The 72,089-nt window shown below is 44.9% G+C and overlaps 1 protein-coding gene and 1 pseudogene across 1 annotated transcript; both read right to left on the bottom strand.

Annotated features, from left to right (window-relative positions):
• Positions 1-35,910: 35,910 nt before the first annotated feature.
• On the bottom strand, positions 35,911-36,294 carry LOC116904531 (annotated as a pseudogene).
• Positions 36,295-43,797: 7,503 nt separating this feature from the next.
• Rerg (RAS like estrogen regulated growth inhibitor) lies at positions 43,798-63,365 on the bottom strand. Its single transcript, XM_032906410.1, has 6 exons — positions 63,337-63,365; positions 62,576-62,595; positions 58,965-58,968; positions 57,827-57,885; positions 47,299-47,372; positions 43,798-45,503 (listed from the first exon to the last, which is right to left on the bottom strand). The coding sequence occupies exons 1-6, from the start codon at positions 63,363-63,365 to the stop codon at positions 45,096-45,098; spliced, it is 594 nt and encodes a 197-aa protein (XP_032762301.1). The 3' UTR covers positions 43,798-45,095.
• Positions 63,366-72,089: the final 8,724 nt, after the last annotated feature.

Below are 72,089 nucleotides of genomic sequence, written 5' to 3'. Positions count from 1 at the left end.
CAGCTCTCATCTGATGAACGAGACCTTGAACCTTCGTAATCAACCGAGTAAAAGTTGATGCGCAACAAATTGCGTGCACCCAGCCCAGTCCCTAAGGCAGAGCTCCCCATGAATGAGTGTCATGACTCAACCCCATGTTGTTATTTAAAAACAGTGGCGGTGTTCGCTTTCCTCTCAGAGGTTAGGGAGGCAGAGGCAGGCGGATCTCTGTGAGATCAAGGCCAGTCTGGTCTACACCGTGATAGTGGTTACCAAGCCAGCCATTTAGACATAGTGTTTCAGTCCACTCTAGAAATCATGTGTGTTTTAGCTGTTACTTTGTTAAACACCTGTTTAACAAATAAATAAATAAATAAAAATAGGTTGTCCCCAGCCTATTTTTCTGTTGGAGAAAGAATGTATACTTATGCTGTTATTATCTGACCACATACTTCTGAAAACACCAAAAAGTAAACAATCTATTTTTGCCATTTTTTCCATGAGTTCCTTACAAGCAGGATAATATCTAATATTCAAACGGAGTCCTCCCAAATACTTTGCTGCATTTGAGGTTCATCACGGACATTGTCTTATTGACTTAGGATACTTTGTGGTCATTTATCTTATTTTGATGTAACACCTTGGCTTACATTTTTATTGGAATCTTTATTAAGCGGCCTGGACCCCCAAATTCACAGGATGTCCCATGACTGTCGTCACCATCGCCTTGGGGAGCAATATTTAAGCGTGTCTTAGGTGTAGCCATAGAGGTTAGCACTTCCCTATATTTCCAGAATGTTCTGTGAGAAGGCAGTGAGGTCAGGGCAGGGAAGAGCACGGAGCCAGTTGAATCCATCTTTGAGTCTGATGCAGATTCTGTCTATGCCGCTACCTCCTGTCCTGACCAAATAATGCAATGCGTCCATCAGGATCTGACTTAAAAGGGAAAAAGGGTGTGTATTAAATAAAACCGTACACAATTAGCTGGGATGCTAAAATCGGAGGGGGGGGGGACTTAATTTAGATCCGAGGGACCAAGTTTGGGTGATTTATTGAAACAATTTTTATAGTGAAGATTAAAGAAATTTTCCTCATGCACGGAGCTGTGTTCCACAAGGATATTTTCCCACAAATGTATATTGTAGGCTGAACATGTCGCCTACAGCTGGCTACCTTCCCCTCGGTCCCCTCTCCTTCCCATCAGCCCTTAGTTCTTTTACAGATCCACTTCTTCTCTTGCATCATATCAGATATGATTTCATATGTCTACATAAAATCTACTAACTGCATCTGAGAGAAAATAGGTAACATTTGTGCTTTGAGACAGACCTAATTTATTTGATATGGTTATCTCCAATTGTATCCCTCTCATGGGGATGGACAACTTTCTTCTTCCTTAGGCTACAAACGACCCCTTTGTGTATAGATACACGATGGGCGCCTTGGTGGGCTCTGTTCTTTAGCTCTTGAGAGCAGTGCTCCAGGAATCGTGGGTATTTAAGTGTCTCGGATAGAGTCCTTTGCAGGCCTTTGTGTAAATGCCAAGAAGCGGAACGGCTGGGCCGCATGTCGATTCGAACCTTCTGAGGAGCCTCCATGATGATTTTCATGGTGGGTGGATTAGTCTACATTCCACCAGCAGTGTGTAAAGGTTTATAAAAATATTATTAGAGTGATACGAGGCACATCTCTAGTGTAGGTGTTCCGCTAACATCTCTGTTACAGTTCAAACTCAGAGGAGGTAGCTGTCCTAGCTGCCTTCTGGGAGCTGATGATTTCAACCACAGATGCTCTGATTTCATACGGTTTCAAGTACGAAGCAATTACTCATGTGAGGAGATGCAGGTCTCTGGTTTACTGTACGTACGGCCTGAATTTAAAGCAAGCGAGGGTGGGGCTAACATGTTCCGACTCTGCATTCACCTTCAGGTTTAGTTTAGATTGCTGGCCGCTGTCCTCCTGGGTCAGCTGTTTGGACACTTAAAGTGGTCTTCAGGCTTTCAACCGGTCTTCAGGCTTTTGATATTAATGGTTTTAGGCTCGTTCTTTCCCCTGGCAGGAGTTTTAATTGCACAAATATGCTTTTTTCGCCCCTGTGATCATAAATAAAAGGCTTGTTTTTACTTTCCCTTATTAAATATTCCTTCTCATCTACCGGCTCTCATTTTCTTTCCTTTCATGTCAAAAAGAAAAGAGAAAAAGAAGTAAGCCGCTATATAAGCTGCCCCTCACTTTTGAACCCCTAAGCATACCATATTATTTCCCTGGGAGAGGATCTCACTTGCTCGAGTCAGTAACAAGTTATGGCGGTTGTACACTGTCGTACAATTTATAAGTCACTTTCCTGGTCTTGGTGAAACTGTGTAACAGGTCCCCAAAGCACAGTTATTTGCTGACCCCCACCCCCAGCACATAGTAGGTTATTGAGGATGAACTTGATATACCATAGATGAGTTTTATGAAGTGAGGAATTGAAGTTCTGAGATGTTCAAAAGGTCATTTAAGGTCACTTGGTGGAGAAGCACTGGATCATGAGCTTTTAAATGTTTTAGCTCTTGGTATAGTTCCCCGTCTCCCCCATCCTTACCACGTTATTATATTTGCAGTTTGAGCTTTCTCTGTAAGTTGAAGTGTTTAGACATTAAGTGCACGATCTGAGGCTTTAACACTCCAGGCAGGGTGTTAAACATTCCCATCTCCCCATTTTCCCCCACAACCCTTCCCATAGCCCTCTCACCCCAGACGACCTCCGCTGTGATGGTTATCATTTAGTTTTGCCTGGTTAGAGCTTCCTAAAGACCAGATTGCAGGGGGTGTAATGTTCTGTCCTGTGTGTTATTACTTATGTCCTGCCATTTCATCCGGTGTAATACCTGAGGCTTTGCCACATGGCGGTGCGTATGTGTCAACTCCCTTTTATTGGTAATGAATGATGTGTGATGAGAGCTCACTTTGTGCGTCGGCTCCACTGGTGGACATCTGAGCTCGTTCTATCTCTTAGCTGTTCAAGTTACTATAAACATTTGCATCCCGTTGCCCTGTGAGTATCTTCTTTTCTCCCGTTTGTGAGGGAAATGCCAGTTTACAAAGTCAGTGATAGGAGGCATGAGAGGCTGCCGAGGCATTGTTCTTCATAGTGCATGGGTGTTCTGTTTGTGCCACATCCTTGTAGATGTCTAAGGTAACAATTCTGCATTGTAGGGCATCTTATTAAGAGTCGACTTTGATTCAACTCTCCAGATCGGTGTGCTGCACGTTTCCTAGTAACTGTGAGCCTCTCTCTGTCTTCTTCCTGGATGAGTGAACTGTCCTGCTCTTCCCAGTTTTCCTTAGGCTTGTCACTGAATCAGAGGCAGACATTTTTTTTTAAAATCAGGTAGATATCTGTGGCTAGCTTTCTAATTTGTGCCTATTTTCTTAATAGTGTCTTGATGACCAAAATTATACCTCGAGGAGTCTTGGAAGAGAGTACTTAAGTTTTATTAATCTCTTCAAAGGGAAAAAAGGACAGGTTTAAATTTTAAATTACATTCTTGGTTTTTATTTTATTGGTTTGAATGTTTTTTTCTTTTTCTTTTAGTTCTATTTCTTATATAAGCCAATGAAACGCAGAAGATACTTCAGAAGGCCTTTATTTTCGTCTCGTTCTATTTTGTCCAGAGAACACAGTCCATGAGAACACACAAGCCTATCACAGCTTGTTGCTGTGTGTTCTGGGCATGGCACATGGCTGGACCAGGAAGTTACCTCTTTTCTACTGGAAGAATACATATAATTCAGTTGCTGCACATATCGATCAATAAACACATATCGATCAATAAGCACGTATCGATCAATATGAGGGCAATTTGATTGTGGTCCCTAAACCTCTTTTCTCCTACTAGAGTTGTGTACTTCTCACATCTGTAGTTGAGAAGAGACATGGCTGTCAAGCCACTTTTGGATTTCTTTTTAATTCTATTGATTCATTGCTTTGTGAATTGTACATTTTTTATTAGCTATGGGAGCGTCTATTACCTGCTTTGAATTCTGTTGCTTTGACTGTCTTGAAATAGCTTCACCCTGAGTGACATTGTTCTTCTAAAACCAGCCCCACCCAGATGCTTCTCACTTTCAAAATGTTACCATCTTTCTGCTCATGGGCATCATGGACTCCAGCATTTCTTCTAATTCAGTGTGACCAGTCCATCCATGTTTCCTTTAGGAGTTTAGACCACCGCATGTAATTATGACTGATACAGTTGCATTTGCTTCCCCCTATACATTTTCACTCCTTTCCCTGTTTTTATGTGAGGTCAGTGGTTCTCCACATTCCTAGTGTTGTGACTCCCTTTAATACACTTCCTCATGTTGTGGTGACCCCCCCAACCATAAACTTAGTGTTGCTATTTCATAGCTATCATTTTGCAACTGTCGTAAATCATAATGTAAGTATCCTGCTTTCCTATGGTCTTAGACAACCCCTGTGAACAACAGTCATTTGACCCCCAAATGGGTCATCACCCACGGGCTGAGAACAGCTGTTTTAGACCAATCCATGCACTCTACCTTGATTTTATCAACTATTAACTGTGTCTCTGTGTCATTTCTTTTAATGGTAGATTCTAGGGGCTTAAGACATGACACCTGAACTTACAAGGGCTCACGTCATAAGATTTAAACCATGCTGGAGGCAGAGGCGAGCAGATCTGTGAGCTGGAGGCCAGCCTGGTCTAGAGAGCAAGTTCCAGGACAGCCAGAGCTACACAGGGAAAACTCTGCCTCAAAACAAAAACAAAAACAAAAACAAAAACAAAAAACATTTTAATATTCTCTCTTACCACCTCAATTTTCCTTTAGTAGAGACTTACTTTTGCTTTGAAGATCTGTCTTTAAGTGAAATCTGGTGGTAGCATTCATAATCCCAGCACATGGGCGGTAGAAACCAGAGGATTGCCTTGAATTCAAGGCCAACCTAGACTCCATAGTGAATCTCTCCCTCTCTGTCCCCCACCCCCTAGTGCATTACCAACCCACACTGTGCATCGAGAAGCTTTATAAAAAGGAAGCAGTGTAGAAATATTTGGAAAATGTGCAGAGCACCCACGTAAATAGTGATTAGGGGAGTCTAGAGCAAATAAAACCATGACTCTGGGGACTGCTGGCTACACAGATTTATATGGATAACGGGGAAGCATTCTCGAGGCTGAAAGAAAGGCCAGGCATCTAGGAAGTACTGAGGCAGTGACTGCAAGTCCAAATCAGGACCTCAGAGGCAAGATTTCCAGAAAGGCATCAGAAGAACATAAACATCTGTGACCCACGGCTGTCCATGGATGGTGTTCATCAGCAGATCTCGCAGTTACCCAAGAAACCCAGCGGTCCTGGTTGATCTCAACTGTCAATTTGACATGATCTAGAGTGGTCTGACGGAGCTGTGGGATCTCCCTGGTCACATTAGCTGTGCCTGTGTCAGTGGCAAAGACCTTCCTCTAGTAAATAAAGATTCCAGGGGACCAATCACTAGGCAAGGAGTAGGCAGGACTTCCAGGTCGGAGTGGGGGAAGAGAGGAGGAGAGAAGGGATGGAGAGAGAGCTTGGGGTTGAGGATATAATGAAGCAGAGGCCCCTGGTTAGATGGCGGATCCATCACAGGAGGGTTTAACTTAGTAAGACTTACTAATTAGGATGCTGGTAGTTTCACCCAGAGATCGAGTTACCTGTTGATTTTAAACTAAGTTTGTGTGATGTTTTCCTTCATGCTGCTGCTACCCAACTGAGTTCAAGAGAAAGGTAGGGGGTGTGTAGAATGTGGATAAGTGGGGCCGTTGTAGTAAAGACCCACCAAGGGAACTTAGTGAGTCAGGTGGAGACGGAGGCCTGAGTCTGCTGAGTCTGGCTGGGAATGCGAGCTGAGTCTGCAACAAGAGAGCCTGGAAATTGGCCATCTCTACATGGGCTAGCCAAGAGGCAGCAAGACTGCTAGGGGCAGAAATTAGCCAGCGCTAGCATGGGATGGAAAATCCTATTTTATTATTTTGCACTACTGTGTCAATGAAGGTGTAGGGGGAGATTCCCTAATTGTTGGATTGGGCAAATAAAGGCAGAGAGAGGAAGGTTTTCCAGGTCCCAGGAGAAAGAGGAGGAGACAAGATTGAGAAAGGGCTTTTTGGTCAGGCCATGGGGCAGAGAAGATGGACACCATGTAGGCCTAGGCGCTATTAGACCTGGTGGCAACCACCGCCACCAGATGAATTGTAATATAGAATAGCTGATGAGTTTAGGACAGTAGCTTTTGAGCCCAGCAGTTATGCCATTTGGCTGATTTTAAAACATTAAGGTTGTTGAACAGTATCTCCAGGCATTCTCAGGAGGGACAGGCTTTGCCTGACTCAGCAAGCCAGCCGTGGGAGTTGGATGAGACGGCCATTGCTGGCATAGGGCAAGGAGGAAGGGGCCGAGCTCTAGGGAATACAGGTGGTGGCTGTTCTTGGAGTATAGCAGGGATCTCAGGAAAGCATTAGCTAGCCATGGGGGCTGATTAGATGGCAGACAAGCAATTCTATTCTACAGAGCCTGGCCAGAGCAAGTAAAATTACACATAATATGAGGGAGTGCTGGATTTCTTGATGATTGATTTAGGAGGGTCTAGCCCACGGTGGGAGGTACCATCCTTAAGCAAGAAGGCTTGAGCTATGTAAGAAAAATGGTAGATCATGAGGCTGGTAGCAAGCCAGAGAGTCTCCCAGGAAGCAGCGTCCCTCCAGGGTTCTGTCTTGGGTTCCTACCCTAACTTCTTTCAGTGATAGATTCGGACCAGAAGTGTAAACCACGTAAGCCCTTTTCTCCCCAAGTTGCTTTTTGTCAGTGTTGTATAACAGCAACACAAAAGATGCTGAATGACAGGAATGGGTCATTCTACAAGGCACAGGCCATAGACTTGACGGCATCCGTGAGGGTCTGATTCTGTAGACACACAGTATCAAGGAACTGTAGACCAGTGCAGCCTCCACCATGATTTCAGAAGACGTTATGGGACCCAGGCAGACTCTTCGTAGGCATGGGTACTTTGTAGAGTCTCTACCAGGGCAAAACCATTACTGCCCAACTCTAGGCTGAAAAACTAAAAGGAAGGAAGGAAGAGAGGGAGGGAGGGAGGAAGGAAGGAAGGAAGGAAGGAAGGAAGGAAAGAAGGAAGGAAGGAAGGAAGGAAGGAAGGAAGGAAGGAAGGAAGGAAGGAAGACAACAACTTACAAGAGTTGCTGGAAGGATAGAGTGCAGGAAACCATAGGGAAGGTACTGGAAGCCCAGGCCCAGCCCAAGGTTCCCAAGATATAACATGGCGTCAAAGGAGATTACTAAACCCAGGATCTAATGTTTTCCCTCTGGTTGTAGACTTAAAAAGTTGTTCTTTCATGCCTCCTCCCCCTTTAGGAATGAGAATGTCTGTCTATGTGTATCCCACCATTGTGTTCTGGGAGCGCAGAACTTGTTAATTTCTCAGGCTCCCAGCTGGGTAAGAATTCTCTCAGGATGAATCATGCCGCCAATCTCATCCTTATCTGACTGGGGTAAGAGTCGGACTCGGGGCTTTTGAGTTGAGGCTGGAGCATGGGAAGCCTCTGGGGTTTGTGATGGAACGCGTGCATCATTCCTGTGAGAAGGACTCAGGTTTGAGGGGTCAGGAGAAGAATGAATGTATCCCCGAAAAGGGAGGTTTTAGAAACTCTATAAGTGTAATGGCATTGACATGCAGGACTTTTCAGAGATGATTAGGTCCGTCGGGGTGTGTCCCCACGACTGAATTCAGGCTGCCCACCTGAGGGTAGCTTAGTTGTATGGGTGTGTGATTGGCAAACAGGTGTAGTAGCCCTCTAGCCCCCAACTCTCGCTCTCATCTCTCTCTCTCTCTCTCTCTCTCTCTCTCTCTCTCTCATTTGTCTCTATCCTGTCCCTGTTTCCTCTGTCTCTGTATCTCTGTCTCTCTGCTCATGCCTGTGCTTCTGTCTTTGTCTCTCCGTGTGTCATACTCTGTCTCTTTGTTTCACACTGTCACTGTTTTTTCTCAGTCTTCCTGTTGTTCTCTCTCTTATGCCTATCTGTCTCCTCTTTCTCCCCAGCCTCTCTCTCCTGCTATTGAAGGGTACCATGGGTGGCACATCAAGGAAGTCCTCAGGAAACAAATTTAAGAGGCATGGGGCTTCCCAGAACTTCCTAATTTCATTTTATTTACAAAGTCTATTAGTATAGATAATCTACAATATTTTCTGAGATTTAATATTAAAGCCTTTAGAAATAGATCTATGTCATGTGAGATATTAGAACTAAGGGTTTTTGTTTGTTTTCTTAGAGTAGTACAAAACAGACTAAGGCAGGCTGTCTTAGAGTTTCTATTGCTCTGAAGCGACACCATTTGTAACCACTGTGACTCTTAAAAAAGGAAAACATTTCATTGAGACCGATGTATAGTTCAGGGGTTTAATCCATGGTGGGAAGCCTGATGACTGGCCGGCAGACATGGCGCTGAAGAGGTAGCTGATCCACAGGCAGCAGTAGGAGACTGTGTACCACTCTGTACATGACTTGAGCATGTATGATCTCAGAGCCCACCCCCAGAGTGACACGCTTCCTCCAACAAGGCCACACCCCCTCACAGTGCCTCTCCCTATGTCAAATCTTTCAAATACATGAGACTGTGGGGGACATTCCTATTCAAACCACCACACACGGGAAAGCTCGTACAGAGTGATAGAAAGGACATTTTAAAAAATGTGTGATGAGGGTCTTAGGTCTATTTCTGATACTAAATCAAACTGCTATGAGGAAAGTTATGCAGCTGTTTAACATTTGTTTCATTAGCTTAAGAACAACATGGCATTCCAGTTTGTGGAAAACCATTTCCTCTTAGTTGCCTGAAGCTTCATTCTCTCTTCTGCATTGCACGTTTCTCATTTCCCCCTTCCTCCCTCCCTCTCTCCCCCTTTATTTCCCTTCTTCTTTCTTCTTCTCTTTCTCTTTCTCTTGAATATTTTGTAAGAGTATAGATTTTTCAGTATATTTGATCACTTTCGTCCCTCTTTAATTACACATCCCATTCTCCTTCAAGAATAGAGCTAACTTGTCATTTCAACATCCTCCAGTCTACCGAGCACTTTGTCACTTAAGTGGAGGGGCGGAGCCTTTGACTGTATAGCCTCCATCTGCTCGTTTGTAAACGAGTCACAGGTGGCAGGGTGCTTCCCCTCTACTCAACCCTGGAGCTGTAGAACTGCATGCATTGCTGTGGAATTTATCAGCTTCCCTCTTTCTTGTCAGGAAAAAATAATCATATATTGTTGTATTCATATACATTTCTCCTTTACAGTTCAACATATTTATCCATAAGAGTACCCAGTCTCCTAAAGTGTTACAGTAAATACAAAAGGCCAATTTTCCTATTTTCTTTATCTATTACTGTATATTCATTGTGCAACATGACAACCTCTGTCACGACACTTCCATACATGTATAACTTGACCTTATTCATCTCAACTCAACCCCTCTTGAGCTCTGTTGACTTTCCTGCTGATGCCATTCCTCTTTGCAAATGTTGACTGCTTTTTCCACATGGGCTGTCTTGGTGTACAAGTCAACCTTTCATCTTTAAAGTCCAATCAGAAGCCTGCTCATACATATTGTTGTGTGAAGATTTGCTTCAACTCTTGTCTCTCTCTCTCTCTCTCTCTCTCTCTCTCTCTCTCTCTCTCTCTCTCTCTGTGTGTGTGTGTATCTGTCTGTCTGTCTGTCTCTGTCTCTCTCTCTCTGTGTCTCTGTCTCTGTCTCTGTCTCTCTCTGTGTGTGTGTGTGTGTGTGTGTGTGTGTGTGTGTGTGTGTGTGTATGGTGCCTGTATGTATGTTATGTAAGTGCAGGAACCCATGGGGGCCAACAGACGACATCAAATCCCCAGGAGGTGGAGTCACTGGCGGCTGTGAGCTACGGGATATGGATGTTGGGAATTGGTCGTGTGTTGTATGAGAGAGCAGTGTGTGCTCCTAACTGCTAAGCCATTTCTTCAGGCCCAGTTTATGTTCATAAATTAATGTTTGACTATTTATTGCTTTATAAAACTATAGAGGGAATGCAATATTGACTTTGTCAGCTCTGGTTACTATGAGAAAATACCACAGACTAACTGTCTGGCTTAAACAATAAAGGTTTACTTCTTATGGTTCTGGAAGTTGGTACATATTGGATACTGACTGAGGCGCCTTGAGTCTAGTATCTGGCAAGGGTCCATTTTCTGGGGTATAGATGGACAACTCTTTTAACAATTATTTTTCCTTTTTTCAGAGCTGAGGACTGAACCCAGGGCCTTGTGCTTGCTAGGCAAGCGCTCTACCACTGAGATAAATCCCCAACCCTTAACAATTATTTTTAAATCACATTTAAAATTTTATTTATTTAAATCCAACACTGCTTCTCGACAGAATTCCTGAAGAAAGTAGGCATACAAGGGACACACCTAAACATAACCAAGGCAGTTTACAGAAAGTCTATAACCAATATCAAGTTAAATGGAGAGAAATTCAAACAATTCCATCAGAATCAGAAACAAGACAAGGCTGTTCACTCTCTCCATGCCTACTCAATATAATGCTTGAAGTTTTCACTAGAGCAATAAGACAACTAAAGGAGATACTAATTGGAAAGGAAGAAGTCAAAGCATCACTATTTGCAAATGATAGTATATATAAATGACCCTAAGAATTAATCAGAGAACGTCTACAGCTGATAAACACTTACAGGAAGTGGTTGGATACAACTAAAAATAATCAGTAGCCCTCCTATATACAAATGGCAAATAGACTGAGAGAGATATCAGGGGACAATACCTTTGACCATAGCTTCAAGTAATATAAAATATCTTGATGTTACTCTAACCAAGTGAGTACAAGACTTGTATAAATAAAAACTTCAAGTCTTTGAAAAAAGTATCAGTAGTTGGAAAGATCTCCCATGCTCATGGATTGGTAAGATTAACATAGTAAAATGGTCATCCTACCAAGAGCAACCTACAGATTCAATGAAATCCCCATTAAAATCCCAAAAGTTCTTCACAGATATTGAAAGGACAATTCTCAACTTCGTACAGCAAAACAAAAAGCCCAGGATAGGTGAAGCAATCCTGAATAAGAAAAGAACTGGTGGAGTTATTACCGCTCCTGATTTCAAGTTGTACTACAGAGCTATAGTAATAAAAACCACATGGCGTTGGCACAGAAACAGAAACGTTGATCAATGGAATCAGATCGAAGACCCAGACATAAATCCAAACACATGTGGACACCTGGTTTTTTATATCGAAGCCAGAAATACACACTGGAAAAGAGAAAGCATCTTCAACAAGCAGTGGTGGTCTAACTAAACGTCTGCATGTAGAAGAATACAAATAGATTCATATCTACCATCCTGCACAAAAATCAAGTCCAAGGGGATCAAAGACCTCAACGTAAAACCAGATACACTGAGCCCGATAGCAGAGAACGTGGGGAAGAGCCTTGAACACATTGGCACAGGAGGCAACGTTCTTCAGTTCAGATGATTCAACAGAACACTCATAGCCCAGGCACTAGGACCAACAACTAATAAGTGGGGCCTCGTGAAACTGAGATGCTTCAGTAACCAGAGGACAGCATCAACCAGACAAAGCAGGAGCCTCCAGAATGGCAAAAGATTTTTACCAACTCCACATCTATAGGGGACTAATATCCAAAACATACAAAGAAACCAAAAATAAAAAAGAAACTAAGAATCTAATGAAAACGGAGCACAGATCTAAACAGAGAATTCTCAAGAGAAATAGAAATGGAGAACTCCCAGGGACTAAACCACCACCCAAAGAACACACATGGACAGACCCATGGCTCCAGCTGCATATATTTGAGCACCAATGGGAGAGGAGGCCCTTGGTCCTGTCAAGGCTCGATGCCCCAGTGTAGGGAAATGTCAGGACCGGGAGGGGGAAAGGGCTGGATGGGTGGGGGACACCCTCATAGAACCAGGAGGATGGGGGATGGGATAAAAAGTTTATGAATGGGAAACCTGGAAAGGGGATAATGTTTGAAATGTAAATTTAAAAATCCAATTAAAAAAATAAAGAGAAAATTAGCTGACCTAGAACATTTCTACAAAAAAGAAAAAGAAGAAAGAAGAAGAAGAAAGCTTAGTATCTTTAGCTATCTGGGAAGTCCAAATCTCAAAACTACTTTGAGATTTCATCTTAGACCTACCAGAATGGCTAAGATCATGTGACAGCTGATGCTGGCATGATTAAGGGAAAATCCTCAGTTGCTGATGGGAGTGGAAACTGACACAGCTGCTGTGGAAATCCATGTGGTGGGTCCTCTGTAAGTTGGAAACTGATCTACCTGAAGACCCAGCTCTCCAGCATACCTGCCACAAGGACACTTGCTCAACCATGCTCACTGTGGCTTTAGTCAGAATACCTAGAAATTTGAAACAGCCTAGATGTCCTTCAGCAGAAGAACGGATAAAGAAAATGTGGTATGTTTACACGACCAGGTGGAAAATGGTGGAAATTTACAGGCAAATGGACAAGATTAGAAAAGACCATCTTGAGTGAGGTAACTCAGACCCAGAAAGACAAATATGCTACGCATTCACTCATACATGGGCATCAGCTGTTAAGTAAATGATAATCATGCTACAGTCTGTAGTGCCAGAGAGGTTAGGTAAGGAAATGAGGTCTAGCCAGAACGCATGGACCTCCTTGGAAAGAGGAAACAATAGATTTTATGTGTGGATTGGGGACAGGAAGGAGAGGGTGTGTGGGGTTGGGATGGAGAAAGAGACAGACAAAGGGGGGGAAAAGGGAGGGAGAGAGAGAGAGAGAGAGAGAGAGAGAGAGAGAGAGAGAGAGAGAGCGCAAAAGCATAGGAAGAGATGGCTGGAATGGGGGGTGGGATTTGGTGGTTGATGTGGGTTGATGTGGAAATGTAATACAGTGGAACTTTCTGGAGTCTATGAAGATAATCCTAAGGAGAATTCCCAGTAATGGGGTATACTGAGTCTCACCTGGCCATCTCTTGTCACCAGGATAGGTTTCCAGGGGAGGTCCTGCGTTGCATTGAATTGGATTGATAGGCAGTGGGGGTCTCATGGAATTCCCCAAACAACCCAGGCTGATGCTAAGAATAAGAATAGTTCTCCAGAAACTGACAGTGGGGCCTTGCTGCCAACGATAACACCCACAGAACTCATTAAGCATGAAGTTGAGCTGGTGCCTACATGGAGGCCTCACCCCTACATTCTAGTGTGTTCAGTACAGGAAGGTACTCAAGAGGCTACTGAAAGAAAAAATGTGGATATCAACCCAGGCCCCAAACCTTTGACCTGTCCTGTCTGCAAAATATACTAGGGCAATGGTGGCCCAAGTCTGATTTGACTTAAGGCCTACTCCACAACAAGGAACCCTTGTTGGACACTGCTAGGGTAACCAAGAACCAGAGACTAGATAAAACCAAAGGTAAAACCAAACATGACTGGCCTAAAAAATAATCAGTAAAATGATCCGAAACGATGTTCTGCTGTACTCATAGATTAGTGTCTTAGCCAGTCATCCTCAGAGTGACTTCTGGCAGCAGGTGGGAACATAGGCGGAGACCCACGGCTAGACATTATTCAGAGAGAAAGTCTAGGCTGAAGTCCCTCCCCTCAGAGCTCAGGGAATCTTGGAGAAGAGGTGGAAAGAGTATAGGACTCAGAGGGAATGGAGGACACCAGGAGAACACAGCCTGAATAAATTAATCAAGGCACTCACCGAGCCCGGAGCAGCAAGCAGAGGCCTACACGCATCTATACCATGTTCTCTCCGTGGGTATATTATGGTTATTAGCTTATTATTCTTATGAGAGGGAGTGGGTCTCTGACCCTCTTGTCAGCTCTTGGGTCTCTTTCCTCCTGTTGGGTTGCCGGGTCCAACTTCGACGTGAAAGTTTTGACCTCATCTTACTACGTTTTTTATTTTGTCACGTTTGGTGACTATCTCTTAGAAGCCCGTTCTTGTCTAATGAGAGACAGAAATGGAGTGGATCTGAAAGGGAGGGGAGATGGGGAGGAACTGGGAGGAGTGGAAGGAGGAGGAACTGTAATCAGGATATTGTATGAGGAAAGAATCTATTTTCAATAAAGAATACATTTTAGTTTATGTAGTGGGTGTATTGTGTATATTGGATGCGTGTGTGCTATGGGGCATGTGTGGAGGTCAGAGCATTAAGATGCAGGTCTCAGTTCTCTCCTTCCACCATGTGGATCTCAGGGACTGAACCCAGGATGTCAGACTTGGCAACAAGCACCTTTATGCACGAGCCATCTCACTGGCCCAGTGACCAACTATTGATTTAAATCCACATGGCAAGAAAGCAGAGGTTATGTTTCTTCCTTCCTCCCTCTGTCCTTCTATCCCTCCCTCGTCTCTTCCTTCTTTCTTTTCCTTTACCCCCTTCCTGCCCACCCCCTCAAGGTCTTTAACTCAACCACAAACTGTACAACCTATGACTTTATCTAAACTTAACTCACATCTCAGAGACCCCACCCCTTGGGGGCAGGGGTAGAAAGATGTTCTTTGCAACCAGTGTTTGAGCAAATGTCCCGTTTCCATCACCATCTTAAGTATTTTATTTGTAACCAATATTTGGCCTAATGTCCCGCTTCCATAAACATCCTATTCTATTAACTGTAAATATCACAAACATTAGCATTAAGTTCTTGTTTATGTCTTAATCCTCTTCTATGTCTGAATAACGGAGCATTTTGCTTTCTCAGGCAAATCTGTTTTCAGTAAAGTCTCAGAGAAATCTGTTACCATGACGACACGTTTAGTTGTTCATTCATTCACTTATTAAATTACTTTGTAACAACAGTCATTGCTACATCCTGGCTCAGGGACACGATCTGACCTTTCATTTTGTATTACTAAGTCAAATTATAAATTCATGTATTCATTCTCCTGTTTGAGAACACTGCCTTTTATGTTTCCTTGGTTATCAAGATTGATTTTTCTGGGTTGACGCTACTCAATTTTATTAAATAAAATAGCTGGGTGGAGTCGTGGGTTTTTATTGGTATCACAAGGAGTCATAAAATCTAATCGACTAGCTACAATAAAAGCTGGAATTGTCTATGGGAGTAACGGCACCCCGATGAGTGTCTAATACTGGTATTACCATGACTTACGTATGGGAGTGTGAGATGTGTTCAAGCAGGCAAGCTAGCAATAACGAGAGGCATTCCACATACTATACAAAAGAATTTTCTCAAATTGAGTTGGAGGTCAGATTACATTTACTGTTTATGTTTGCTCCGACGGCTAAAAAGCTTCACATCTTAAACAACGAACGCTTTTGGTGTAAGAAGCTGATATTTCCAATTATTTGGGTTACCTCATGCCTCGACTCTCCTAAAGGAGAGTTCAAGGTGTGTAAGAAAGGTATTGGAAACTTGTGAGCCACTTGGGGAGGAGAGAAAATGATTTCTCTAAATGGGATGACGTGATTCATATAAACTCCACTGCAGTGGTTCACGTGACGCACTTAGTCTCTGGCACTAACAGGAGGCAAGTTTACCTTCATATAAATTAGGCTCTTTCCTTCTAGAACATGCTTGTCTCTCTTGAGAAATGCCTGTGGGTGTCTTTGGACCTTTATGAAGAACTGAGGAGGCAAGGGAAGGAGTCAGCGTGATGCTAAGAATTGCTGTCCACCACCAGCATGATGGTTGACAAGTCCAAGCCAGGCACACGTGTCTCGGAGTACACCGCCTCAAAGGCTGAGAGGTCATGGACCCATCTTTCCTTCTACTTTAGACACATTCCCTTTGGAAACCATGTGTCCCTGTGAAGGAGGGAAGTTGAGTTGTATGTTCTATGATTCTTTCTGGTTCTTGATATTCTATTCTGAGTTTGACTGATAAGCTGTGGTGGCCTTTCTAATCATTTGATACTTTAACTTTTCCCGTACATCAGCTTCAGAAATACCAAGGACGTTAGACTACATATGTTAAAATATGTCAGTTTGATCTGATCATTATTTTCCTATTTTTATTGTTTAAAATACAGTTAAAAAGAAAAGTTTTCAAACTAGTAAGTAAATATTTATCCCTCCCCCAAGTGAATATATATTAACCAACTATATCTAATATATTGTATATTATTATTATATACGTATTAGATATAGTTAATTAAGGGTTTAAAAAGAACTCAGAGTCTGGGCTCGTTGGTTTGACAGTGGAACTTAATAGAGAGAAGAAATAGGTGGGGGATATTTCAGCTAGTAACTCAGTCACTAAAGTGCTCACCGCACAAACATTAGGACCCAATATTGATGCCCTAAACCCATGCAAAAAAATTCCAGATGTGTTGACATGAGTTTTTAATCCCCTGCACTGGTGATGCATAGATAGGTAGGTCCCTAGGGTGCACTAATCTGTGAGCCTCAGGTCAGGGAGCAACCCTGTCTCCAAGATTAAGGACAGTGCTCTAGATGAAAGATATCTGCTTGCTAGGTCCACACCCCAGTGCCCCAAGATATCTGCTAGGTATCTTGGCGGAAGCACATCCCAACTCCTCAGTGGCCCAGTGTCTCTTGCCACCACACACTTTCCTACAATCAAACCGTCACATAAAAGAACACACAGCACAATAACCTTTGATCTAAATGGTAAGATATAATTGCCCACTTAAACATACAAAGCCAGATACCATCCATCCGTTAGGAAAATTAATAACAACATGTAATCAGAATCATAAATTCACCTACCATGGCTTTTCCCTCTGTCATCTTCCTTTCTCTCTTTTTCTGATAGTCTCCTCCTCTTCCTTCAAAGATCTCTCCTTCCCATTTTTCCTTCTACTCCCAAGATAACCCTCCTTCTATCCTGTTCCTGCCCCTCACCTGTACTTTACAAATTCAATGGGGAGAAGGTTCTGGTGAAGTCACCTGATTCCTGAGTACTGACTAGGCAGCTGTCCTAGGGGCAGTGGAATTAGCATCAAAATACAAATAACTCCCGGGCAAACCACAACAACCCTCTAGCCTATACACATGTACATGCTACATGCCTGCACAAACAAGCACACACACACACACATGCACACACGGAGATGAACATATACACAAGCATACACGTATTTATATAAAGGGCAAAATAGATAAATAAATAAACCAGGTATTTTAACAGCCAATAATGATGCTCCCTACATGCCAACGACAAACTAAGAGCGGAGAGTGTTCCACTATGAAAGCATGAACGTCTCCTTTCTCTCGTACACGCTTGGTGCACATTCACACACCATCAAATACATAAAATCAAATAAATTTATTTTCTCAGTTCCCTCTGTTGTCTCTCAGCTCTGGCATTTATTTAGCTAATGAGTAAGTTGAGGTAAAATAGAAAGATTGAGGGGATGTTGTAGAATAAAAATGACTTGTGGGGTTGGAGGTATGGCCCAGCGGTTAAGAGCTCGTCTGATCTTGCAGAGGACCTGAGTTCAGTTCCCAGCACCCGCAGCTGCTCACAACTTTCCATAACTCCAGTTCCAGGGGATTTGATGCTGTCCTTTGACCTCCAAGTGTACTGGACATACATGTGGTGCACAACTACAGGTACAAAACAAACATTTAAATGCTCAAAATTGAATAAATAAAGCTAAATGACTGGTGGACTGTAGTGCCTCCTAGTCTTCTAAATACTTCAAGAATTCAGTGTTTGTCTTTACCGCTGTGTTTAGGAATAAGATGGGTGTGGTCAAACGCACATAAAGGCATGGGTGTTGCCTTCTTGTCTTCTTGGTGTGGATGTGGCAACTTGAGGAAGGACGGAGGGAGAGTCCTCAGTGGCAGGGGTGGTGAGGCAGCTGGTCACATCGCATCTGCAGTGAGGAAGCAGAAAGGGATTGAAGGATGGCGCTTGGCTTCCTTTCTTCCTTCATACTCTGGGGTGTCAGAGCCTCCTGGGTCCCCTGCAGTGTTTCACCCCCTTGTCAGACCCTTCTGGGTCCCTTGCAGAGTTTGACCCCTGCTGAGCCCTGCTGATGCATGTGGAAGCCTTTTGCTCCTAACAAAGGAACAGCCTGGCTGGGTAGCAACACATCTGGGTGTTGGTCAATCGTTCCTGCCTTTTGTTTTTTCCCAGTCTTTTGTTCCTAGGATTTAGGCTGGTTTTCCCGGATTTCTCCCCAGTAAATTTAAGGCACGTATTCAGTCTTTTATTACCAAAGCCTTAAGCCAGGGTTTCCCACTGTGCTTCCCAGATTTTCCACCTGGTCAACTTGGGGTATATATTCGGTAAATTAAGCTACAGAATTGGCTTTTCTTTCTTAACACGAATAACTCACTTATGTGTGTGTGTTTTTAATCCCGCAGGTTTACACCTGGTTCTTGGTGTTGAGTCAGTGTGGGCATCGACAAATGGAGGTCCCACCGAGATTCAGTGCCCTGTCAGTGTGGGCATCTACACTGGGGGACAGCCTTTGTGAATGGCGCCACCATTCTGCCGTGGGTTTTATCACAGTAAGTAACTAAGTAACAACCTTCCAGACAGGTCCTGAGGCATGCTTGTTCTTGAGTCTACAGCTCCTTAAGTGGCAATTCAGATAATCCGCTGCAGAAGTGGCCTGAATACAAGCCATATGGAGGGCCACCTGGATGGTGAGCAGAGTGTGTCAGTTGCTTACTGTCCAAGCTAAATCTCAATGAACCCAATGATCACTAAGGGAAACTACAGCAGAGAGAGACGTCTTGGAGGCTTCCAATCGCTACTATCCTATCAGCTGTCAGGAGAGACAACGGGGCTGAAAAGTTCTATACATTATAATCTTCTGCATTACCATGGTGAGCTGGGTACTTACAGCCCCATTAATTTATGTAGAGGTGTAATTACATCGTATAAATAGATGAGAGGAATATTTAGCATGGCTTTAGGAAGAAAACTTGATCAGAGATTTTGACAAAAGGTGGATGGCAGCAGACTTTGAAAGCACTGGGGGCATTTAAATTCTTGTGCTATAGCCACATTATGCTGGGCTTAATAGTTTTGTTAGCCAGTCTAGAGATGAATATTTAAATCCTCTCATGAATATTGATTTGCATATCACAATGACAAGCCTTTGACAGTGAACCAGTTTTGCTGCTATAGTAAGTAGACTGACATTAGAACAATATTTTTTAATGTATTCTTTTCTCATACAGTCCATCCGGACCACAACTTCCCTTCTTCTCACCCTCCCCCTCTGCTTCCCCCACACCACCCCCGCCCCGCTGCTCCTCTATTTCCCTTCAGAAAAGAGAAGGCTTCCTGGTGGCATCAACCTAACAGCATAACAAGGTGTAAAAAACGATGAGGCTCAAACCCTCATATCAAAGCTGGATGAGGCTCAAACCCTCATATCAAAGCTGGATGAGGCAATTCTGGATTTTTTTTTTCTCTTTACAAGATCCTCAAAGGGGTGGTCCTCTTCTCGATTCCTGAACACCCACATGGAACAGGCAAGCACTCAGTCTTCCACACACACTTCCTGTCACCCTGCTACAGGGCTCTGAGACGCTCCACGGTCATTCTGTACCGGAGTCAACTGCTTTACTCTCTTAGACCACTCTGCACCAGGCTCACTGGAGTTCTCCACTTCTTCCTTCTGTAGCAGACTCTCAGTGCTGAGCTCAGACGCCTGCCTCATTTATTCTTAGACCGTGTACCTCGAATTGTGAACCACAACACAGCAGTAAGTATAGAGAAAAAGCGAATAAACTATCAGAAATATCACTTTTGCCCAGATGGAACCTCAGGATGCAGAAATTAAGGAAATGTGTGGGCTTTCCTACAACTCGTTACATAGCTCTCTGATCCTACAGAGGGTTGAGTGCCTGCAAACAGAGACATCTAATTTAAACAAGTCTGAAACTATCAGAGAAGCAATTGAACTAAAAAGGACCAAATAGCTATAATGACATTAGTTTTCAACCCTTTGTTTTATTTGTATGTGTTAGGAGGTGGTAACCTCTCCCACCGCAGTTTAAAAGAAATGGGGTGCTATCCTGGGCTAATGTCAATGAAATGACACGAGAGCTGAAATGAGGTTGCCTTTAGGAGAGCTTGGGTCAGTTTCGTTTCTCAGGCTACCCCAGCTTTCAGATTGCTCTGTTGGAGAGCCCCACTGCACTCCTAGCTACTGCCCCTGCTGCTGCTGCTTCTGCTTCTGCTGCTGCCCCAGTTGCCCCGGCTGCCCCAGTTGCCCCGGCTGCCCCGGCTGCCCCGGCTGCCCCTGCTGCCCCTGCTGTTGCACACCGCTGTTTTCATTGCCCAATTACTATTCCCGCCCTCCAGTACTCACGCCATCGATGTTCGACCATACTTTAAGACGGCAATCCCTGGCTTTCCTGATGCTGCTCTCTTAACCTGTACTATCCAAGTGAAATTCAAAGAGAACGAAAATACCGTGGCCCAAATTCCATTGAGACTCCCACTTCCCAGGTGCCTGACTCCACATCTTTCCCTCTTCCTGGGAGAATTTAAAAATGCTTTTATTTTTATTTATGCGCATGTGCGCATGTGTCCACATGACACGGAGACCAGAAGCAGATGTCCTCGGATGCCCTGGGGATAGAGTTGCACGCGGTTGCAAGCTGTGGGTGCTGGGACCCCAGCCCCAGCCCTCTGCAAGAATACGGAGTGTTCTTTACTGCCGAGCCACCCCTCCAGTCCAGATCCTCGCTCTTCGCACATGGCTTGGTTTACAGTGAAATAAAAATTCTCCACATTTCACATGTGGCAAAAGACACCCAGAGAGCATTTTTCTTGCTTAGAACTTGATTGTCTGAGAGGATAAATGATAGGAATGTGTTTTTTTCAGAAAGAGATTTATTATAATCTTTGCAGGCACCCAAAGTAAAGTAAGACAAATGTCCAGGTCAGAAAATCTTATTAGGAATCTCAATTTCTCCCTCAAATCAGTTTTTCTGAATTGATTTATATTCCTTATAGTAATGTACTCTCAGCTTACAGTAAAGTTTCTTGTTTTTTTTTTCCTCCTCTGTCTTTTATTGTTGATGCATAGTATGGAATTTAGTTGAATTCTTCCTCTACGCTCCATATTTTCTCAGGCAGCCAATGAGTTATGGTGGTCAGAAACAAGATACCTGCTTCTGTAGGGCTTCCATTAGACCAATGGTTCTTTAAACATTTTTTTTTTTTTCGGAGTTGGGGATCGAACCCAGGGCCTTGCGCTTCCTAGGCAAGCGCTCTACCACTGAGCTAAATCCCCAACCTTAGACCAATGGTTCTTAACTAACTGGGCCACAACCCCTTTGGTAGTCAACTGACCTTTTCATAGGCGTTTCATATGACCACTGGAAAACACAGGTAATTTACATTACAAATCGTAACAGTAGCAAACTTATCCTTATGAAGTAGCAATAGAAATAATTGCATAGTTGGTACTCACCACACCATGAGGAATGATATAAAAGGTCACAGCATTAGGAAACTTGAGAACCACCTCACTAGAGTGGAGTTATCTGGCATGCTTGTGTGTGTTTGCATGTGTGTGTATATATGTGTGTATTTGTTATAAATATGTTTTCAAGTGTGTGTGTATGTGTGGGTGTGCACGTGTGGGTGCATACGTTTGTATGTACATGTATGTATAAAGAACAGAAGCTAGCACCAGATGTTTTTCCCAATGCTCCTCTGCTTTCCCTCAGAAAGAAGCAGGCATCCAGAGATATTAACACAACATAAAATGATGCATAAGACCAGACACAAACCCTCTCATGTCAAGGCTAGATGAAGCAACCCTTTGGAAGAAAAGGGTCCAAAGAGCAGGCAGGAGTCAGAGACTCTTCCATTCCCATGCTTGGAGTCTCACAAAACCTCCAGGCCAAAACCACAAAATGTGTGCAGAGGACCTAGCATAGACCCGTGCGGGCTCTGTGACTGCTGCTTCAGTCTCTGTGAGCCCCTGTGAGCCCCTGTGAGCCCCTGTGAGCCCCTGTGAGCCCCTGGGAGCCCCTGGGAGCCCCTGGGAGCCCCTGGGAGCCCCTGGGAGCCCTGCTTAGTAAATTCTGTAGCCTAATTTTATTTTACAATTATATATCTTAAAAAATATAGAGATTTGAGTGAGTCATAGCCCAGAGAGAGGGAGAGGGAGAGGGAGAAGGAGAGAGGGAGAAGGGAGAGGGAGAGGGAGAGGGAGAGGGAGAGGGAGAGGGAGGGAGAGGGAGAGGAGAGAGAGAGAGAGAGAGAGAGAGAGAGAGAGAGAGAGAGAGAGGAGGTTGAGGATTGTAGCCATAGGGAATGTAGTACAGCTGACCCTTTGGGGATGTGCACTTTACAGTCACCTATTCTGTGCGCTCTGACTGGTGGTGGTCCTCTGTGTGAGTCTCCAGCAAAACCCTCCATCAGCTTTTCTGATGAGTCCTGTAGCAATCACCTGAGCCCCTCAGTGTCAAGCATGAAGGTTCCTGTGGACAGAGAAATCCACTCTACTATGGGAGTTTGCTTGCTTGCTTCAGTATGGAAGCCTCTTCACCGTTGACAAATCACCAGAGAGTCTGACCAGAATCATGCCTAGTTGGTGCTCCGCTGTGCGCTTGGCTGGATTTTGCTCCTAGGACGAAGCAGCACTTGACACTTGGACCAAAAGATCCAGGACTTGGAAACCAGGCATCAGGCCACAGAACAGCATATGGAACTCTTGGGTAGTGTCCTTATAGCTCTGGGTCATTCATCATTCTGCATTTATCACAGTGTTCAGAATGGTTTGTGCCTGATTCACTGACCACAGTAGCTTCCCCGGGTCCCCCTTTTACAAGTGTTCATCCAATGCACTTGTGCGCATTTTCTTCTAGGTACTTCGTTCACTTTCTTATTGTTCCCTCTCTGGCTTATTTGTCATCGTCGGTCTTTGCTGTGACCTGAAACTGGATTTCTAATTGGCTCCGAATGTGCCTCTTCTCCTTAGTCTCTTCCAAACCGAAGATCAGGTCGGCTTCATAGTGATAGATGATGAGTTCTTGTCACAAAAAGCATCACAGGAACACTTAGTTCTCAAATGCCTAAACTGCCCTTCACCCTGTAGCCCAGCAGGAGATACGGTCCTTCCCTGGCCCTGCCACTTACCACTTACCGAGGCGAACCACATCATCTCTCCGTTCCTGGTTTCTGCAAAAGCATCCAACATTAGCCTTTAATGCCTGCAAGCTCCTTCCAGCATGTCTAGAATGTTAATTCTCACTAAGGAGCTGAAGGCACACAAGCCTTTGTGATGACACTCACAAGGCTCCAGGGAACGTTGGCTTTCTGTTTCCAGAAGCATCTGTTAAGATCCTCCATCATTACCCCAACAGAAAAGTAACAAAGTAACAAGGCATAACTGAACATAAACACCGACCTCCGCCCATCTTTTGTTCTTTCTCTTGTATAAAGACACTGAATGTGCCTGATTTAGCTCAGGGTCTGCTCTCTGCCCTTCCCTGAGGAAAGCAGCACTAGTTGCCGTCTTTTGTCTGTGTTCTAGAACTGCACGAGCTATTGTGTATGTGCACAGCGGTTTGAATGACAGCCACCCAAAGCAAAGTGAATGAGATCATAATCTTTAAGACCCCGAGGTCTTGGAGCGAAGGCACTTCAAATTTAGTGTCTTGCACTGTCACAAAACAAAATGTGTTTTAAATTTAGCTGCGTGGGATGAAGATATTTTTATCCTATTCTTTCTCTGAAAAGATTCAGATTTCTTCTACAATCAGAATGCCCTTTGGAGTTTCAGCGAACGTAGGTGTTATCTTCGCAGATTTCTACAAGGAACATGGTCGGAAGGCTTGGGCAAGGTCAGGCAGTATTTGTGAGCTCCGTATGGGAATAGGTCTCCCCACTGTGACCACATCTGTTCTCTCATTTGTCATTGAGCTCTAGGCTCAATGTAGGCGACATTGATTGACAAGAGTCTAGACAAAATAATTGATTCTACTTTCCTTCCATGTAATGTCGAATAGACAGAGCTTTGAAATGAGTTGGGTCTCAAGAAGTGATTTGTGTACCATCAGGGAGTTCTGTGTGGGTCCTAAAGAGGTCTGATGTTAGGTTTTTTTTGCTCTGTGCCCTATCGTAATGTGTGCTTTGTGTGGGATCAACAGTTGGATGCTTTCCAGAAGAGAAAATGACATAGACATTGTCATAGTTAGGGTTTTACTGCTGTGAACAGAAACCATGACCAAGGCATCTTTTATAAGGATGACGTTTAATTGGGGCTGGCTCATAGGTTCAGAGGTGTAGCCCTGTCTTATCAAGACGGGAGCATGGCAACGTCCAGGCAGGCGTGAGGCTGGAGGAGCTGAGAGTACTACCTCTTGCCCCAAAGGCAGCTAGGACCAGGGTAATCAGACCCACACCCACGCCCACAGTGACACACCTACTCCAACAGGGTCACACCTAATAGTGCCACTCCCTAGCCAAGCATAGACAAACCATCCCAGACAACAATAGATTTTTAATAAAAATCACACAGCATTCGTGGTTGGGGATTAGGGGTGTTCTTGGTTGTGTGTTCACGTGTGTGTACAAATGCGTGAAAGTCATAGGTTGGTGCACCACTGTTTCCCACCTCATTTTTTCAAGACAGGGTCTCTCACCGAAACTGGAGCCATCAGTTAGGCTAGGCTGGCTGGCCAATGAACGCCAAGGACCATTCGTCTCCCTCTCCCACTACTGCTTGGGTTACAGAAGCCCTGAGGCCTGGCTTTTGCTTGGATAATGGGACCCAAACTAAAGTTCTTATGTTTGCGATGCGGGACATTAAGAACCAAGTCACCTTCTCAGCCCTTAAACTCATAGCGCCCTAGAGCAAAAGGACACGAGCAGACAGGAACTGCCCTTTCCTTAATAGTAAGGCAAAACAGATGTATTTGTTACTGTCAGGGCAGGAGTTGACATGTTGCCTGAGGCAGAAATGCTTTATGCCTAGTTTTCTAGTGAAGGAAATTTACTAATAATGCTCTCTTCGGTATCCAAGGGCTTCAAGTTTGGATGGTAAAAATGACCCCCTTATGTACTAGCAAGTGTAAATCACAATTTAATAATTCAATTAAGAAGCGATAATAATCCAAAGAGTATAATAAGATTTAGTAAACTTAATACTTTGATAATCAAAATTAGTGACATCTGTGTATTTATTAAAGAAGTCGACTAAGCATTTTTCTGATTTCTGAAATGCTGATAACTTCTGAAGCCTTGGGTCAAAAAATAGGCATTTATTTGATCAAAAAAATAGTCTCTTGTTCCAAGAGGGTAACTTACAGACACTCTGAAGGTGAATCCTCTGGATGACACTGTGGCTTTCCTGGGTGAGGATAAGAAATTTATAAGCTTGAATTTTATAACCACATGTTTATGCCTCTGAAACAAAGGTCACCATCATGCTAAGTGAGTTTTAAATTACTATGACCCAGCTTCAGTAGTGTAAATCGGATGGGCCCGGCAACTCTTTGTTTGACAGAAACAATTACAACAGTATTATTTATCTGTGATGTGGGGAGGGTGGGAAGTTTACTGGGGTAGAGATTTGCTAGTCATGGTCGGCTTTTGTTGGGTTAGAGACACCATCTCATACTACCAGCACTCATGTTTATCACAAAAATTACACTGTTAACAAGTGGTGTTTGTGCATTTAATGTAAATATTCCACAGTATCTTAGGCCATAATGTATATAAATAGATAATTTGAAATTTATTACAAGGCTGCTAGACAAGCTTGGTGTGGGGTTGCAGGCCTGGAATTCTAGCACAGGGGAGGCTGAGGCAGAAGGACCAGGATTTTGGTCATAGCCTGGGCTACATAGGGAAGGCCTATTCCATAAAAGAAAAGGAAAGATAAATGGAACCACAGGACAACCATATAAATGTAATATCATAATAAATAAGATGTAGAAGCACCCTCCAAAAACATATGATCAATTACACGCAGAGACATTTTAGAGGTGACAACTAGAATTCATTTGTTATCTGTGTCTCTGAGTGAGAAGAAAAGTGTTTGTGCTCATTATTAAACATGCACCAAATGTCTGTTTGGGAGCTGTGAATACCAAGGCCTTGATCTACCCATAGCAAAGTTTCAGTGCTATTAAAACAACAGCCCTAGGCTGGAGTGAGGGCTCACAGGTTAAGGATTATTAGTCTTGTAGAAGACATGAGTTCAGGTCCCATCGCTCATGTCAGGCAGCTCCTAACTGTCTATAACTTCCAGTGCCTGGGGACCCGACACCCCCTTCCAGCTTCCATGGGAACCTGTACACACACATGGCACTCACCCAGGTACACACACCTGCACATACAAATAGATAAAAGCAGAACACACCTTTTACAAAAATGGTATGCCGAGCGACTTTACTCTATTCCCAAGTCTGTTACTCAAGAGTTTTGTTATTCTTAGAGGCTATTTTGATGGGTGTGCAAACTGGGGGCATTGGGACAGAAGGGGAGAGGAGACCAAAGTGACTTCATAGTCTGAGAACATGAGAAGAATTTGTGATGGATGTGACTGGCATTAGATAACATTGTGAAAAAATCCAAGTGGTGGCTGGCTTTACAATGATCTTTCTTAGGGTTCAGGGCCAGTTGGAGAGCTCACACATGGTGGATGTTTTAAGACAGTGGTGATTTGTAAGATGTCTTTTATGTGTACTAGTGTTTGCTTGCATGTATGTCTGTGCACCATTCGTGTGGTTGGTGTCCTTAGAATTAGATTTAAGGACATCTGTAAGAAGCCACATGGGTCCTGGGAACCTGATGCTGCCCCCTGCAGGAGCAGTAACTAAGTCCTCTTAATTGTTGAGCCTTCTCTCCAGTCTGATAGTAGAAAAATTTAACCCTACCTTTCCCATCATCTGAAAATGATACTAAAACAATGAGGAGGGTGTAAGCATTGGCATCTCGACCCTGTGTGCTCCTGGCTGGATAAAGATGGCTGACCTCAGCCATTGCTATCCGCAGAGGAGTCACTGCAAGGTTTTCGTAGCATCTGCTCTAGTTTCCTTTCTGTTGCTGTGAATAACATTGTGACCAAAACTGTTGCGGTAAAAATAAAAATGGATCCTCGGCTACTGGCACCCATGCATTCCCACTCCACAAGCGCTCTGGCTATCTTTACCACAGCACAAAACTGATTTGGGGAGGGGTCTATGTAGCTTATGCTTCCAGGTCAGCGTCCATGACTGAAGAAAGTCAGGGCAGAAACTTGAAGCAGAAACCACGGAGGGGCGGAGGAGCAGAGGAGCGTCGCTGGCTGGCTGGCTCTCTCTGCCTCAGCCCTCTCTTTAAGAGGGCTGCTCCTGGAGAGTCAAACTTTTGCCCAAGCAGAAGGCCACACACATCCAAGAATATTTAGGCAGCACAAGGTGAACTTGATGGGTGAAAAGGAAAGAAAAAGAGGGTGTAAAGTTTGGTGCATAAGGGGGGAAGAAGGCAGGGGGTCTAGGAAGAGTTGGATAAGTGTGGTCAAATGAATTTTATACAATTCTCAAAGAGCTAATTTTTAAAAAGAAGAAGTTATTGGTATATAGGTTGTTGTAGTAAATCTCTAACCACAATAGGCCCATTCAAGAAAAACAGAACTTTGTTGCAGTGAATCTCCAACTCCAATAAACTCATGCAAGGAAAACGCAACTCAGCTGCATGTTTATAAACTGCACGCCTATATTGGGCAGATCTGCCTCTACAACACTTTCTTCCCCACCTGTGAAATCCCTGCCATTTCCTTGCAGTTTCTCCAGGCCATGTGCTTCAGCTCCACCTTCCTTTCTACCACTCTCCCTCTCTCCTTCTCCGTTCATTGTGTCCTGAAACTCCTCCTTCTTCCTTCCTCTTCCTGTCTTGCCCGGAAAACCCACCTCCTCATTCTGCTCAGCAATTGGTTATTTGTCATCTGCCTTAGCCAATCAGATAGTTAAGGGAAATTTCTCTACAATAGGCGACACAGAGGGAGGGACGGTTGTGCGCATACATAGCCACACCACACCAGAAGTAGATAATTTTTTACTTTCTATTCTCAAACTCTTAAGGAGGGACGTGGGTATAAACACGGAAGGAAACACAGAGCCGGCAAAGCTAGGGACACTGAGACCTACCCAGATAGGTGAGAATGGGAAAGACGCCACCTGTACTCCTGCCTTCAGCTACACTCTGTGCTCTCGTGAGAACTTCCCACAACCAGCGTTCCTCTGATGATCTTAGGTGGGAACTCCCGCATGGCTGCTAAGTTAATCGAGATGCCCACTGTTCGCAAAGCCAGTGCCTCCCTGCAGGATATTCAAATGAGCTTTTTCTGCATGCCTCGGAATTCTTGGACAGTCTTCTCCATCTGTTAACATTTTATTCATCACCGTGGGTTTCCACAAGGAGAACTGATTTCAGTTATAGCATAAACAGAAACACTGTTCACAGACCTCACCTAGATGGAGTAAAATCTCTCGCTGGGGGAGAGGATAAGGCCATGTTACAGAGGGCATGCTTATGAGTTTGGTAGTCCGCCATAGCAAACACACTGGTGGGATAGCTTCAAAAACACTGTGGATTTTCACAGTTCTAGAGGCCACAAATCAAGATCAGGAGTTCATCAGGTTTGGTCCAATTACAAGTCTCCTTTTTCTGCTTTTTTATTATTTATTTATTTATTTATGTATTTATTTATTTATTTATTTATTTTTTATTTATTTATTTATTTATTTATTTATTTATTTTGTTCTTTTTTTTGATGTGGGACCGAACCCAGGGCCTTGGCAAGCCACCACTGAGCAAATAACCCCTCTGGAAAAAAAGTCCAAGTATGTGTACATGTGTCTGTCTATGTGCAGGTTTGTGACCATGTGTGTGCAGTACCCATGGAGTCCAGAAGGGGGCGTCAGATCCCCTGGAGCTGGAGTAACAGGCAGTTGAGAGTCACTGTGGGTGGTGCGAGGAACTGCACTCAAGTCCTCTGGAAGAGCAAATGTCCTCTTGACTCCTGAGCCATCTCTCTTGCTCAAGCCAAGCCTGCTTTTTCTCATCTGAGTTCTAGAAATAATATCTTTTAGACCATTGCAATCACATTGGAAGGAACTACCACGGTATCTGATGGCAGCACTCAGGAAATATTTGACAGGATTCCAGACTTTTCTGAGCATCTGTTTCAGTTGCCTCTTGCTGCTGTAACAAGCCAGAGTAGATGCACCGACCTGAAGCAAAGCTAACGTCTTATGTCACTGTTATGGCGGTGAGTACTCCGGTTCACGGGCCAGTGGGCTAGCACAGATGTCGTCAAGGCTGCGCTCCTTTCAGGAAGATCTAGGAGACAGTCTGTTTCCTTGACTTTTGTAGCTTCTGGGAGCAGGTTCCTATTTTCTAGTTCACAGCTCCCCTCTTTTATCCCCATAGCCAATAGTTTTGCTCAAATCCTCATTCCTCCAACTCTTGTGGTCCTTGTGACATCGCTGGAGATCTTCACCTTAGCTGTGTCTGGAAAACCCTCTTCCTGTGTATATGACGTCACCCCAGGTTCACCGTGGCAGGAGTCGTCATCCTGCCTACCTGCTGTGGCGTTTCCAGACACACATTCCCTGAACAGAACAGGCTCTTTAACAGTAAGACGGCCGTGTTGCGGCCACTGTCCTTTCTGAGAGAGGTTTACTGTGACAACTCAATTCGTTATTTCTGGTTGAGACTAGCAACTCTGTAATGAGTGGAGATCTCTTATTGTTACTCTATAACCAAATGAGAAATTAAAGCTAACCGCTCGAGCCTCAAATAGACGTCGTATCGATTCTTCTTCACTGTGGTAAGTTTTAAAATTTTCGCTCCTGTACCAGACTGTGACTGGTTTCCTTTGACTTCCCTGAGAGCTCTCCCTTACCTTCTAAGCTCAATTCTCGATTCTTATTTTGTTAATGTACTACTATGCCTAGATCATCTAAAAAGCCAAAGCACTTCATTTTTTAACTGTTCTACAAACAAAACCCTGGAGCCCGTACACAGTCCGTGTCTTGTATATTATCAATTCTGAGGTTGCTGCTGTCGTCTAAGGTTCCTGAAAGCCTTAACTTATCTAACTAGCTCTAAGACAAACTGGTGATACAATCCGAGACTATGCATGGCATACAGCATCAAACAGTGCTTCAGAATGTGCACTTCACAACCACAAGCCTGAGGTTTACCAGTTGGCCTTATTGTACCAGCTGGGTGACTTTGGGAGACTTTGCTGTCACTTTATCTGTGTCTTCAACTATGAATGCCTTCACACTGAGTCAAACTTACACACCGGATTTATGAATGAAATAAAATGATATGAGAAATACATTTCCCGCACATGCAGTATTCAGTACTTACTAACTTCCATAATTATATTTTATCTTTAGCTTTCTGGATGTCTGGTATGAAAAGATAAAAGAACACAATTTGGATTTATAATAATTAGTTTTTCCTCCCTTGTTTTTTATTTTATATGTGTGGGTGCTTTCCTTGCATGTGGGTGTACCACTTGCCTGCAGTACCTGTGCAGGCCTGAAGAGGGCATCAGATCCTGGAACTGCTGTCAGAGGGCGTTATGAGCTGTCATGTGGGTGCTGGGAATCAAGCCTGGGCCCTCCATCTTCAGGAAAACTGTCTTTGTATTTCAGTTTGCCAATGTGACATTTAGCACGAATGACTACATCTTAGTTCTGTTTGGTTGGCTGGTCCCTAGTATAGATCCAAGCCCCAAATAATGCCACACCCCCATCCTTGTAACATTATAACAGGATTTAAAAATCCTTTTTGTAGAGTATGCATTCACTGTAAGATACGATAAGATGCAATGAAGAGGCCGTTACCTTTGACACAGGGGCTGTTCATTATGGAGCCACACACCTTTGCCTCACAGCTCAAACCGAATCACATGAGTCACTGCATCAACGGAGTTATGCTGAGAACACACATGTGGTAGGCTGGGATGCAGAACGGCACTTCTGAGGTTTGGACATAACCTGGGTTGTATTCTCTAAGGATCTGCATGCCTCAAGCTTGCCTCTCAGTATGGTAGCTGTCGTGCTAACAGGAGCGGTCCAAGCAAGTCATACGCACCACCCGTGGAAGACATTAGAACTGGTCCCATGGGGTGAATTAGTTCTCACACAATCTAGCTGATCTAGAAAGATCAAGCCGAGCCCTGGAGTCTGTCTGGCTCCTCATCTGTCCCCTCCTCCTGTCGTCCCTCCGTGATGCTATCTAGGACGACGTAGCTAACATTGTAGGTCCCTTGTTTTTAATCTCCTGAACTGTGTACTAAGGGATCTTTTTGTCTTAGTAGATTATTATAATATTCAGTTCATTATAATATAAAATTATTCGGTCCCCAGCTCCGAAAAAAAAAAAGAAAAAAATAGTATAAAATTATATAAGACAAGCAGAATGGAAAAAAGCAAGAAGCTATAAACAAGACAAACTACTTATTTCAAAACTCTGAGTGATACAGAACCCTGGAATAGGTTCAAGTTAAACTCCACTAAAGTCACTTTCACGTAGGGAAAGACAACAGATCCACCTGTTAACATTAGATTTTTAAAATCTTAACAATAGTTTTCTTTTGAGTCCCATGGATGCAAACCACTGGCTTTACAAACTAAAGACTTTTTTTTATAGCTACAGCTTTGGCCTCTGTGTGGGCAAAGCCGGGCTCAGGGAACTAAAGCAAACCTTGCTTGGGACCGAGTCATCATGGAGACGCCAAGCAGCAGGTGACCTGTCATTCCTTACACTCTCCAGCCTTGCAAACTGGCACTGCCATAGGCTGTATCTCTAATTATAGTACACTGCCCCGTCGTATTTTCACCAGCCCTTGGAAACAGCAGTCTCATCCACAGACTGATCCAATGCCTAGGGAGCAGACACCTCGCATTGATGGGGGCTGTGCCGTGATTTCTTTACTATAGTTATTTCATTCCTAAGCTACCAATCACTGAAGCAGGTCTGTTTTGAAGGTAGGGGACCAAGTAACAAAACCTACAGCTATAACTCTGGGTTTTCAAATATTTATTTTATTTATGAGTGGAGTTTTGTGTTTTTGTTTTTGCTTGTATCTATGTATCTTGTGCTGACCGGTGCCTGGGGAGACCAGAAGTGGGGTCTGATAGCCTGTTACATATAGTTAGTAACCCTCATATGGGTGCTGGGGACTGAACTCAGGTCCTCTGCAGGAACCCCTGCAGAAACCCCGTTAACCATGGAGCCACCTCTCCAGCCCCCAGCACTCTTACACATGCATATTAAAAGAGCATGGTTGAGTGGGAGGCACTTGGGGCCACAGCTGCCAAAGCCAAACAGAACTTGACATGTTAGGAAGCAGCACCTGTACACACACACACAAACATATACTCACCAGCACAAAGCCATATTTTCTAGACATGGACTTCTAAAGGTTGGGACTGTAAAGGGCAGATACAGTATGGGTGACAGGACCACAGGCAGCTGTTTCCTGGATTCAGGGATAGCTAGGAAAATCCACTTCATCCAGCGACATGTCTTTCAGAGTAGAGGTATGTGATAGCTCGTTACCCACAGGCTCCTGGGAGATGCTGGCCTTTGAAGTGTCGTCTCGGGGCATCAGAAGGAACTGCACCGTCCTCTGTTTAAAGGGAAATCTCTATTCTGCAATATAGAGCAGCGAAGTGGTTGACACGGCTGGTCTTCAGGCAAATGGTGGAGATATGAATTCACTCCATCGCACACTGAACGTGGAGAGGTAGAAACCACCCAAGGTGCCTTCATCAAAGCATGCCCAGCTTTAAGAACCATGTCGAACCCTGCCTGCAACACAGCCGGCATATCCCTCTAGAGCAGTGGTTCTCAACCGTCCTGAGGCTGCGACCCTTTAATACAGTTTCTTGTGTTGCGGTGACCCCCAACCATAAAATTATTTTCATTGCTACTTCATGGCTGCAATTTTGATACTGTTATGAATCATAACATAAATGCCTGTGCCTTCTGAAGGTCATAGGTGATCTCTGTGAAAGGGTCGGTCAGCCTGCAAAGGGGTCACAACTCATAGGTTGAGAACAACTGCTCTATAGAGTAACAGGAACAAAACAAGCTAACAACAAAAACCCCCACACAATTGAGAGACCGCTCTCCTCCCTCACGACTCACAAATTCTCCAGAAAACGGACATTCGATACGTGCGACGTGTGCTTTATCTGGTGCTGCAGCCAAAGCCGCCATCATGCGGTGGTCATGGTCATCTCTCGGGAAGCTTGTTACAGCTCTGATTTCTGGGCAATGTGCCCACATCTTCTGGTTCAGTAGTTCTGGAATGGATACAAGGTTTAAATCTTAAACAAGCTTTCCAGATAACTCTTTGACAGTGGCCCAGGGGCCCAGTGTGGAGAAACATAATTGCCACAGGGAATACAGGAGGTACTTAAGTCGGGACAGTGAGAATCTTAAAGTGCCCTGCCCCTAAGCTCAGGGTAGAGGTGGGATAGGACACTTTATTAGTATGCTGCCAGAAAGATTTGACCAAGACAGTCCCAAGACAAACGACTACTTACTGACGAATTCATGGCTTTTCCTCCATACTTCACCCTTGACTTTTTAACAAGGACATGATTTGCTGCAGAAACATCTGGCAGCCTGGAGTAGCCGGGGGTTACTAAGCAGAACTCAGGCTCAGCAGTATGCATGTGGGCTGTCGCTCTGTAGTCACAGCTAAGGACAAATGCCCCGCCATCCTGTTTAATTGTTCATAGTATTCCTGGTCACAGTCCAGTTGCTCATCACCGTGAGGCATCCCAGCCTAATGTCTGCTCCCCACTTGTGGCTGTGAGTTTGATGGATTGTTTATAGCCGGGGCGGTTGATAAAGACAGGATGTTGACTCACTGTTAATGTATTTCAGCTGGGAAGGTCACTAAAACATTGCATCTTTAGTTTGAGTTTTGGCTGTTGCCTGAGAAACCTGGACAGAGAGCATCTCTTTGCCCTGTTTCCACCTGTCCTTTGTAGGGATTTTTACATTTAAGTGTACTGTGTGTGTGCACGAGCACGTGTGTGCATGTGCAAGAACACATACATGCATGTGTGTCTCTTTGTTTGTCTGTGTGTCTCTGTGTATGTGCATGTGTGTTTCTGTCTACCTGTCTGTGTCTCTGTGTCTCTGTGTGTATGTGCATGTGAGTGTGTTTCTGTCTGTATGTGTGTGTCTCTGTGTGTATGTGCATGTGAGTGTGTGTATGTGTATGTGTGTATTTCTGTCTGTCAGTGTCTATGTGCTTCTGTCTGTCTCTCTGTGTGTGTATATATGCATGTGAGTGTGTTTCTGTCTGTGTCTGTGTGTCTCTGTGTGTGTGCATGTGAGTGTGTGAGGCTTGTGTGTGTTCATGCACGTGTGTCTCTTTGCCTGTGTCTGTGTGTCTCTGTGTGTATGTGCATGTGAGTGTGTGAACTGTGTGTGTGCATTCGAGAACATATGCATGTATGTGTGTCTCTCTGTCTGTGTCTGTGTATCTCTGTATGTATGTGCATGTGAGTGCGTGTATGTGTGTGTGTGTTTCTTTCTGTCTGTGTCTGTGTGTTTCTGTCTGTGTGTGTCTGTGTGGCTTTGTGTGTGTGTGCATGTGAGTGTGTTTCTGTCTGTGTCTGTGTGTCTCTGTGCACATGTGTGTGTGAGGTGGATGTGGGTGTGTGTGTGGTGTGTGTGTGTGTGTGTGTGTGTGTGTGTGTGTGTGTGTGTGTGTGTGTGGTTTCCCAGAGAGTCCAGGAGACATCAGATCCCTGGGGCTTAAGTTACTTATGGATGAGTAGCATGGATGTTGGGAACTAAACTCTGGCCCTCTCCAAGAGCACTCCTCCCTCCTAACCACTGGGCCATCTCTCCAGCCCACACGCGACCTTTGCAAGGACAACACAAAGCTTTGATTTTGTGCACTGGCTAACTCAGGCACATGTTTCTTACTGTTTGAACTTTGAGTAATGCAGTACGCTAATATGCTTCAGACCCACTTTTTGAAAAAGAACCAGCAGAGGTAGGAAATGAAATCATGAGTAGAAAAGTGGCGACAGAAAGCTAGCGTGGCTAATCACATCTTAATTGACCTCTCAGTTCCTTCATGGTTCAGATTTGACCAAGGTCAGTAAAATGGACTAAGGGGAAATAGCAAAGTCAACTTTAAAGTTCAAGTGGTTAGCGCTGGCTTGCGAATGGCTTGAGCTGACGAACGAAGCTGGGCATCCTTCTTCTGCGAGACACAGGCTCCTACACCACTGGATTTCTTGCAGCATCGAGTCTATCACATTAACTACCCCATATAATTCAAGTAAAAATATAGACAAAGACTGGGCTTTAAGCAATAAACTCTGCTGTGTTTAAAGACTGCCACTAAGAACAGGTATGCAGCTCACCCTGTCTACTGGAGACAGTCTGGAGAACATATTTGTAAACTAAAGTTTTGTAAAAAAAAATCTTGTATGCTAAGTCTTCCAGACGCTGTTGAGTTTTACGGGGAATTGTACATAGGCCTTCTCAGAAGTAAGCAAGACATTTGAGTTTATAACTCAAATCGTTTGTATATGCAGAACAATCTCATTACTTTTTCTAATTTTTCTTTTTACTTTGGAGAATTTCATGCGTGATTACTTTACTCACGTAATTTCCACCCCCCCTTCTTCCTCTGATTCTTCCGAGGCCCCACCTCCTTCTTCTGAAATTCGTGGCCTCTTCTTGTTTAATTATTATCGTCACACAGATTCCGTTTGAGATTTCACGGATGCAGGTCCAGATTCAAGTCTGGAAGACAGTCTTGCTTGAATCCTGGTCCCTTGTCTCTCATAAGTCTTTTTTCTTAACTGCTCCAGTTGATGGAGGAGAACTTTATTTGGTCCCAGGGTCACAGGCCAGGTATGGCCCCAGCTTTATTTAACCGTCTTCTTGGGGCGCAGGCTTTTTGCTATGGCCACACTTCTTGTGGCAGTTGACTGCACAGGGGTGCAGGTGTGTACAGTGTTTGCAGGAAATCATATTGTCACAGTTGTACTTCTGGGCCAACTGATGAAGGGACAGCTCGATGATGCCATCACACAGACACAGCACCGGGTGCTAGGAGGACTCTTTCTGGATGCTGTAGTCTGACAGGGTGCAGCCATCCTCCATCTGTTTGTCATTGAATATCAGCCTCTGGTGGTCAGGTGGGATGCCTTCTTTGTCTTGGATCTTGGCCTTGATATTCTCTATGGTGTCACTGGGCTCAACCTCAAGAGTGATGGTCTTGCCAGTCAGGTCTTCACGAAGATCTGCATGTTGGTGTATGCTGCTCGCCCACCTCATTGAAGAGAAAGAGAGCTTTGAGCCTTAAGTGAAAAATGTAAATAGCAGTTTGGCATGTCCGTTCATAAAGAGTGTAATCAAGCCACCTGGAAACCCTGCATTCAGAAATCAGAGGCCATGGTTCTTATCTGCAACCACAATTCCTGAGAGGCTGGCTGAGGCACAGAGACTGCTTCAAGTTCAAGGCGATCCTGGGAAGAAAAGGGAATTCTAGGTATCAGGATACATGATACTAGGGGCAGCATAAATAAAGGAGACTTCTTAGCAAACCATTTTGTAGACTCTTAAGTCCGTCTGAATAGCTCTGTTTAATACCAAGAAAGTACGTGCAAGAGAGATCTCCCAAGAGACAGGAAGAAAGATGTAGAGAGACAAGGGGCCTTTCCAACAGTTCATTCTGATAATATTATGGTTCTCCCAGAAACACATGAATTCACCCGGGGGGAATTTAGCTGAAAAGCTAAAGACTTTCCACTGGATGTGTCCTCTTAAAGGGGTACCACCTCTCAATGTTACCACAGTGGGACCTAAACTCCACTCAAACCATATCTAAACTATGTCAGAGAGTCTGTGAAGAGAAAATACTCAGCCCTTGAAGGTAGAGTTACAGACAGCTTTGAGCTGCTCATAATGGATGCTGGAAGTTGAATATCAATCCTCTAAAAGAGCAGTAAGTGCTCCTAATGCTGAGACATTTCTTTACCCCCTCCTTCTCACACATAAAAACCATCAAGGCCAGGCAGATGGCTCAGTACAGGAAACGCTTGCCAGCAAGCATAAGAACCTGAATTTGAATCCACAGAACCTATGTAGAGTTGGGCCAGGTAGCACACATTTGTAATCCCATCTTTCTTATGGCGGTGTGATGTGGAAACCAGAGATTCCGAGAGGTTATAGGGCGTCTCTCTGTAGCCCAAGATGGTTTAAACAGCTTGTGTTGTCCGAGCTGGCGTCAAACTCACAGAGGTCTGACTGATTCAGCCTCCTGAATGCTGGGATCAATTCATTCTCCAGGCTTCTTTAAAAGTTACTTGGTAGCAGGACATCGCCTCAAAAAGTGACCTTTGGGAATCCTGGTGAATTGGGCAGTGAGTGGGACCCTTTTGTTTGTTTTACACCAAGATACACTTGCTTTGTGTAGCTAGAGGCATCTTTTCTTAAGAGAGAGACAGAGACAGAGAGAGAGACAGAGACAGAGAGACAGAGAGAGAGAGAGAGAGAGAGAACTTTTGTATATTTTTCTCTATTTTCCAATGCTATTTGAGATCCCACCAGTCAGCTCTGTTTAACTTATCAACCACAGTCATCAAAGATTTCCAATCTGAAGCATCTCCCAGATGAAGGTGTTCAGTCAAGAGTTCAAGGAAGGGCGACCTAATTGTGTCGGCATGAAATAGAAGGATAGGTGAGGGGATGCTGGAAGTATCTTTAATCTTTCTGAGATGCTGATCTACACCCCGAGGAAAAGCAGTGCGCTCTATATGGCTTAAGTAGGCTGCTGCAGACTCACTGGGGGGACCTAGAGAAGATTTACAATGCTGTTTTCCAGGGAAACTGCATCTGGCATTCCAAAAAGCTAATTTACCGGCAAAAGTTGGGAGCATAAATTGTACATTGGATGTCACTGGCACATAGCTTGACTTTGAAGCCTGGGGAATAGATTCAGTCGGCAGTCTGTATTTGTCTCTGTGTAAGACTTGCTTCTTGCAATAATCCCCTGGCCCCTCAAACTCTGAGAAGATGGAGATAACGACAAGATGAAAGTTTTTATGACTGTTACTGGCTCTCATGGAAGACTACCACATGGGTCTCGTCAAGGATTTCACTAGCTTACAGTGACAACCTTTATCCTTCAAAATCTTCCTCAGGGTTGGAGAGATGGCTCAGTATATAAAATTGTCTCTGTTCCAGAGACTGGAGTTAGGATCCCTAGTACTCATGTGGGAGAAAAAAAGGTGCACACAGGGTTAGGCAACTGTCTTAGTCACTGTTCTATTGCTGTGAAGAGACACCATGACCAAGGCAACACATAAAAGGAAGCATTTAATTGGGGACTTGCTTACATTTCCTTGCATTGCTAAGTATTTTCAGAAGCTTAGTCTATCATCATCATGGCAGTGTGGTGGAAGACAGACAGCCATGTTGATGGAGGAGTAGCTGAAAGGTCATGTCTGGTTGGTAAATTGCAGGCAGAGTGAGAGGGAGATTGGGCCCCGCTGGGCTTTTAAAGCCTCAAGCCCACCACAGCGTCACACCTTCCCCATCAAAGCACTCATACTTTACCAAGAGCACAACCCCTAATCCTTCCCAAACAGTTCCAGTAACATAGGGCCAGACATTCAAACATATGAGCTTGTGGGACCATCCTCATTCAAACCATCATAGCATGTGGAAGGTCAGTGTTGGGGAATGAAGACTAGAGCATTCCAGGGACCCACTAGCCATCTGCTGCAACTAAAATGGAGACCTCCTTATCTACTGAGAATTTCTGTTTCAAAAAATAAGTGGACATAATAGAAGATATCTGCCATCAGCTTCTGGCCTTGCAACCAGCATACATGAGTGAGTGTCTTCATAACACACATGTAAACAACACACACACACACACACACACACACACACACACACACACACACACACACACACACAGAGCTCTGTCACAGAATAACCAAGTTGTCTTCAGTGAAAAGGGCTTAACTGAAGTTATTATTTTAGCATAAAATATGGATACTTTCTTAAGATCAGAAAAAGATGTAAAATGAAAATCTGGAGACTTGGATACTTTGTTTCAAGCAGATGTCAAGGAGTCTGGCTCATCCAGTGCCTCACAGTAAGTGAGGAGCCCTCTTAGAGTAAGAGTTGCCAGTGGACCTCCCAGATCTGAGCACCAGCAGTGTGATAGCTTTAATTTTCAATTTGCTACAACATGGAATGACCACCCGATAACAGAATCTCAGGGATGGACTGGCTAGATCAAGTTGACCTGTGGACACACCTGTGGGCATTGTCTTGGTTTCATTAATTGATATGGGAAGTCCTAGCATTTAGGTGGGATGCAGCATTCCTTGGGTTGAGGCCCTGGATTTTATAAACCAAGAGAGTGAGTTTAGCATCTTGAAAGTACGAAGAGTCATGAAAGTATGAAGAAGAAGGGCATCTCTCCCTAGCCCACACCACTGGCAGACAAGTGACAGGGCCAGCTCTCCCACAATCATGCCTTGGGGCTAACTCTCCCATGATGCCCAGACAAGGGGTAGGGGCCAGCTCTGCATAGTGCTCAGACACCAATCCGACCCTAGGTAGTAGCCCAGACCACCCTGGCATTTGCTGCAGGGACAAGGACCCAGACATAGCCCTCGAGGCAGCACGGGCCAGGGCTTTTGGTGGCACCACCACCCGCTCACATCAGGCTGTTCCAACTTCCCTTGAGTCTCCAGTTCCACTTCTCTTCACCGTGCACAAATCCTTCTGCATCCCTTTCTCCCCCATCTCTCCACTCCTTACTCCCTCCTCTTAGTGGAGCCCAGGGGCTTTTGGGTGTCTGTGGTCCTCTCAGGCTTGCTTTGCCATTGGGCCCCAGACAGCGGTGAAAAACACTTTCCCTTGCATTCTAAGTTATATTTTCTCCTAATAATTGAAATAAAACCTCACTCCAGTGTCCCTGGTCTGCCCAGCTGTGCAGAACAGGTAGATGCTTCTCATTTCCATCCTTGCTCCTCTGAGTAATGGGTATCTCTGCTCCCTCAGCATCTTCTAAAATCTCCTCTTCTTCACTGTCTTTCAACAATTTGATTTCAACAATTATGTTATTAGTATCTGAATATTTTATTGCTGGAGTGTTGCATGTAGTTTTAAAAACATGCTATGGCCTTTGACCAGGATCGTGGCCACTCTACCAGCTCCTCCCAGCTCCTTTTTGTTCCACTCGGCTTAGCTCCAGGATCAGTTACTGCCAGCCCGGACACAGTCTCTCTACCCACCTCCGCTCCAGCGGGGGGAGAGGGTGTTGAAGGGGTGGGGGTAAGGGTGGGTCTGGGGATGGGGGTGTCTCACCACCAGCTCCACCCGAGACCCTTGAATCCCCAGACAAAAGACACACAGATAGCTCTGTTACTTTACAACTTGTCCACTAGGCACAGTTGCGGGGCACAAATATCTCCTGCTCGGAAATGCGCGCCCTTCCCGTCTCTCCTTCTGCCCTAAACTTAGCGGCTTGTTCTACCTAGCGCCTGCCAAACGTCCTTGGCCATCTGCCCGTTGAGGAGGATGCAGGCCCTCGCTCTGCCCAAAGCCTCATACATGATTGCAGCATCCTTCTTCTCTCCTTCCCCGTGTCTCCTTTTCCTATTGGGTCTCAGAAGTGCCACCTGTACCTCCGTCAAGCAATTGGCTCCCAGTCTTCTTTATTGACGAATCGAGTACCAGTTAGGGAACTAGATTTTGGTATCAGAACCTCCCCCCAACCCAACCCCCTTACACTGGAGTCTTTTGAGTTTTTAAGATCTGAAAGTTTACAGTTTGGTTTTCCTTTTCAGTGATGGTTTTCTCAATTATTGCTGATTTGTTATTGTTGTCGTTGTTGTTGTGTGGTTTGGGGGAGGGGTCGGATTTTTTTTTGAGACAGGGTTTCTCTGTGTAGCCTTGGCTGTCCTGAAACTCACTCTGTAGACCAGGCTGGCCTCAAACTCATATAGATCTACCTGGCTCTGCTTCCCGAGTGCTAGGATTAAAGGTATGGGCAAGCACTGCCTGGCTCAGTTAAATTATTTTGCTGGCTACATCATTTCATGTGTATGGGTGTCTGTCTGCATTTCTATGTGTGCACCACTTGTGTGCCAGTGCACACTGAAGCCAAAGAGGATATTGGAAGAGCATCCAGTGCACTTAACCAGTGAGCCGCCCCTCCAGCCCACTATTAGTCCTTGCCCCACCGATAGTAATCTCTGTTTTGAGAGCTCATTCTTATCACATGTTGCTCTGCTGTATTCTAACTCTACGGTCACTTTCTTCCTTGTTATTTCATTTCTGTCATTCCAATTGCTGTGCTGCCTCTCTGGTTAGAGTTTCCCAGCATCCAATCTGACCTCTCCTTACTTTCATGAATCCGTGGGGCCCATCTGTAAAGCCGTCTTAACCTCCTTGTTTGATAATGACAGCATCTCCCACTCTGTTTCTATTTACTGGTTTTTAATCCTATTTCTTGTCAGGTTTTAGAACCTTCTTGACTTCCAGACGTATGTCGAATACAGAATCTGCTCGTATACTTTTGCAAAAGGATGCTGGATATTTTTCCAGAACAAAAACCAGGTTACCGGGATTCAGTCTTGAACTTTTTAAAATTCTATTAGAGTAGTGGTAAGAAATAATGATTTAGTCTCACAACCCACACAACGTTCTCCTCCTCCCCTGCGTTCCCAAGCTCCCGTGTATCATTTGTGCATTACGAGGTTCTTCCTGTGTGGCTGATGGGAACACAAACTGTTCCCAGTCCTGTATATGCTTCTCCCAATGTCCATGGATCTGTAATTCTTGTTCTGGTTAGTGTTCACCAGAAAACTTGGTTGTCTTTGAGTGTGCCCTGGAGAGCAATTCCAGAATCCCCAGAGAAAGGATTACTGGGGAAGACCCAAGTCGAATGTAAGCAATGTCCTCCTGTAAGCTAAGGCCCAGATTCGAACAAGCTCCCGTCACGTTCCTGCCATCAGGGCCCGAATTTACTTAAACGGTGAGCCCAGATACCCTCTCCCTTGTGCTCCTCCTTCCCTCATGTTGGTTCTGGGGTGGGAAAGTGACCAGTGAAGCCCTTCTTCACTCTTTGTTTCAGCCTGAATCATACCTGTCAGTGCTTAGCTGATCTGATGGACTACAGATTCTGATGAACTTGGTATCCTCAAATTCTGATTTTTTTATCCATGAGCTCTCAGGATCTAATCTATCATTTGGAAGAAGTTCTTTCTAGAACTGTGGTATGCTAAAATAAACAGGGCTCTTGTCATTGCATTGTGGCTACATGAATGGCATGCGTATGATATGGAAGAGAGGACACCATCTTTACTTTAGTAAACAAATATTGTGTCGCTAGCATTCATCAAGTTGAAGCTAAACTTTCAAACGAGTGATAGAATCAGTTTGTTCGTAATCTTTATTTGTGTAGAAGCTTGGGTTCTGAGAGAGGTAACTGACTTAGTTATAAGCAGTATACTTGCGTGCGTGTTCATAAGTCAAAAGATGGAGTTTTTACTTTTGCACGGATTTACATGCCCAGGTCTTGCGTAGTTGCTGTGCTGGCTGCACTTTTGACTTCCTTAGTTTCGTTACGTTTATTTTACTTTCAGTGTCAAGTACTGTCTGGGTGTATGCATGTATACCCATATGTGTAATGCCCTTGGCGGCCAGAAGAGGGAGCTGGATCCGCTGGAACTGGAATGGTGGGCACTGTGAACCTTCTCCTGGGTGCTGGGGAAACACCCAGAGGCTCTGCAAGAGCAGCACGTGCTCTTAACTGCTGAGTCTCCTCCCAGTTTTTTATTCAAAAAGACATTTTCACCACCTTAGGAGTTTGTCATTAGCAGGCCCTGCCTGAGCCACATTTCCTAGTACAGACACTCCAGCATGAAAAAGCCTGGCTCTAGAAGGTGACAGACTGCAAACAGCAACGTCCCTTATGCCTGTCTGTTCCCTTGGGATCGTCCACTGAACATCCCTGAAAAGGAGTCACCGCGGCCGTACCTCACTTCACTCCTTAGCAGGTATTCTTGCTGGAACCTGAGTGACTTCTGGCTTGCTTCTTACCCTCTGTGCACTTTGAACTCTTTCCTTCAACTTTCCTACCCTCCCTTTCTTCCTCTAGACACGGTACCCGTGGCCCTCAGATCTCCTTCAGGGTCCTGCTTTCGTCATCACCTCTCAGGTCTGCGTATTTTCTTTCCACTCTGTTTCTACCACTCAGAAGGTTTTCACCCTCTCTCCTAGACTGTTCCAACGAATTCCTTAAATTCAGGTCCTATGCCATCGAGTGGGCCACACAAGTTTGTATATTCGGCAAATGCAAACATTTACAGTAAATGGGTCAACAAGAGAATAAAGAAGGCACATTTTTTTCTCTTAATCACGCCATCTTGTGATTATTGCGGTCATTGTGTGGACCGCGGTCTGACTCTGACTCTCTCCGTTCGTGTTCTGTCTCTACCCTTTAGAGCCATGCAGACTTGGTGATATCACTTCCTTTCCCATCTGGCTCAATAGCTGCAGCTCGACGCGGTGATCACAGCACCACCGTCTGAGAATAATTGCAACGATTAGCAGAGAAAAGGAATAACGTCCCCGAGAATTCTAAAAACAGCATCCACTGTTATTAGCAGGAGCTGATTTCTGCTCAAATCCAGCTCAAATCCAGCTCATTGGCTTCTGCAATTCAATTGCTTCCCAAGCCTCCCCTAAACTTACAAACTATTCACAAAGGAATTCCAACAGAATTTGAAAATTATATTTTTTTATTATAATCACATAAAACGGAGTCAGTTACACCAGATTGTTCAAATACATTGGTGAATTAAAACCTTCAATGCTTACAAATTTTATACATACTTATAAGTGTACATATAAATACAGACATCGTAAAAGATATATATTTTATCCTGAAATAAAGTGCCCAAATCTCAGTATATGGGGCAGGAAATGAAGAGAAGTCATAAACTCTGGGCAGTTAAAGAATCCTTCAGTCAGTCAAGCATCCGCTTTTTACACACTTGTTCAGGTATGGTGAATTTCACTCACCCATTATTTTTCTGAATTCCCCCATGTGAATTAATCTTACCCAAAGGTTAAAAAGGTTAAGGAGGAGGCATGTGGGCAACTTACTGAATCAGAGGCTGACTTTTTCTGACTGCATGGGATTCTGCCTTGGTTTCCAAGGAGGAATAACGAAGCATCATAATTGTCTTATTTAGAGGGTGACCTTCCTGCTATGGTGCTAATAGAGTAAACAAACCAGGTGACTCTAATTGTAATTCCCCTACGAGCATGCACTGAAGTCGAGCTTTGGTACAAAGGTTCCTGGTGGGTTTTTTGTTGTTGTTGTTTTGTTTTTTTCTTTTTCTTATCACTCAGGCTTGGGGGAGCAAAGCCACAGCAGGGTACGAATTGTGGGTCCTGTTTCTTTTGTTATTAAGGAAATAATAGAATATGGTGCCTAAGGACTGCTGTAGATCTCTGAGAGAGAACCAACTTGAACTGAAATGGGCAATTACATCACAAAGCCAAAGTCAGTGATACCATTTCAACCTAAAAATAAAATAAAGTGTTAAAGGAAAGCCCCATAATTTAAGTAAGATAATAACAATAACAATATAAAAAAAAATCCTCACTTCGAACGGGAACTAGAATTCTGTTTCCCATTCGAATCGCTCTGCTAACCTTCTCACCAGACATTCGGAATCTTAAAACGCCTTTGAAAAGACTTGCAGCTTATTTAAGCAGGCAGAGATACCCTAAAATTAGCTTCCGCGAACCCAGCCATTTCAACGTCTTTGGTGGTTACACCTTCAAACTACACTAGCACGGATCCTACGCAAGCAGGGAAGAGAGAGACTGTCCCAGCACGGGGCTGCAGAAGACACTCGAGAATCTCCCAGCATTTACTGGATCGGGAACCATGAGAAACCCTGACGTTCCCCAAACTCAGAATAAGAAGTGGAATATCTTGGCTGTGGTTGAGGGGCAAAAGAAGAGCCAGGAAGGCCTTCCCACTTTTCGGCACAGCGTGGCAGGGCCTCTAACTGCTGATTTTGGTGAGCATCTTGTTAATCGCTTGCTTGACGTGTGTGGTGGAGCTGCGGCGCCGCGTCTTGCCCTGCACCATCCTCCTGCGACGCACCTCGCGACAGAGCTCATAGAATACCTCGGTGATGTTCCCTTCTCCCGTGCAGGCGGAGCATTCGTAAAACGCACAGGCCAATTCCGAAGCCAGCTTCTCCCCTTCCTCGGTACTCACTTGTCTGGAGTGGTCCAAGTCGGCTTTGTTTCCGACCAAGATGAGAGTTACGTTTTTGGGCTTTTTGATTTCATCTAAGATATTCTTCAGCGGCAGCACTTCTTCGAAGCTCCCTCGGTCGGTGATGTCGTAGACCAGCACGAAGCCTTCCCCCCAGCGCATGTGCCCTTCCCTCTGGATGGTGTCTTCCTGTGAGCAAAGAAAAGACCGGAAGTTCAGGAGACCTAGGCCTAATTCACCTCGTTTCCATTTGTCATTAAAATGTCTTGGCTGTTTTCCTGGATGAACTTATTTTCTTAATTAGTTTAGAAGGTAAGTACAGCTCACCCCCATGGGTCTTAATAGCCTTCTTGTTCAGTGTATAGACAATTGATAACCCTAGGAACAGAAAAAAACCAGTAATAAGCTATAAATAATCTAATGTTTAAACTCGAGGACGAGGTGTCCCCCATCCCAATGCCCTAATCTGTGCTGTACATCAGTGTCGATGATGAAAGTTCTGTGGTGACTGTCAAAGAGGTGAGTGCTTCTCCATGAGAAGAGAACACACAGTTTGAAGGTGTGGCTGGCCGGTTCTGGAGGTACATGCACCTGAGATCCTAGTACCTGGGAGGCAGGGCTAAGAAGACGGCCCGTTTAAGGTCAGGCTGTGGGATCGTGAGACAATGTGTGAGAAGAGAGACAGAGGGAGTGTGAGGGGAAGAGGAGGAGAAGAAAGAGAAGGAGGAGGGGAGAGAGGGGAGGAGGAGGAGGAGGAGAAAGAGGAAGAAGAGGAGGAGGAGGAGGAAGAAGAGGAGAAGAAAAAGAGGAGGAGGTGGAGGAGGAGGAGGAAGAAGAGAAGGAGGAGGAGGAAGGAGGAGGAGGAGGAGGAGGAGGAAGAGGAGGAGGGGGAGGAGGGGGAAGTGGGAGGAAGGGAAGGAGGAGGGGGGGGAGAAGGAGAGGAGGAGGAGGAGGAGGGAGAGGGAGAGGGAGAAGGAGAAGGAGAAGGAGAAGGAGAAGGAGAAGGAGAAGAAGAAGAAGAAGAAGAAGAAGAAGAAGAAGAAGAAGAAGAAGAAGAAGAAGAAGAAGAAGAAGAAGAAGAAGAAGAAGAAGAGGGAGAAGAAGAGAAGGAGGAGGAGGAGGAGGAAGAGGAGGGGAGAGGGAGGGGGAGGTGTGAGGAGGGAGGGGGAGGGGGAGGAAGAGGAGAGAAAAAAGTATTGTTTTCATAGGTTCATCTTCTAGAGGCTTCTGCCTCTCTTGGCGAGCTCAGTGCTGTGTGAAGGCCCATGCATAAGGAGGGAGAGATGACAACAAAAGGGTTATGATTAATTTCAGGAGCATTTCTTCGATTAAACACTTTAATTCAAGTCCCTTCAAAGGTCACAGGTCACTGTTATAGCACTGTGAAAATGCCTGGCCATCTAACCATCTGTGGTCATTTCTGCATTTGGGAGCTAAGACTTCCCTGTCTTTGTAAGGCATGATCTGACTAATGTCAAAGGAAATTTGCAGGCAAGAACTGCAGGGAACGTCGTCTCCACATAGTGCGTCATGCAACACGCACACAAGCCTGTGTGTGGTGGTCACGGAGACCTGGAGTGCAGGCCAAGGCTCTCTCAAAGACTTGCTTTGCACGTGAGGACATTAGGGATCCTTTTTAATAGAGATGCTTATTTAAATTCATCTGAGCATTCCCAAAATATGTTTGGTTATAAAGACCTAAGAATGCACTGGCACCCCAATCCTCCAAATATAGAGGGAGAGCCCACCCTAGATAGTCTGTGACCACTGTAATATTTCCAGCACCTTCTTGAGGCATAGGGTCATGTGCACAAGGATCTAATTACATATTCATTAATGTATAGTGTGTCTAGATAATGGGACATACCAGCATTTGGTCATAAAAAGTCATATATAGAAAAATATGTTAGCTTTTAAAAAAAATTATACATACTTTACTCTTTTTTATTTGATGCAGTAAACACTCGGCGGAATTCCTACTCACCTGGCCAGCGGTGTCCAGGATCTCCATAGAAACAACTTCATCGTCAATGGTTGCCTGGTGTCGGTAGGTTGATTCTAAAAGAATGAGAAAGGCGCTTGTGAGGTTGAATTTAATCCTTGAAGTGGGAAATCAGGCACAGGAAGAGGATCCTGCCTTTGTAGCAATGCCTGGGTGGAGGGGGGTGGGGTGGGGGGCAGGGAGCTGTCCAGGGAAGAGAGATTGGAAGGACAGACGGACAAAGGAACAGCCTCACATTCTACGGAGCTCTCTATGGATCCGACCTGCCGGCTGCCTCCTTTCTCCTCTACCCTTTCCTCAGGCTGCATCTTGCTCTCCAGGAGGCCAGCCTCCCAGCGCTCTTTTCCATTTAAATTAGACGAGGTCTCTACATTATGAAGTGAAAAAGGCGATTCCACACAAAATCTATTTCTGTCTTGATATTCCTACACGTAATTTTTTTTTAAAACATAAAACCCCTTTGTATCTCTTCCTATTTTAACAGTGCAAAGACCCTTGACATCAGGAGGGTGGGCAGGAGGGAGAGGCCGGGACTTAGATGGATAGAGATGGCAAACTTCTAAGATGGCCAGCTTCTTCCTCTCCCTCCTGCAGAACCTGAGTCAGAAGCCTAGGAGCTTAAAACAAGGCTTTTCCCCTCCCATTTACCAGGGCACGGCAGCTGGCTGATGGGTCTGACGGGACAAGTCTGATCAGGCCATGCTGTAACAGCTGTGGGGCGATCACCATCTCATCCTTGTTCAAACCAACCTACCCTAAATGATGGGAGGAAAACCCTCGGAGATTCTTTAAAAAGTCGCTCCTCATTGCTGTGCACGTGACCGTTCCCTGTCTGCCGCACTCCGCACGTTTCCTCGCCGTTCTTCACTGGATGATTTCCCACTGCTCCCTGTTACACTCAAGGTTTCCCTGACTTTCATATCCTTAGCTTACAAACAACAACAACTACCAAACCTGACCAAGACCCCAAGACTGCAACCGGCTGAACTCATGATATGACACTACTGGGGACCTCGAGACAGCAGGCAGGCGGCCGAGTGTGTGTTTGGTGGGGGTGAAGAATGGTAACCCAAGATATAAAGGGGTTGAAGGGGCGCGCGGGATGGGATAATGCAGATCCCTCCTTCATTGTCTGGTCAAAGCACGCAGCAGCAATTGCCCTGGACCAGATGTAGTTGCTGGGTCCACAGTGGAGGGGTCCCCAAGCCCTGCAGGGATAAGAAGATGGCAGGTACAAGACACCTGAGCAGTCATGAATGTGGCTCTCATCCTGTAAGTGGAACGGGAATCAAAGCATTGTCAGCTACTGGGGCCATAGACGAAAGCTGCAAAATAAATAAATAAATAAATAAATAAATAAATAAATAAATAAATAGAAGCCAGGAGTGACGGACCAGGCTGGTGAACGTGGGGGATTTCCTCAGAACATGTCCGGAGCTCATAAGAAAGAAAGCACGGTTTGAAACTTTCCTAAGAAATGTGGATAACAGATTTATAAATCTTATTCTTTATGACGTGAGTCTCAGTGGAGAGAATAAAAGCTACAGGGTTGTGGAAACAGCCCAGGTTGGAATATCTAAAAGTTTCTGAGTGCAAGAGTCACTGAAAGGGGAAAATATCCAAAAGAAGGTGCTTATTACAGTGAGCTTTAGGGATACTGATGACAAAGGAAAAAGGTTTTAAGAGAAAAACAGCGCGCCCTCCGCATAAAGAACGTGGCCCAGTTAACATGGACTTTCTTTACTAGAGAAAATAAATTCAGGACGTGGGCAGCACAGACACATCCGTGCACTGTATTAGAAGCCGTCCCGCACTGCAATTCTAGATGCTTCTCGAGTGTCTGTCCTTTCAGGGTGAGGTGGAGACAACATCAAAGCCCAGATTAACTAACAAACATTTCAGTGACAAAAGGGAGCTGAGGAAACCGTGAGCTAAGTACTCAATTCTAGGAGAGGGAAACCAGAATAAACAAACAAACAAAAAAAAAATGATTCAAGGAGGGAACTCGCAGATGTGGCATCTAGACACAGGGCATATGCCAACCCTGCTAGCAGGTGGCACAAAAGCATCAATAAGGAAACAGAAGAGGAAGAAAATTGTAGGCTCATTCTATATTTGAGCATAAAACCGAGAGTTCTAACTCGAACATTTTCCATTGAGGAGTTTGGACAGACGGCAGGCCATCTAACATAATTACTAACTGGGTATTTCTGAGTGCCGATCACCCAAGCACCTAATCAAACAAGCCTGGAGTTATCTCTCTTGGGGACCAGACTAGAAACCATTGCTAACACTTGTTCATCCTTCGACATAACTCTCTACCTTCTGGAATGACCGACCAACCATCCCAACATATGTCCAATCGACAGACCAACCTTCCTTCCTCCCTCCCTCCCTCCCCTCCTCCCTCCCTCCCTCCCTCCCTCCCTCTCTCCCTTCCTCCCTCCCTTCCTTCCTCCCTCCCTCCCTCCCTCCCTCCCTCCTTCCTTCCTTCCTTCTAGGACTTTGAAGCCCTTGGAGACCACTGGCCTATTGCCTTGCAGTGAACGATTGTCTATCCAAGGCAAAGAGTTGGAAAGGAAGCCTGCAATGGTTTGACAGTCACCACAGACAGGAAACTGCACAGCTCACACCTCTTCTGAGAAGTTGTCATTTTTAAAATGAAACTACATTCAGCATACGGGAATAAACGTGTTTTCGAATCTTGTCCCTCTGCTGGAACTCATGATCCACACATGAGGAGTCTCATCTGAAGAACATTCAGGACCACACTCTGCTCTATGCTAAATGACAGGGTTTGGCGTTCTGAGACCAGATGCTCCGAAATGCCATTTTCAGCAGCAACTGCTTCCAAGTGTTTCCTCAATAATTTCTTTTCTTTTTCTTGAGTCTTTGGGCCGGAGGAGAAGCCCAGCTGGCCACACACGTACTAGGCATTCACGCCCTGACGGTCCTTCCCCCTGGGCTGTTCTGTGACTTTTGTATTGACTTCCCCTTTCAAGATGCCTGGCATCCGCCCTGCAGCCTGGAAACCAGAAGCCCCGGCTCTCATCCATCTCTCTGTACCAAAATGTGTCCCGGAGGAAAGGATATTGTTCTCTGTGGCTCCCATGACAAATGAGCTCTGGGTCTCAGCTGCAAAAGGCCACAATGGTGTGTGTGTGTGTGTGTGTGTGTGTGTGTGTGTGTGTGTGTGTGTGTGTGTGTGTATGCACTCGCAGCACAAAACAAAATGAAACTTGCATGAAGTTCTGTGATTCCTTGGCTGTTTGTTAATGAAATGAAAGGAAGGAAATGAGGGAACGTCTGCTACAGACACAGCAGCAGATGCTGGACCGACTTCCTCCAGGATGAATACTATTTTCACTGTTTCACACTGTTCTTAGCATACATCACTCACGTGTCTTTCTGTCATTATGAACTCATTTTCTCTACATGCAAGACAATGAAGATATCCCTTCAAGAGGTTAAAGTATTGGCCATGAACGGGTGAGCTTGGAAGAGACAATTCTAACCCAACACATACATTCTATTCCTCTGTTTTAAAATTCGAAGAAAAGCCGGGTGTGGTGAGGCCAGCCTGGTCTACACAATGAGTACCAGGACAGCTGGAGATATTCGGAGACCTTGTCTTGAGAAAAATAAAAAAAGAAGAAAAAAATCAAAAGGGTGCACATGTGTTTGGACCGTTTACATATTCTCTGTTTTCTTTTTTTTACTAACAGGAGCGGTAGCCTCAGTCCTTCCTTTGAAGCACTGTGGGTATGTTTGATTAGATCTGTGGCCAGATGCACTCCAAAAGAAATATTCTAAAACAAACATGTGTTTCATAATTGAATTAGGTATATTAAAATTACCTTTAGGGTTCCTGTGGATGAAGGAAAATGGTTTACAGCATGCATTCGGGGGCCTGGGGAGGAGGTTGCCCGGTGGTTGAGAAGTTTGGCAGTGAGCTTTTTCTCTGGGCAGCTGACAACCTCCTCTCTGGGTCATCCAGATGCCTCCAGCTTAGTGGACACCTGCACCCATGGGCACATTCCACCCTCCTTAACCGATGACTACTACTACTAAAACCTTAAAAAGCATGCATTCCATGACATTTCTGTAAAGCGGCCTGCGTTTTGTACACTCTGGCAAGGTGGAACACTCAGAGCTGTTTGTATGTAGTTAATCCTTGGACGGAGTTAGCTGCTTTGCATGTCATGACACGGCAGCAGGGCCACGTGACCTGCGCTGTAACAGCAGCAGGGTCACGTGACCTGCGCCGTAACAGCAGCGGTTGGCTGTGTGGCTTTACGCCGGAGTGGAAATCGCTCTGAGTTGAGTTCTGTTGCTGGCCGGGCTGCAAACCAGTCATGTCGTCTTAGATGAAGATTCACTTCTCTGGCCCTGTTCGTCACATGACTGCCTCCCATTTTCCTGCGATGTTGTTACTGAATGGCTCTAAGGTGCGGCTGAACACTTCTGCTATGACATCCAGTTGAGAGACCTCTCTGCTTGAGCCGTTCCAACTAGAAGCTCCAAGGTAGGCAAGGTGAACCAAGCACAGAGGAGCCCATGGAATTGTAATGTCTCCCGAGTCCTTCCCTTACTCCTAGCTCAACTTTGCTGTGTAGAAGGACATCAACTCACCATTAAGAAACAACATGTAGGGGGCTGGAGAGATGGCTCAGTGGTTAAGAGCACTGACTGCTCTTCCAGAGGTCCTGAGTTCAATTCCCAGCAACCACATGGTGGCTCACAACCATCTGTAATGGAATCTGATGCCCTCTTCTGGTGTGTCTGAAGATAGCTACAGTGTACTCATCTATAATAAATAAATAAATCTTTAAGAAACAAAAAAGAAAAAAAAGAAACAACATGTAACATCTTTGTCCCAGGACAGTAGTGCCTGACACTAAGAAGCGCTCCTTCCCTCTCTCCAGGCCTCCAACATGCCCACGTCAGTAGAGGCACACACACGATATCGTGTTGGAAGCCTTTCTCTGTATTCTTGTGTCGGAAAACATTCTGGGGGAGAGGAGGTAACATGACTCTACAAGGCAGGGATTCAACCCTCGACTGGGACTAGATATCTATGGATTCTCTTTAGTCCACAGCCAGAATCTACCTCCTACCATCCAGGTTGCTAGCTCCTGATTAAATGGGCCACATCCCAAATCTGATGAGCTTCAGGGGTAATTTTTGGTGTCACTAACAAACCAGGGCTGAACTCTGACAAAGAACCCCACTGGCGAGATGAGAGAAATGTAAGGGAAATGAAAATCATTCTGTGCAAAGGATTGTGGTATTTCCCCAGACTTCATCTTTCAAAACACTTGAAGTTTAAAAAAAAATTCCCTCTTTATGAAACGGATACAGTTCCCCTCACCCACCCTCTGCCCCTTGCTTGCACCTATAATTAGAATCATCAGGATAGATCCTTTCATAAACAAATTCAACATGACACAAGAGCAACAAAACAAAGAAGAAAAACACTGGGCCCAAAATGTAGAAGCCTGGACCCACTGGCCACTGTACCAGTGTGCTGGTTTGATATGGCAAGCTAGGTGCAAACCAGCTGTCCCTGGAAAGAAATCGTAGTTTAGGGCGCGTTTCCATCAGACTGGCTTATGGACATGTCTGTGAGACATTTTCTGGATTCCCAGTTGATGTAGGAGGGCCTAGACCACTGGATGTCCCTAGGCAAAGGGTCTGCACCATGACTTACCTCAGAGTAGATTGTAATTGGGATCTGTAAACCAAATAAACTCTTTCCACACTGTACTGGCTGGTTTTGTGTGTCAACTTGACACAAGCTGGAGTTATCACAAAGAAAGGAGCCCCCCTTGAGGAAATGCCTCCACAAGACCCAGCTATAAGGCGTTTTCTCAATTAGTGATCAAGAGGGGAGGACCCAGCCCCTTGTGGGTGGTGCTGTCTCTGGGCTGGTGGTCTTGGGTTCTATAAGAGAGCAAGCTGAGCAAGCCAGGGGAAGCAAGCCAGTAGGTAACATCCCTCCATGGCCTCTGCATCAGCTCCTGCTTCCTGACCTGCTTTAGTTCCAGTCCTGACCTCCTTTGGTGATGAACAGCAATGTGGAAGTGTCAGCTGAATAAACCCTTTCCTCCCCAACTTGCTTCTTGGTCCTGATGTTTGTGCAGGAACAGAAACCCTGTAAGACAGTCACCAAGTTGCTTTTGATTGTGGTGTTTATCGAAACAACAGAAAACCAAACTAGGGCGAGTGTTTTCTTTATAGGATCACTTCAGAAGCTGTAACTATTCTGTGTTTTCAGTATGTGGGATGGTGTTAATAATTTCCAGCTTCCCATGAAACAACTAAAGTCCAAAATCAAGAAACCCACTACCTCAAGTTCTGAGGAAGGTACTGAAATCAGAATTCAAGAAGACAGGGCCCCCTGCCCCCTTCCTTTCTCCATCACAAATACACCATTCTGCTTTGTAATCTTGGTTGCCGGCTCTTTGGCTCTTTTGAAACTCATGAAGTGAACACGAGTGCCATGAAGATCCAGTCCAAGAAATGCTAATTTCTCTCGGATCCTATGAATTACGGTTTCCCGTGTGCTGGAAAATTAACAGCTATTCAGTGTTCACGCCCACACAGATCCAGTCTCCAGTGTGCGAGCTAATGGCGGCGTCACCTGCCAATGAGTCACCTGTTTCTCCTGGAGGTGGAGGAAGGCTCTGGTTGCTTAACAGCCAAGTCCTCTCTGAGCAGCACAGTGCAGGGTCACTCTATGCTGTGCCACTTCCTAGGGAAGGGTGCCTACACCTCAGAATACCAGGGCAGACTCATTCCTGTTGATAGCTGTTGCTGTTCTGTATGAGTAAGACAGAAGGAAAAGGGTTCACCAAAGACTAATTAAAAAGAGTCACATCCGTTCCTAGAACACACACATCCAGAGAGAGTTAAAAATGTCCCATTTCTTTTTTTTTTTTTTTTGGTAATCTTCATCTTGTGTTGTGATGTATAGATAGGTTGGAGACGAAGCAGTTTTTAACCCGACTGCCAAGAATCGAAGAAAGGATCAGATAATCACTATAAAACGTATGCAAATGAGAAAAATTTGCCCGGGGCAGATTTACAGAGTTGGGAAAACAGTAGGCAATGGCTCCTTTTCAAAACCAGGCCCATCTTTACATCCAGGCAAACTACTTCAAGCTCGGAGCACCGCTATGCCTGTAAGTGTGCTGAAAATAAAAATTGATAAACAAAATATTTAAAAATATACTTTCTCGAGAAATAACTATTTCTCTTCTCCCTTGTTCTTATGTAATGTCAGAGACTACACTGGGAAGAAAGTTACTCATGAAAATATACTTTTTGCATTCTCCTTCTGACAGAATTATTCTGTAATGCGTGCTTATAAAATAATTTCAGAAACTTGAAATTAAATTTAATTCTTCCTTTTACACTTTAGACGGGGAAGTACTGTATCCCAAACGTGGGGCTTTTTTTTAGTTTCTTTTCCCGCTTGTGTAGGAAAGGTATATATTTAGATAAGCAAAACCATAAAATACCACCCTGTATTCTCATCTCGCTCAGTAGGTAGCGTTGATATGTTGGCATATAATTTTTTTTTTCTGAATCTTGACAGAGGGGTCTGGTGATATTTCTAACCAGATACAAATCTGGGAAATTACAATTATGTATTTGCTAACAAAGTCACGTGTCATAGTCTTTTAAAAAGCAAAGGCAGAAGACGGTCTGCCGAAGCGGAGGTACGTCAGACTCCTGTTTAAAAAGACTGAATATAATAAAGATTTGAGCCCTCAGAAATAATTTATGGTTTCAGCCAGTTCTAATCAGTCATGCCATGCTATCACAGACTCTGAAACCGACCTCGAGAAATGCGCCAGGGAGAGCTGCCAGCACACTGCTGTCAGAGAGCGGAGGAGGAAGATGCATGCTCGCTCCCATCCATCGCAATACCGTAAGGAGAGTGGAGGGGTTCACTGCTCCACACTGGCTGAGTTATGGAAGCTCACTAGGTATCCGGCAATGGAGGTGCAGACTGGAAATGTATACACACAAGGGGATGTTTCATCGCTCATCCATTAGAGCGGAAATACCACATTTGCTGGAAAATGGATGCAACTGGAGATGACTGTGATCAACACGAATTAAACCCCTTCAGAGACAGATCTCACACGTTACTTTTTTTCTCATTGGTAGTTCATTGGTTTTATATAGATGTAGGATGACGTCATTATTCAGAAAGGCGGTACAGGATAAGGCATAGCCTATCACTGGATGAGAAGGAAGGGTAGGCGGGGAAAAGTCTGGGAAGAGAGGAGGAGGAGGAGGAGCCACAGAATCAAGATGGAGACGACAGAGCAGGACGATCCACATCCAGGTGGTCTAGGTCAATTGTCTAGGCAGGCGGTTTCTATCGTAATTCATTGGCAGTGAATTTATTCTGTGGATGTATTGTGGATTGAGAATTTAACATATAAATCTGGTTGTTTGGTTACAGTTTGTTGAGTCTTGATGTTCCCGGGTGGCTGGGACCAGAGTTCCTGGCTGGCCAGGGCTGGCCAGGGAGACTAGCAATGGAAGCGGAGAGACCGCTGAGGCTAGGAGTCAGCTAGGCTAATGTGGCACGGTACCGCACTGGAACCAGCCGCCACTGAGATAAACTAGGATTAATTCTATATGGTCCTACGGTGCCAGAACTAACGGCAGGGAGTGACCGCCCGGGTCCGACAGTACCAGGGGCCCAGCGTGGCGCAGTGATGCGTGGGAACCGGGTCATGCCCCCTTTTTTATTTTTTACTGCAACATATAGATACATAAAATTACGTAAGTATACACGGCAGGAGAGTAAAGGCAGAGCTGTTCAGAGGAAGTGGGGGGGATTGACAGGAGTCAGGGGCGATCAAAAGAAAAAAGTGTGGCGAGTCAGGGGAAAGTCTGTTCAATGTACTGCATATGGCTGCGTGAAATGTCCCTAGGCAGCGCAGCACAACAGACAGAGCACACCATGAAAATAAAGAGAAATAAGTAATTACGGAAACAAAAGAGGATGGCATTTGGGTATTTAAACTGCATCTAACTAAAGTTACTTGTATCTGAGGATGGCGTCACAAGTCCCATGAGAATGTTGGAGCTGTGTAACTAATGACAGGAAATCCGATGGCTGATTAGAAAACAGGGATTGAGTCCTCACCTCCTCCCCCTCACCGAGATAAGTAAATAAGTTCCAGGCAGAGTCCAAGGCTGAGCACTGTAGGAATCCGTCAACAGAGCCCTCTCTCTCTTCCTTGCTCTCGTCCCTTCTGCACCTGTCAGCAGCTAACCGTGGTCATTTATTCTCTGACTCTTTTCTAGACTGCGAGGTCAAACAAGCAGTCTATGTGCGGAGATGGCTCATTGGGTGAAGTGTAGGCCTGGGACTGTATCCCTAGAATTCACATAAAAACCTAATAACAGCACAACACTGGGGCATGGGGAATCCAATCCGGGGACAGGCCGGCCATTCAGGTTCAGTGAGAGACCCTGTCTTGAAAAACAGTGTGGAAATTGAAGGCACCCAACCTTTGACCTCTCTGTGCATGAGTAAGAGCACGCTCCTGCCCCCAGATCAGAGTCGGATAATTGGTTCACCTTTAGCACCTGAAGCAAGGGTCAAATGCAGGGGAGGAAGTTCATAAACACACACAGAACGAACGGCGGAAATACGCAAAGCGCAAGAGGCAAGCTTCCTTTTTAATGGAACGTGCGATCTCACTTGTGATACATTTGCAGGAAATTGCCTATGTGAAACTCAATATTGCGTACAGTGAATGTGTACTGAAGAAGCATACAGTCAAAACAGTGGGACCGCCAAGATGGCTCAGTAGGCAAGGGGGCTTTTGGCCAAACGTGAGGAACTGAGTTTGATCCCTGAGACCACATGGTGAAGGAGAGAACTGACTCCCTTCACCATGAGAACAGACAGTTGTCCTCTGACCTACACACACACATACACACACACACACACACATACACACACACACACAATCAAAAATTGAAAAAAAAATACAACGAAGGGGCCCACATTTATACACGAACACTATTTCTGCCTTCTTTACCCACAAACACCACTTGTTCCGATCTTTGGAAGCTGAAAGGGCACAGTAAGGTTTCTGCCTTCACTTGCCCTGCATCTGCACACAGATGTTTGATCCTACTGTGATGTTCTCTTCAGCGCACCTTTTTGTCCCACCCTGAATGCTGCCTGTGTTAGCCTTTCTCCCAGGAGAGCCAAGCAAGCATCCTATTGACCCGTCGGCATCTTCTCTGGGATGGATGGGACTTCTTCATTTCTGTGCTAAGCCTGCAGGGCTCGAGGCACAGGACGGGGCGGACTGCTGGCCTCCAGGAGGGCTTTATGCTTGACCACATAAATGTTATGCTTCTGAGACAGCAGAAAGGGCCTTATCCAGGGTGTGACACACATGCTGTCCTCTTCTGAGGATCACGAGCATATTAGAAGGGGGAGGTGAGGATATAACTCGTCACTTACCGAGGGTTGGATCGTATTCCCAGATGAACCGTTTGGTCAGAAATCTCACCACAATCGCTATGGAAGAAAAAGAACAACGTCAAACGTGAGCCCTTGCTGGAGTTCCTGTCCTCCAACGTACACATTCAATGTTTCCTTGGCAACCAGCCCAGCTCACCTGTGATCATTTCCATGCACTTAGTGACCTCAAACTTGGGTGCTGTTTAAATAAGCTTATATGTATTCTTCTTGTCACAGGGATAAAGCCCAATCAGTACATTGTGAAATTACCCACGCGGAGTCTTTAATTCAGAGCCACATTACGGGTCTCTAGAGTTTGAGTATTGGTAGAGATTGACAAAGGTACCTTAAAGGAAAAGAGGCCACCGTTGCTGGGATGAAAAGACAGAAGCTACCAATGTTACAGAAATGTAGCTATCCAAAACCCAGAGTTAGGAATTCTAAAAGCTCATCAGAAAGTCACGGTGAGGGCTGGAGAGACGGCTCTGGCTAAATGTGCTTGCTGCACTAGTGTCAGGTCCTGAGTTCAGCTCTCAGCACTCACATGAAAAGAGCTGCTGTGGTCACGCATGTCTGGGGTGAGAGGGAGACAGGAGACAGGAAGATCACCAGGGTTTGCTGGCTGCCTCGTCCAGGTTTGTTCAGTAAGACTGCCTGTCTTAAAGAAATGCCTGCAATCTCTCCGTTGATCTGCACTTATTTTAAGTCATAGGCAATGTGCATAACCTTTAGCTGGAGACATGAGGTTAACAAAAGAGGAGCGATTTTCATCCATGACGTTCCAAGCTTGTAATCCCAGTATGGGGAGGCTGAGGAAGGGGGATACTGTGTTTGAAGATAGCCTTGGGATACACAGGAACTTTCAGGGTATCCTGAGCTAAATGAACAGCCCCTGTCTTAAAACAACCACATGCTTGAACAAATAGACACTATCGTCCTGAAAGTTTATGGGACCCATGTCAACGAGCTGTACTGCTTTGCAGTTCCTGAGAGTGGCTGTCAAACTTGAGAAAGTTTTTCACGGAGACTGTCACAGACACTAAAAATAGACAAAGAATACTGGATCCTTTCCCTGAAAAAAATAATAGCACATTCATACTATTTGGCAAATAATTGCAGGAAGCTTAGGGACTCTGAAGATTCTTGGTGGGTTCTCCGAGACTCAACTGAACTTCACTCAGAAGCGGTGTCGTATCGATACAAATTATCAATTATATCCCTACCTTTATAGAAACGCCTTGAATGGGCTGCTCACACACTCCTTCACTAACTGGTTGAAAGCTAACTGGTTGAAGGCTATGGTTGCTCTGTCTGTTGTCACTTTTAGGATCAACAGAGATGCATGCCTCTCTCCCAGTGCATCCTGTGGGCTGTCATGGTACCCAGAGCAAGGTGAACTTTGTTAGACAGATCCCAGCCACAAGTGGCTTCACAGCGGGTGACTAAAAAGAGAAAACAGCAATATTCTTTCTTAATTTCAGAGTGTGAGACTTAACGTGAGCCAATATATGCTTGGAGCTTGCAGTGGCAGGAGCACTGACCCTGCCATTCTTCCCGCAGGGAGCGAACTTGTGGTTTCAACCGAGCCCTTCCTGTGCCACTGTGAATTCTCTTGGGAACAAGGCTTTTCTTTTTAAGTTGATTTTTTTTTGTATTTATGAAATAATTAGTACAGATAGATACCTTTCCCTTTGAAAGATAATCCATGTTAGCCCTGCATGGTGGTACATGCCTTTAATCTCAGCATTGGGAGGCAGAGGCAGGTGAATCTCTGTGACTTCTGGGCCAATTAAGGGCACAGAGTGAGACCCTACGAGTCCCAGGGCTGGCCAGGGTATTTAAAAGGCTCTATCTTTAGTTAGAATATATACTTTAACTCTAAAAGCCAATCTATAAAAAGTATTATCTGGGAGAAATGGCTTATTCAAATGAGCTGCTTAAAAAAACGTAACTGGTGTTTCTCAATTCCAAAACCATTTAAAATTTAATCATTTTTCAAAAGTATTTCTGAACTGTATTAGACACTCGAGTGCCTTTCAAATGTGCTGAACATAATTGCACCATTCGAAGATGCCAGGGTCTGGCAATATGTTTTGAAGCCATGAGGAAGATGTGCAGAAGACATTCAGGATGCTGGCGCTCTTTAATACTGGAGGTTTTCAATATGTATACGCAATTACATTTTACACGATGTAACTTTGTCCTTCAGCCGTGGTCACTGGGACCACTCCCAGCAGCACACCTGCCTCTCCATGCAGTTACTTTTCTTATAGAAAAGACCTGTCACCCTCTTAACAAACGTGTGAGTATTTTATAGAACACAGGAGGAATATGGATGTGTCAACACCAAAGAAACTTCCAGTGTTCATAAAAACATACCTGGGGCTGGCAGGATGGCTCGGTGGATAAAAGAGCTGGAGGCCCAAGTCTCATGGCCTGAGTGAGTGTAACCCCTGGATCTCACGGCGGAAGGAGAAAACAGCTTTGGACACCTGTCCCCTGATGTCCATGCACAACATGGCATACACACGTACACACACACACACACACACACACACACACACACACACACACACACACACACGTATCGGACAAGGACAACAGAAATAAAGAGCAGCTTCTGTCTACCTCTGAGACATCGTGTGTGTTCCTGCTGACTCCTGGGATACTGGCCGGACTCTCACTCTCAACTCTACAGAACGACCTCCTTCTGGGAGACAGCACACCCATGCTGGACCCAAGTAATCAATTTAGACACTGCCAATATTCTTTCACAGAGCTGCACATGAGTGACTATTTCTGACAATAGAAGCATGCATTTAAAAAAAACTAATCTATTCAAATACACATAAAGCACAGAGAAACCGCTACATACTAGGCATTCTCTAGAGATGTGTTTTCAAGGGTATTTTTTTCCTTACAGGTTATTTTGGGGGATGAGAAATTGATATGGTTTTAGATTTATATTCCGATAATATTTTAATTTGATTGTCATAAAGAATGAAAACAATAACACACCTGCGCTGTGTTATCTGGTGGATGTTTTATTATCCTTTAAACTGCATCCACATTTCAGTGATGCTTCAGTGATGGCGCATTTTAAGGGTTACCAGTATATATTACTTTTACAAATTTTATTACAGGATATGGTTTTTATATGTGATATAGCCTACCTCACCTCGGCTCCCACACGTTGTTACTTCCTCCTTGTTGTTGGGAGGCCAATGCACCCCATCTCATGTGCCATCTCTGCCCTAAATTCTCCATCACTTGAGCCAATCCTCAGTCAGTGTCTACTCTGTGCTGGCCATCTGCTCCATCTGGAAATGTCCAGGTCACAGTTGAAACCACCATCCCTGACCTCATGACCTTATCTTCCAGGAAGAAACTGGAGAAATTCAAAAGACAACTGAAGTGTGCAGTGTGCCGGAGAGGACGAATGCTCTAGGGTAAACACCCACAGTGACTTAGGAAGGCTCTGCTCTTGATGGATGAGGGGAGTGAGGGATGTTATACAAGGAGTGGAAAGGGTAATTCTCTTTTTTTAAAAGATTTTTTTAAAATTTTATTTTACCTGTGTGCGCGTGTGAGTGTGCGTGTGCACACGCATGTGTGTGCACAAGCGCGCACATGTGTGTACCATGTGCATACAGGTACCCAAAGGGACAGAAGATGGCACTGGATTCCTAGAACTGGAGTTACAGGCAGCTGTGAGCCACCTGTTGTGGGTGCTGGGAATCAAACCAGGGTCCTGTGCAAGAGCAGGTGCTCTTAACCAATCAGTCCATCACGCCATCCCTGAACATCCTGTCTGATAAGCAGTATCTGACATGTGTAAAGTACGGTGTTTGAGGGGATAATGTTCTGGGCAGAAAGAAGAGCAAACGCAAAGACCCCGAGACAGGAAAGCGTGGGTGACGTGAACCAGGCAGGTGTGGCTGGCGTAAGAGGCTCAATGGTGAGCACAGCTGGAAATGAAGGAGTCTCCTCCCACTGTCCCATCATGCACTGCTGCTCTTGAGAGAGCCACAGCCGCTCAGCGTCCATAAGTACCCACTAATAGCAAGGGGAACGGAGCAACTGGGGTCTTATTACTGTCATTACTGTTGTTAGGAGGCTTGGCCATGTCCTTAGGAGTGCACATTCCGTGAGAGTGTGCGGTTTGTTTTCTGATATCCAGCATCGCTCCTGGTAGACGAAGAGAGAGCTGCTGGGTAGGTGAGAGATAAGACTCAGTAATGGTCATGATGGTGGCTCATCCTTAACAGAGAACGAACAGCCAAGTATTGAAAGACATCACAGAAAAACCAGCCTGTACCGCGCCATCTCGTGTAAGTTCTCCCTCAAGCATTGATGTGGCTAAAGGATGTCAGGGGCTCCGTAAGTCTGAGGGAAGCACAGAAGGTCTTTTCCATTGTCCCATCAAAGTTTATAGTTTATTAAGATGTTCACTGAGGCTAGAGAGGTGGCTCAATGGGTGAAGATGCTTGATGTTCAAACCCGGAGACCTGTGTTAGAGCCCGGAACCTGCACATAAAGTGGGAGAAGAGAGAGACAACTCCACACAGCTGTCCTCTGACCTCCGTGTGTGTGCTATGACGGGTACGCACTGACACGTATGTGTGCACACACACACTAATGATAAGCATTGGAAATACCTTTTGAATGTTTGTGGAAAGAGTTGGGGTGCCATGCGATGGTAGAGTACTTTCCTAGAACATGCAAAGTCCCAGACACAGTCCCCAGCACTGCCCACGCCAGCAAAGTCACTGTACAAAGCAGACTAATTTCCTGCCCTCTGCACCCCAACAATCTTAGGCAGAGTTGTGAGTTTGGTTGTTTGTTTTTCAAAGCACAAAGTGACATCAGCAACCTTTGCTTCCCACAGAGGTCTCTTGCCAAAGTCTTCTACAGTTTCAAGTGTTCTTCATGAGAAATCTTTTTAAGAAAGAGGTAAGCTGGCTCAGCAAATGCAGACTAACATTGATATTTACAAGTGAAGAGCTCGATCCAACAGCGACACGGACAGAACCTCCTGAGGCCACCTTCCAGGCTCCTGTCAAGTAAGTGTCTGTACCTGAGTGACAGAGAGGATGTGGGCAAGCTCCTACAGAGTGGTGACGAATCATCCCTGCAGGGGCCCAGGTCCATAGTCAAGGCTATGCAACAGACTGAATCTAAACTCAGCAGCCCAGGACAATAGCATTTACTACAGAGCAGCAGGGAAAACTAACACACACTGAGGGGACCAAACAATCCACATGTAAGTGTGGGAGACAAAATTGCATGCAAGTGTCGAAAATACCCAGGTCCAAATTTTAGATATTTTCACATTCATTCATTCATTCATTCATTCATTCATTCGTGTGTGTGTGTGCACGCTCATCAGGTCAAAGTTTAAATATTTCCACATACATCCATTCATTCGTTCATTCATGTGTGTACACATATGTATGTGCTACATAGCACATGTGGTGTGCAGAGTGCAGCTAGTGGTAGTCAGTTCTCACCTTATGCCACATAGGCTTGGAGAACTCATGTCCTCGGGTTTGACAGGAAGTGCTTTATCTCCTGAGCTGTCTTGTCAGCCCTCTTGTCAAAGCTTTTTTTCCCCTTTTTTTTTATTGAATATTTTCTTTATTTACACTTCAAATACTATCTCCTTTCCCAGTTTCCCTTCCAGAAACCCTCCAGCCCATCCTCCCACCACCTGCCTCCATGAGGGTGCTCCCCCACCCATCCATCTACTCCTTCCTCACTGTCCTAGCATTCCCTTATGCCGGGGCATCAAGCCTCCACAGGACCGAGGGCCTCCCTTCCCACTGATGCTCGACAAGGCCATCCTCTGCTACATGTGCGACTGGAGTCATGGGTCCCTCCACGTGTACTCTTTGGTTGGTGGTTTAGTCCCTGGGAGCTCTGGGGGTCTGGTTGGTTGATATTGTTGGTCTTCCTATGGGTTGCAAATCCCTTCAGTTCCTTCAGTCCTTTCTCTAACTCCTCCATTCGGGACCCCGTTCTCAGTCCAATGGTTAGCCGCGAGCATCCGCCTCTGTAATTGTCAGGCTCTGGCAGAGCTCACACAAGAACATTATAATAAATTCATATGAGGACATTATAATAACTTTACATGACAGCATTCTAGATAATGTATTTATTTATAATAATCCCCAAGTATGGAGCTTCTGGAAATGAGACCATACCCACAAAGTATCTCTCTTCCTAACTCTCTTCCTCCTCCGCACTGATTCTGTGCTTATTTGACGTCAGTACCTACCAACACCCGAGGCCAAGGTCCCTGTTGCCAAGCCCACACGGGTAGCGAGATCAATACGAAATTGCTTCCACTTTGAATTTATGATCTGTAGTTACAACTTCACAGTAAAACAAGCAATGCAAGCAGTGCGTGAGAGAAAGACGAGAGCTTTCATATCGCCGGGAATTGCTTGTTTATCTCACCGAGCACAGCCTGGACTGAAACAGTATCCTAAACCGTATGATGGGGCAATCTTAAGAATTCAGTGATATTATTACCTGCTCTCACTTACTGAGCATGCACCGTGAGCTCAGGCACAGGGCTGGACTCTGCACCGTGAGCTCAGGCACGGGGCTGGACTCTGCAGGCACATCTTCCCTCCCCACTGGTTTGTGGCAGGAGAATGTGCAGTATATGGCTGTGTAGCATGAAGAAATTAAAGCTCAGATCATTTACACCTCTCTTTAAAGTTTTTTTTATTACATTTCTCTCCCCTCACTCCTCTGTGTGTGTGTGTGTGAGAGAGTGTGTGTCTGTGTGTGTGTGAGTGTGTGTGAGAGTGTGTGTATCTGTGTGTGTGTGTGTGTCTGTGTGTGTCTCTCTCTGTGTGTATGTCTGTGTGTGTGTCTGTGTATGTATGTGTGTCTGTGTGTGTATGTGTGTCTGTGTGTGTGTATCTGTGTGTGTGCGTGTCTGTGTGTGTCTGTGTGTATGTGTATGTGTGTCTCTGTGTGTGTGTCTGTATGTGTGTGTGTGTGAGAGAGTGTGTCTGTGTGTGTGTGAGAGTGTGTGTATCTGTGTGTGTATCTGTGTGTGTGTCTGTGTATGTGTGTCTGTGTGTGTGTGTATCTGTGTGTGTATGTCTGTGGGTGGTGGGGATTGAACTCGGGTTTTCAGTCTTGGCCGCAGGCACCTTTACCCACAGAAGCCATCTTACTAGCCCCACATTTCTTTCTCACATTAGGAGGGACTTTCGGCTTCATGTTCCTCAGTGTTTCAGTCAATCACTGGGGTTCAGATAAAAAAGATGCTACCTGAGATTGCTGCCCCCTCCTCCATCAACTCTGGAGGGAGGACCTTCCCAGAGGATGCTATGGAAGTCATAGGACAGGTGTCTTTACACACATGCTCACCTGATAGCACAGGTGTCTACACACATGCTCACCTGATAGCACAGGTGTCTACACACATGCTCACCTGATAGCACAGGTGTCTACACACATGCTCACCTGATAGCACAGGTGTCTACACACATGCTCACCTGATAGCACAGGTGTCTACACACATGCTCACCTGCACACTTCACTCCATCTTGGAAACAAAAAACCATCTGGTTTGGTTTTGCTTGATGCAGACTTTGTTACCAAACAAGAAGACAATCGAGCCTGAAATATCTCTAAGGGGGAAAAGAAATCGGTTTTCTAGACGTAAGTTCGCGCGTGTGTGTATTTCCTCCGCGGTGTGGAGCCAAGAAGAGTGTTTGACTTCTGTAACCCCCATGACACTGACACACGCATGGGCGGGTGACAGTCCTCCCCCACTGCTTTCCCTCATCGTCCTTATTTGATCGACTTTACTTTGTTTCCTTTGGGGTTGAGAATTTCAAGTATCATGCAAGAGCTCCGTGGTTGGGGGTGGGGGGTGCTCCCAAAGCCCTCTCATGCCAGCCTTATTTGAACTTGGCTTCCTTAAAATTGCAGCAAGCTAATAACTAATCGGCAGAGAAAGTAGGCATGAAGACTGGAACACCATCAAGGGAAGGGGTGACAAAGGACAGGACACAGCAGACTCACAGATAATGTTGTTATGCACCAGACAGCACGTCTACCAACAGTAAGACTGGAGCAACCGTCTCCTGTCCTGGCCAGGACATTGCTTCCTCTTCCGTGGCATGACATTGTTATTCGTTTCTCCTCTTTATGGAATATATCCAACTACTTTGTAAATATTTATGTTCCTACGTCCTATCAAGCGTGAACGATCCCCGTTAACCCATAGACGAAGCCTTGAGCAATTTACCTCTACTGGTTGTTACAAATGCCTGACATGACCGTCATATCATAGTTAAGAAATGGATGAGGGTAGCAATTAGACAGTAAGTCATTGCTTTCAAGATCACTATTGACGACGGTCTGTATTCTGGTGTGCTTACAGTGTTGAGGAATCGAGCTCATTAAACAGGACTTCTGAAGGAACTCTGGCCAGCCCCGCCTGGCAAACATGGCTCTGACAGGCCTTGCCTCTCTTCCCAATTCCCTCTGCCCTGCTAGAAGCCATTAGATTGTATTCCAAAAGCAAGGTCTATTTCCTTATTTGGCCTCTTCTTCCTCTTGAGGCCGACTACCAAGGTCTAGCTATCAAAGTACTGAAGTCCAGCAATCAGAAGCCTCCTTTGGTTCACCTAATTAACATGCCCAATTAAAATTTAACACCTCATCCTAACGCGGGGTTTCCCATTTTACCTTTATAATCCGCCATTTTCCTATGGGCCACATCGTGTCTGTCTACTCTCTATCCAGAGGCAGTTCTTTATCCTCTGGGACAAATTTCACTCCTTCCTCTCCCTTGCTCCCTTCTTCCCTGTCCTTTATCTCCTGTCCTTGTCTCTTATTCCCTGCCCTCTGTCCCACTGGCACAAATAAATCTCCTCTGTGATGAGACCATGGTCTTGGGGGTCCTGAGCTGATACTCACTCTTCCTTTTACTTTCTTGAAAATATCTATCAGCCCCTTCTCAGGCCCAAGCCCTGGTTCTGATGCCCATCCAGGCCACCAGCTTTGCAAATCTTATTGGTCCAAATTGCAGGATCCACACTGCTGTTAGCCTTATATTCCTCAAAGGTTTTTCCAGAAAAACAAAACAAAACAGAAATAAGCTTTCATCATAAAACAACTCTCACCGAGGGTGCAAGCGATGGCTGCTGGTGGATTGTCAGACTACATAATTCGAAGCTAAGCTTCCATTCGTTAATCAAATAAGCTGTTGGTCTGAAGTGTACACTCTCCCTGAATTAGAGGGATTAGGGGGGTTCTGGGAATGCTTTCAATACAACACCAACGGCACTTTCTGACTATTCAAGGGGAGTCAAGGACAGAGTGGATATAGTTCACGAGTGAATTTATTTATCATACGAAGTCTTGAAAATAGAAATTAATGCTCCTACTTTATACAGAAAGAACATGATCAGATTGATGAACTGCCTTTTTGCAGAGCAGTTAAGTGGAGGAGCTGACTCTGAATCCAGTAACTTTGTTAAATCTCTTTTAGCGATACACAATAGTAAACACTATATCTTAATATTTCCACATATGACTTAATTCCACGTGGTTGAGATTTTTCTTCTATATGAGCGTACACCCTATCGAGAAGCAGGCTCTGGGAATTGCATTTTTGGTTCATGACTGGATTTCTTCTGTACTGCAGAGAATCACCATGACCCAAAACCATGGCAACCCAGTGAGAGAATATAAATTTTGAGAAGCAAAGGGGAAACTTCAAGATAAGTAAGATTTTTTTGCTTTTCTCTTCAAAAGGCTGTTTATTCAGGCAACATACCGAGCAGACAGGAAGTACGTAATGGTGTAGATATCAAGCGGAGCTCAGAGCACAGTGAGCTGATGTCTCCTGGCCAGTTTCAGGGAACAAGAAAGAATGTCAGGAATTACCTTAGGCAACCTCCTCAGCAAAGAAAATATCACACGGGTTTTATTCCTAAAGACTTGAGAATGTGTGCTCTTGCATGCCCTGGGAAAACCAAGAGAGGGGTGACAGTGGTGGGGAGATCAACAGAGACTATGACTTAGACTGGGACCCAAGTCCCGCTGTCACAGGGTTCCTGTTGCAAAGACTGGAGAAAAGAAGAAAGGGCAGATGGCGAGAGCCTGGCTCACTTTGCTGCTCCAGAGGGAATAACATTTGAGTACTGACATTTGTGTTTGCCAGAGTCAGAAACACAAGAGCTGAACCTGGAGTCACTTTATGAAGAGCTAACCTGGACGCTTCTGCTCTGGCCTGGGGTTAAAGGGGCAGATGACTGGTTCTTCTCTACACATAGCCTTTGGCCATGCCACATGTTCGAGCTCAGCATCCCAGAGACTCCTCCTATGATGGTTTGTATGTGCTCAGCCCAGGGAGTGGCACTATTAGGTGTGGCCATGTGGGAATAGGTGGGTCACTGTGGGTGTGAGCTTTAAGACCCTCATTCTAGCTGCCTGGAAGCCAGTATCCTGCTAGCAGCCTTCAGATGAAGATGTAGAACTCTTAGCTCCTCCTGCACCATGCCTGCCTGGATGCTGCCATGCTCCTGCCTCGAGGATAATGGACTGAACTTCTGAACCTGTTCAAAGCCAGCCCCAATTAAATACTGTCCTTATAGGAGTTTTGAATATTCTTGGCTCAGGGAGTGGCACTCTTTGGAGGTGTGGCCTTGTTGGAGTAGGTGTGTCACCCCAAGGCCCTCATCCTAGGTGCTGCCAGTCTTCTCCTAGCTGCCTTTGGAACAAATTGTAGAACTCCCCCAAATGACTGAACAACCTGGCCATGCCCCAATTAAATACTCATGGAAAGTAAAATCCTCTTGCCGCAAAACTCACACGGAAATCCTCCTGCCTGGGATCACAGGCATGTACTGTCTCAGTCTTGTACTCTATGGAACGTACCCCTTTCCTTCACTCTCCACATCATATTAGAGCATGTGGCCGGGCCAGATCAAATCCAGCCATTGTCTTGCTCAGGACCCAGACGTACTCATAAACTTCAGATTACAACCGAGCAGCGCTTCCCCTTCACCTGAGCCTTTGTTAGTCTTAGGTCAAACCAAACCTCCAAATTTAATTTTTCTCCTCTCTCATGCTCTGGGCCTGCCACAGTTCTTCTCTTGGAGACCTGGGTCTTTGCTCTACCCTACATCCTATGTGCACATCCTCTCTTTTGGGTGGGACTTTCTGTGGCTGCCCCTTTCCTCTTATAAGAAACAGCAGTCATTGTGCCTCTGGGGACAGAACAGCAATGCTCTGACAGAGTCTAGTGAGGTTTGCCACGCAGACCTAGGGCAGCTCCTTGAAGCTTTAGGTTATTAAGCTTTGGCAGTGGTCGAGCCCGTTTGAAATGTCTTGGACTTTGCCAAAAGAAAACAAAAATAACTTCTGAACTGGAGGTAGAATGGTAGCAACTGCAGATTTGAAAATCCGGACTTAAGGAGAAAGTCTCACAGCAAAGAGCGGCACAAACATCTCATTTCAGATACCTTTACAGCCAACTAACTTAGTCCTTTAAAAATTATGTAGGCTTGGAAAGATGGCTTGGTAAAAGGCTTTGCTATATGACAATGAAGACCTGAGTTTGGATCCGCAGCACCCGCGTGAAAAGCTGGCATGATGGTGTGTGGCTATAACTCCATTTCTGGCAACACAGAGACAGGTGAATCTCTGGAGCTTGTGGTTAACCAACCCAGCTTAATAGTGAGGTCGGGATTCAAAGACAGATGCTATCCTATCAGAAAAATGAGGGGGGAGGGGTCTGGAGAGAGGTTAAGAGCACCGGCTAGTTCTAGAGGACTCAGATTTCATCACTAGCACCCAGATGGCAGCTTACAACCATCTGTAACTACAGTTCCAGAGGATATGTCACCCAGATATGCATGTAGGCAAAATAGCCATACGTAAGGAAATTAAAATAAAAAAATAAGATGAGAGATTACATTGCCTTCTATCTAGATTCCACACATATGTGCATGCACAGGTGTGTACTTACATGTCCCATGTGTGTGTGGACACAGAGAGAGAGAGAGAGAGAGAGAGAGAGAGAGAGAGAGAGAGAGAGGGCATTTTACCAAGTCTTTCTTTTGCTTATATGCAATTTTCACATTTAATTAATGTACACTCATTGAATATCATGCAAAGTACCAAAGAAAGCAAGACAGAAGATTCCACAGGCAAGATGACTTCATACTAGGGCTAAGATGAGTTGAAGCCTGCTGAATTCTAGAGAGAGAGTCAAGTAGTCACTTGTCACGCCTAATGATGTAGATGCAGAACTGCCAAGTTCAGCCAGAAGTCACATGTTCAGCGATGGGTCAGGTACCGTGTGGGTGGAAGTACGCAGGTGTGCTGGGGGATGGGTCGTGAAGTTCTCTGAGCCCAGAATATGAAGAAACTCCTAGGTCCCATCTAGGAGCTTGAGTCATTTCTCTGAGGCTCATAGGCACACATAGAAGTTCCTGGGTGTGACAATGATAGGACTTGACCTGGTCCAGAGAGGTTTGTTGCGAGTATGAGAGAGGAATGAGAACAAGGGTTTCAGATGTGATGAAATTCCAGAAAGTCAAAGGGTCTTTGTAAAAAGTGACATCATATTTGAAGCCAGCAAGCATGCAGTGCTAATGAAAATTATTAGAGCCCCATCTATCCACCCTTCCATAAAACACACGCTCAACCACTGTCTTTTACTCTCCCACTCATCCATCCGTCTGTCACACAGTCAACATCAGTCAACGTGGCTGTCCTATCACAGTTCCTGTCCTGTGCTGGCCCTGCAGCTGGAGAAAGCCATCCCTATCGTCAGCCCATTCTGCTTGGTTGGCAATATGGTTGATGAGGCAACGACGCTGTAGATGGTTTAAGAGAAACAGAGATGGCCAGAACGGGGCCTTTTCATAACTGTGGGAGCCTCCCTCGCTCCCGTGTTTTCTACCTCATCTCAGATTTCTAACTTTGCTGTAAGAGTGAATGGATCCAGATCAAAGCGGGCATTTAAGCAACCGTCCGCTCCTACGGCTCTACTCTCTGAAGTGCCTCCCCTCGCACCCCTTATCAATCTGACCCCTTGCTGTCTTTCCTGTGAGGGTCAAAGCAAACTGACACAAAAAAATCCTCAAGTCTCATAAAAACAGAAACGGAGCCACGTAATGGATGTGTAAAACGAACGCAGGATAAAGGCGCAGGCTTTATAAGGTAGGGGTGAAAATACAAAGGAAATTAGATCCAGACAGGCTTGAGGAATAGCTTTGAAATGACTGTTCGCTCAGGCCTGAAAATGTGGGCTTGTCCTGCATGCTGAGATTATCACCCTGGTGGCACGCGGGGCGGGGGGTTCTCAGGGAAACACAAGTTTTCCGTCAAAGGCTTTTCTTAATACAGTTTCCAGGAACTGCTAGAAAACACTTCATTTACGAAACCCAAACTGTGGAGCCTCACTTCGGGACATTCAAGCCATGAATACTGACTACCGTTCCTGTGGAAATGTCCAGGAAAGCATGAATTGGATACAGGCAACTGCGCCTTAGCATAGGACAAACGAGAGGAGGAGAGACCTTGAAGGCATGGCCTAAAATTCCCAACATATGTGATAAGAAGTTTGGGAATACTTATGAAGATCACAAAATGAAAGCTATAAGCTTTTCAAGATCAAAAGCAGTATGTATGACCAACTGGCAATACGTTACTGCTCAATTCAATTATTGAAGGAACAAAGAAGGGATCGGTGTGGGACTCTGGAATGAGGTCAGTAGGTTTTGCCTTTGAATCTAAACTTAATACATCAACTATCCATCAAAATCAACACATTATTGGTCCAAACTTTCCAACACACTTTGAATAAGTTGAAAAATTCTTATTTGCTTTAATTGTAAGAGTAGCAATTAAGAGATAAACGTCAACCTCCCAATATGGAGTTCTGTATTTATAATTTCCTCCTTTGTTGCATGCTTGTTAACAGCACCGGGGTTCACCAGGACTGCTGCAAGGAATTAAGCAATTCTTATGTTGCCAAAGGACTTGGATGTAAATCTGGGGTTTTAATGTTTACTTTTTGCTGGAAAGGGAAATACATATGGTTTTTATGTCTGTGTTTGCCCTCCTCGTGTTTGTGGTCACAGAGAAGCAGAACATGACTCTCATCCATCCTTCCCTGGGCCATTTCTGTCAGTCATTTTAGTTATACACATTGTTACTGCCGTTGTTAGAAGGAGTATTGTCTATTAGATCATTTAAATTAAAAAAAAAAAACAAA

This window comes from Rattus rattus, chromosome 6, assembly GCF_011064425.1.
Source record: "Rattus rattus isolate New Zealand chromosome 6, Rrattus_CSIRO_v1, whole genome shotgun sequence".
Taxonomy (NCBI): domain Eukaryota; kingdom Metazoa; phylum Chordata; class Mammalia; order Rodentia; family Muridae; genus Rattus; species Rattus rattus.
The sequence above is the reverse complement of the archived record's forward strand: the minus strand, read 5'-3'. Positions and strand labels throughout refer to the sequence as shown.

What these genes read in the sequence shown, in the direction of transcription:
- Rerg (XM_032906410.1), bottom strand. Translation starts at nt 63,365, where the DNA reads ATGAGTTCTCCAAGCCTATGTGGCATAAG. An exon ending in GGAATACGATCCAACCCTCG is followed by an intron (nt 47,373 to 57,826) that starts GTAAGTGACGAG and finishes TCATTCTTTTAG; the next exon opens with AATCAACCTACCGACACCAG. An exon ending in TCCTGGACACCGCTGGCCAG is followed by an intron (nt 45,504 to 47,298) that starts GTGAGTAGGAAT and finishes CTTTGCTCACAG; the next exon opens with GAAGACACCATCCAGAGGGA.